General features: G+C 45.2%; 1 protein-coding gene and 1 non-coding gene across 2 annotated transcripts; one reads left to right on the top strand and one right to left on the bottom strand.

Moving 5' to 3' along the window:
- The first annotated feature begins 12,768 nt into the window (after positions 1 to 12,768).
- On the top strand, positions 12,769 to 39,897 carry LOC126426663 (uncharacterized). The gene is made up of 6 exons (XM_050088548.1): positions 12,769 to 13,001; positions 14,926 to 15,031; positions 17,011 to 17,264; positions 32,746 to 32,862; positions 36,798 to 36,845; positions 39,291 to 39,897. The coding sequence occupies exons 1-6, from the start codon at positions 12,807 to 12,809 to the stop codon at positions 39,528 to 39,530; spliced, it is 960 nt and encodes a 319-aa protein (XP_049944505.1). The 5' UTR covers positions 12,769 to 12,806; the 3' UTR covers positions 39,531 to 39,897.
- A 2,996-nt stretch (positions 39,898 to 42,893) lies between these two features.
- Trnat-ugu (transfer RNA threonine (anticodon UGU)) lies at positions 42,894 to 42,967 on the bottom strand. Its single transcript has one exon. It is a non-coding gene; the product is annotated as a tRNA-Thr (tRNA).
- Positions 42,968 to 69,735: the final 26,768 nt, after the last annotated feature.

Raw genomic sequence — 69,735 nt, 5'->3', positions numbered from 1 at the left:
ATAGGCACTTGGTGCAGGGAGTGGCAACTGACTCTTAACATAGACAAACGTAATGTATTGCGAATACATAGAAAGAAGGATCCTGTATTGTATGATTACATGACACCGGAACAAACACTGGTAGCAGTTACTTCTGTAAAATATCTGGGAGTATGCGCACGGAACGATTTGAAGTGGAATGATCATATAAAATTAACTGTTGGTAAGGCGGGTGCCAGGTTGAGATTCATTGGGAGAGACCTTAGAAAATGTAGTCCATAAACAAAGGAGGTGGCTTACAAAGCACTCGTTCCACCTGTAGTTGAGTATTGCTCATGAGTGTGGGATTGTACCAGGTTGCGTTGACAGAGGAAATAGAGAAGATCCAAAGAAGAGCGGCGCGTTTCGTCACCGGGTTATTTGGTAACCGTGATAGCGTTACGGAGATGTTTAACAAACTCAAGTGGCAGACTCTGCAAGACAGGCGCTCTGCATCGCGGTGTAGCTTGCTCGCCAGGTTTCGAGAGGGTGCGTTTCTGGATGAGGTATCGAATATATTGCTTCCCCCTACTTATACCTCCCGAGGAGACCACGAATGTAAAATTAGAGAGATTCGAGCTTTCCGGCAGTCGTTCCTCCCGCGAACCGTACGCGACTGGAACAGGAAAGGGAGGTAATGACAGTGGCACGTAAAATGCCCTCCGCCACACACCGTTGGGTCGCTTGCGGAGTATAAATGTAGATGTAGATGTAGGATTTAAGTTGGGACACAAAGCCGCAAAGGAGGTCTCCGATGACGACGTAAATTTTCGCACTTTTTTATACCAGCGCTAAATGGGCCGTATGAAATGAACAGATCAGTTGTTGTTGAAAAAATTATACTGATACGTTTCGCATGCATCTCATCTTTGCAATGTCAAAGAAATTGCCTGCAGACAAAGTGTTGCATCACACCCGTACGTCCCCACCATCAGTGCTCAACCCGAAACGAGTCAGTATTAGTTCTTTGTACAGCAGGTGACCCTCTGATTTCAAGCGACCCATTTAGTTAAGGTACAAGGTGAGAATTATTAAACTATATGAGAAAAAGAGACAGCAAAGGACCTGGAAGAGCAGTTGAACGGAATGGACAGTGTCTTGGGAGGAGGATATAAGATGAACAGCAACAAAAGCAAATCAAATGGCTCTGAGCACTATGGGACTTAACTTCTGAGGTCATCAGTCCCCTAGGACTTAGAACTAGTTAAACCTAACTAACCTAAGGACATCACACACAACCATGCCCGAGGCAGGATTCGAACCTGCGACCGTAGCGGTCGCGCGGTTCCAGACTGTAGCGCCTAGAACCACACGGCCACTCCGGCCAGCAATAGAAGCAAAACGAGGGTTATGAAATGTAGTCGAATTAAATCAGGTGATATTTAAAGTAGTAGATGAGTTTTGCTGTTTCGGGAGCAAAATAACAGGTGATTGCTGATGATATAAAACGTAGACTGGCAATGGCAAGGAAAGTGTTAATGAAGAAGAGAAAATTGTTAACGTCGAGTATAGATTTACTTTTCAAGAAGTCGTTTCTGAAAGTATTTGTATGGAGTGTAGCCATGTATCGAAGTGGACGATAAATAATGAACTTTGACGATAATTAGTTTAGACAAGAAGAGAATATAAGCTTTCGAAATGTGGTACTACAGATGAATGCTGAAAATTAGATGGGTAGATCACATAACTAATGAGGAGGTATTGAACATAATTGGGGAGAAGAGAAATTTAAGCACAACTTGACTAGAAGAAGGGATCGGTTGGTGGGCCATGTTCTTAGGCATCAAGGGATCACAGATTTAGTACTGGAGGGCAGCGTGGAGCGTAAAAATCGTAGAGGGAGACCAAGAGATGAATACACTAAGCAGATTCAGAAGGAGGTTGGTTCCAGAAAGTACTGGGAGATGAAGAAGCTTGCACAGGATAGGGTAGCATGGAGAGCTGCATGAAACCAGACTGAAGACCACAACAACAACATGAAAAAAACGTAAATTAGTTACAAACTACAGCTTACACACAATTTATTCAACACGCAAGCGTCACTTTAGATTATGACTTGTTTGGCGATGATGTCACGCACGCGAACAGCGAATTCTGCATGACCCGCTGAGGTTTCGGAAGATCTATGCTGTCATGACCTCCTGAATGGCTGTTTTCAGCTCAGCGATGGTCTTGGGGTTATTCCTGTACGCCGGCTGGTGTGGCGCTTCAGTCTGGAACCGCGCGACCGCTACGGTCGCAGGTTCGAATCCTGCCTCGGGAATCGATGTGTGTTACGTCCTTATGCTAGTTAGGTTTAAGTAGTTCTAAGTTCTCGGGGACTGATGACATCAGATGTTAAGTCGCATAGTGCTCAGAGCCATTTGAACCATTTTTTTCTAGGGGACTGATGACCTGAGAAGTCCCATAGTGCTCAGAGCCATTTGTCCTGTTTCCGATATGATAGTGAAGTGGAAACGTGAAGGGACACGTACAGCACAAAAGAGTACAGGCCGACCCCGTCTGTTGACTGACAGAGACCGCCGACATTTGAAGAGGGTCATAATGTGTAATTGGCAGACATATATCTAGACCATCACACAGGAATTCCAGGATCCACTGCAAGTACTATAACAGTTAAGTGGGAGGTGAGAAAACTTGGATTTCATGGTCGAGCGGATGCTCATAAGGTAGACATCACTCCAGTAAATGCCAAATGACGCCTCGCTTGGTGTAAGAAGCGTAAACATTGGACTATTTATTAAACAGTGGAAAAACGTTGTGTGGTGTGACGAATCACGGTACACGATGTGGCGATCCGATGGCAGGGTGTGTGTATGGCGAATTCCCGGTGATCGTCATCTGCCAGCGTCTGCAGTGCCAACAGTAAAATTCGGAGGTGGTGGTGCTGTGGTGTAGTGTTTTTCATGGAGGGGGCTTGCACCTCTTGTTGGTTTGCGTGGCACTGTTACAGCACAGGCCTATATTGTTGTTTTAAGTACCTTCTTGCTTCCCAATGCTGAAGAGCAATTCGGGGATGTCGTTGCATCTTTCAACACGACCGAGCACCTGTTCATAATGCACGGCCTGTGACGGAGTGGTTATACGACAATAGCATTCCTGTAGTGGACTGGCCTGCACAGAGTCCTGAGCTGAATCCTACAGATAGAACACTTTAGGGATCTTTTGGAGCGCCGACTTCGTGCCAGGCCTCACCGACCGACACCGATACCTCTCCTCAGTGCAGCACTCGGTGAAGAATGCGCTGCCATTCCCCGAGAAACCTTCCATCACCTGATTAAACGTATGGCTGCAAGAGTGGAGGCTGTCATCGAATTGAATTTCAGCATTACCGATGGAGAGCACCAGGAACCTGTGAGCCATTTTCAGCCAAATGTCCGGATAATTTTGATCACATAGTGTATGTCTAAACAGACTTCAATTTAGTTTTAGGTGATACTTCTCAATTTTGTACTTCGTTGTGTGGCACAGCCAGGAGTCACTTGAAACGAAACAGAGAAATAAATGAATATGTCAGTCTTGTTCGTAAATTAACCTACTAGTTTCGCTTTTTTCAGTACGCAGGTCCGAATTGTATCCAAATGCTCATTCTAATAAACGTAGAGAATTAACACCGACGTCAATGCAGTATGCCTTACTTACCACAAAGGGCACGCCTCGAAAATGAAAACTTCATCACGCTTACCTGAAACAGAAAAAGAAAGAAGTTTTTTTATTACATGAAATGAATTGTACGTTCGAAGAACAGTGGAAACTTACAACTATTTAGTTCATGATGGTACAGCGATAAGATGTAAAATAAATTAACGATTTTATGTAAGTTCTAGGAGTCACAAATGGCTGTCCTCGGTCTAATGGAGAGCATCTCCGTGATAATCCATTTCACGCCGTACATCCTGACGCCCACGTATTTAGAGGTACCATTGCGAGTGAGTCAGAGTTGTGCATTTTCTGTTCTGATTCCGGTAAACGAGGCGCACGCCCGACGTCTTTTACTGTGTAAAGAAGAAATCCATCGAAGTGACAGGTCCAGCCGGCCGAAGTGGACGTGCGGTTAAAGGCGCTGCAGTCTGGAACCGCAAGACCGCTACGGTCGCAGGTTCGAATCCTGCCTCGGGCATGGATGTTTGTGATGTCTTTAGGTTAGTTAGGTTTAACTAGTTCTAAGTTCTAGGGGACTAATGACCTCAGAAGTTGAGTCCCATAGTGCTCAGAGCCATTTTTGAAGTGACAGGTCCGGTGACGTAAGTGGCCGAGAGCACAACATAACGTTGTCATGTCCAATACCACCTACCCATCGTTTTCGAAGATGTTGATTTAAAAATCTGAGATCCTCCATAACCCAGGGGATCCTCTATCTCGCTGGAAGATGCAATCTGGGGCATACGTAGCATCAAACATTTTTTTTTTTTGGAAGCGCACGTCATTCAGGGTTATTCCATTGTTTATTTAATATCCTTACAGTGAGTGTATAAGTAATAAAATTTATTTGATCACGAACTCCTGTGTTTTATGACCACCAAAGCAATTACTTCTGATGCAAGTAGAGTGTACAGCCACAAACATAAATGAATATACAGTTATTGTTGTTATTTTGTACTCAATAGAACGGTCTTCAACATGATCAAAGGGTAGAGTTTTATGTTATTATGGATAAATGCGAAAATTGTTTATGAATAACAGAAACATGTTTAGTTTAAGTTCGACGAGGTACTGAAGCGATGCTTGATATATTTTTGTTTTGCGGTTTTTCTTAATTTTATGTTTTTGTTGAGGAAATTTCGTTTTATAGCGTTGTATGCTAAATTTGTATATTTTTCATTAGTTTTACTACAACATCCCTCCTTTTCACGTTACAAATCAGTAATTTTCGAAGAAAACCTGAATTTAACGTCGACAGTTTCAATTTTGGGTACATGCGGTTTATTTTTAAGTAGCACACACGAGAATAACTATATAGGACAAAAATGTTCCTTAGGTTACCCGGTCCTCACTCAGTTTCTAGACGGTTTACCGTTTCAGTTGTTTAGGGGAGTCTAGTAAGACACTGATCGCATGCGTAAAGAAAGCCACCGTTATGAGGTAACGCCTGATAAGTATGCAACACACTTAACGTACAAGTAACATGGGTACGACCTTAAATGACTAAAGCTACTGTAGTCTACACCCTACAGTACACTACGGTAGTTCTACACTAGCCAGTAGCTATTCTTGTGCTGGCACAAAGATCACAATTTTGAACTTTCTTTTGCGTCTCTGTTATTCTTACTCTATCAGTATGCACTGAATACTGTTTGCAATCGCTCTATTAAATTTGGTCTGTAATAACTGACGCATCTGTAATCAGTTGTCACATATTATTACAGGAGGCAGTATTGATGAAAACTAGAAGAGAAGTTCCTATGATGACTTGCCCAGAAACCAATACCTGTTGGGATATGAGGCAGTCTGTCCTCTCATTTGTCTGTTGCGGAGAAGCAGACACTATAGCCAGTGCAGTACGTGGTTAAGACACACCCTTCAGTCCTTCTTCTCAGCGAGTCACCCACTTTTTCAGATACACATGGCTCCACTTGTACTGTCTCCCACGCATTGCTCACACGGTCCCCTAACATCTGCATATTGTGAATGGGTTGGACATACAAATGCCGCAAAGCACCAAAAAAGTGGATGAGAAATATTGGAACATGTAATATCACCAAATGAGGTACTCCGCAGGACGTGCAGTGTCTGGGTCTGTCTATCCTAATGTCACTGGTGCTACACATCGCTCCACTACACTACTCTGTTAGCGATCTTGCATTATCCGATGTGATACGGTAGTGATAATCCAGTACTACGATAAAGCAGTTTACGAAAACTGATTATCCCAGTGGAGTTATGCGTACCGCTGCCCCCTGCATGTGAGATTAGAGTAGACAAGTCGAACTGCTGCAAATGGAGTGAGGTACGTCATATATATATATATATATATATATATATATATATATATATATATATATATATAAGGTTTTGCATGACTGTGGTTCCCAGAACTTCGGAAGACAGACGTTGACTGTGGATATTGTATCACAGACACAGTCCCTTTGACTGTTCAGAGATGTCACTAAACCCACCCAAAGATGTAAACAACCATGCATGAGCAGCGCCAACTACACGGAGGGGGTCCGACAGCCGAATAGTTCCAGTCATTCCACCAGGAAGGAGGTACACGGCTCGTGTTGTCTGTAGTTCAACCGTGCCTAGACGGTCAATACCGCGGATCGATCGTGTCCACATTATTACTTTGTGCCAGGAAGGGCTCTCAACAAGGGAAGTATCCAGGCGTCTCGGAGTCAACCAAAGCGATGTTGTTCGGAGATGCAGGAGATACAGAGAGACAGGAAGTGTCGATGACATGCCTCGCTCAGGCCGCCCAAGGGCTACTACTGCAGTGGGTGACCGCTACCTACGGATTATGGCTCAGAGGAAACCTGACAGCAACGCCAACACGTTGAATAATGCTTTTCGTGCAGCCACAGGACGTCGAGTTACGACTCAGACTGTGCGCAATAGGCTGATGATGCGCAACTTCACTCCCGACGTCCATGGCGAGGTCCATCTTTGCAACCACGACACCATGCAGCGTGATACAGATGGACCCAACAAAAAGCCGAGTGGACCGCTCAGGACTGACATCACGTTCTCTTCACCGATGAGTGTCGCATATGCCTTCAACTGGACATTCGTCTGAGACGTGTTTGGAGGCAACCCGGTCAGGCTGAACGCCTTAGACACACTGTCCAGCGAGTGCAGCAAGGTGGAGGTTCCCTGCTGTTTTGGGGTGGGATTATTTGGGAACGACGTACGCCGCTGGTGGTCACTGAAGGCGGCGTAACGGCTGTATGATACATGAATGCCATCCTCCGACCGATAGTGCATCGGCAGCACATTGGCGAGGCATTCGTCTTCGTGGACGACAATTCGCGCCACCATCATGCACATCTTGTGAATGACTTCCTTCAGGATAACATCGCTTGACTAGAGTGGTCAGCATGTTCTCCAGACATTAACCCTATCGAACGTGCCTGCGATAGATTTAAAAGGGCTGTTTATGGACGACGTGATCCACCAACCAATCTGAGGTATCTAGGCCGAATCGCCGTTGAGGAGTGGGACAATCTCGACCAACAGTGCCTTGATTAACTTGTGGATAGTATGCCACGATGAATACAGGCATGCATCAATGCAAGAGGACGTGCTACTGGATATTAGAGGTACCGGTGTGTACAGCAATCTGGACTACCACCTCCGAAGGTATCGCTGTATGGTGGTACAACAAGCAATTTGTGGTATTCATGAGCAATAAAAAGAGAGGAAATGGTGATTATGTTGATCTCTATTCCAATTTTCTGTACAGGTTCTGGAACTCTCAGAACCGTGGTGATGCGAAACTTTATATATATATGCCTCTCGAGCAAGAGATGGATTTCTGATTGGCGAGTCCATGTTGTCTTGTGCACTACGACCAGATAACAGGTATACTTGAAAAAAGAGACAGCATTGGTCGTATATTTTTTACTATTGCAAAATCGATTTTCTGTCACTGAGTGACCATCTTCAGTGCTATATTGTATAACTTAAATTGGGATGCATCTTTGTCACTAAGCTTACGGCAATCACATAGACTATGTGATTGCCGTAAGCTTAGTGACAACAGCCTTTACTGTTTGCTCGATGTACAGACAGAATTGTATAACTTAAATTGGGATGCATCTTTGTCACTAAGCTTACGGCAATCACATAGACTATGTGATTGCCGTAAGCTTAGTGACAACAGTGCATCCCAATTTAAGTTATACAACATAGCACTGAAGATGGTCACTCAGTGACAGAAAATCGATTTTGCAATAGTAAAAAATATACGACCAATGCTGTCTCTTTTTTCAAGATGGATTTCTGTCACTGTCGTTAGCTCTACTCCAGACCTTGTATGGCGTTTTCTAGTGTAATGGGTGAGGTTACTTCTGGAACATCTATCGTTTTCCACTTTCCTATTCTGTTCGCAAATTGTGTGTGGTGAAAACGACATTGGACAAGGCTCCATATTTTCTCTAATTTTACCGTCTTCGCAGTTTCGCGATATGTACGAGCGAGAAAGTTGTATGTCGACTGACTCTTCCTCGAAAGTCGTCGTCGTTGTTGTTGCGGTCAGCATTCCGGAGACTGGTTTTTTGCATATCCCCATGCTACTCTATGCTGTGCAAGTCTCTCCATCTCTGCACTAATGCTGCAGCCTACATCCACTTCAACCTGCTTACTGCTTTCATCTGTTGGCCTCCCTCTACTATTTTAACCCCCCCCCCCCAAAACACATTCCCCTCCATTATCAAACAGATTATTTCTTGATGCCTGAGGATGTAATTTATCAGCCGATCCTCCTTTTAGCCAGTCTTTTTTCTCCATCTCATTTGGTGTTAGATCTGATTTTGTTTTCTTCTAAATCACCACATTTCAAAAGCTCTTCATGTTTTAATTGCTTCTCATCCAAGTTCCACTTCTGTACAAGGCAAGATCTCTGACAAATACCTTCAGAAGGGATTTCTTAAAATTTAAATTTACTCAGGAATTTAACTAGTTTTTCTTCAACAGGAAAGCACTTTTTGCTATGGTTACTCTGCATTTTATATCCTCTCTAGTTCAGCCATGGTCACTTATTTTGCTGCCCAAATAGTAAAATATCATCTACTAGTTTTAGTGTCCCATTTCCTAAACGAATTCCCTCAGTATGCCCAGTATTACACCTCATTACACACGTTTTACTTTTTCTATCGTTCATCTTATAACCTCTTCTCAACACGCTATCCGCTCCGTTCAACTACTTTTCCAAGTCCTTTGCCGTGTCTGGCAAAATTATGATTACATTGGCAAACCTCAAAATTTTTACTTTCCCTCCCTCAGGTTTACTTCCGATGCAGATTTCTCCTTGGTTGCCTTTACTGTTTGCTCAATGTACAGACAGAATAGCACGAGGCTACAACCCTATCTCTCTCACTTCTCAGCTACTGCTGTCACTTCATGCGCTTAAACTCTTAACTACAGTCTGCTAACTTGTATTTTTTTTTCTTCTGTATTTGCTTTGTCTTACTGAGAAACACATGAAATGACTTACGTCTTCCTTTTCTTCTTCGTTTGTTTACAGTAGTTTTTTATTCTTTCTAGGTGTCTTTCTTCTGTTCATATTGCGTCTGTCTTTTTGCTGTTTCCTCTTGGAAGCCCTTGAAAGTTTCCGCTTTTGTGTGAACTCTTTTGTCTACTTTTTCCTATATTATTAACGTTTCCGTCACCTCTGCTTTAACTTCTCCGATCCACGTCATTCATATTTTCCGATTTCTGTCGAAGATCTTAAAAATGTCTTTCTTATTCTTTTCTCATCTAGCCTTTTTATCTATCCACATAATACATCTCTTATTTTGCTCATACTGTCTAATACTCGTTCTGAACATTCATGAACTTCATTACTGAATGAGATTTTCACTCTGCGGCGGAGTGTGCACTGATATGAAATTTCCTGGCAGATTAAAACTGTGTGCCGGACCGAGACTCGAACTCGGGACCTTTGCCTTTCGCGGGCAAGTGCTCTACCAACTGAGCTACCCAAGCACAACTCACGCCCCGTCCAAAGCTGTGAGGACGGGGCGTGAGTCGTGCTTCGGTAGCTCAGTTGGTAGAGCACTTGCCCGCGAAAGGCAAAGGTCCCGAGTTCGAGTCTTGGCCCGGCACACAGTTTTAATCTGCCAGGAAGTTTCGCGTTGGAAATATTTTCACACGAACCACCAGAGTACGAATGACAGCCCTGTCAATGCACTGTCCTTTTATACAGGGTGTTTCAAAAATGACCGGTATATTTGAAACGGCAATAAAAACTAAACGAGCAGCGATAGAAATACACCGTTTGTTGCAATATGCTTGGGACAACAGTACATTTTCAGGCAGACAAACTTTCGAAATTACAGTAGTTACAATTTTCAACAACAGATGGCGCTGCGGTCTGGGAAACTCTATACTACGATATTTTCCACATATCCACCATGAGTAGCAATAATATGGCGTAGTCTCTGAATGAAATCACCCGAAACCTTTGACAACGTGTCTGGCGGAATGGCTTCACATGCAGATGAGATGTACTGCTTCAGCTGTTCAATTGTTTCTGGATTCTGGCGGTACACCTGGTCTTTCAAGTGTCCCCACAGAAAGAAGTCACAGGGGTTCATGTCTGGCGAATAGGGAGGCCAATCCACGCCGCCTCCTGTATGTTTCGGGTAGCCCAAAGCAATCACACGATCATCGAAATATTCATTCAGGAAATTAAAGACGTCGGCCGTGCGATGTGGCCGGGCACCATCTTGCATAAACCATGAGGTGTTCGCAGTGTCGTCTAAGGCAGTTTGTACCGCCACAAATTCACGAAGAATGTCCAGATAGCGTGATGCAGTAATCGTTTCGGATCTGAAAAATGGGCCAATGATTCCTTTGGAAGAAATGGCGGCCCAGACCAGTACTTTTTGAGGATGCAGGGACGATGGGACTGCAACATGGGGCTTTTCGGTTCCCCATATGCGCCAGTTTTGTTTATTGACGAAGCCGCCCAGGTAAAAATAAGCTTCGTCAGTAAACCAAATGCTGCCCACATGCATATCGCCGTCATCAATCCTGTGCACTATATCGTTAGCGAATGTCTCTCGTGCAGCAATGGTAGCGGCACTGAGGGGTTGCCACGTTTGAAATTTGTACGGATAGAGGTGTAAACTCTGGCGCACGAGACGATACGTGGACGTTGGCGTCATTTGGACCGCAGCTGCAACACGGCGAACGGAAACCCGAGGCCGCTGTCGGATCACCTGCTGCACTAGCTGCGCGTTGCCCTCTGTGGTTGCCGTACGCGGTCGCCCTACCTTTCCAGCACGTTCATCCGTCACGTTCCCAGTCCGTTGAAATTTTTCAAGCAGATCCTTTATTGTATCGCTTTTCGGTCCTTTGGTTACATTAAACCTCCGTTGAAAACTTCGTCTTGTTGCAACAACACTGTGTTCTAGGCGGTGGAATTCCAACACCAGAAAAATCCTCTGTTCTAAGGAATAAACCATGTTGTCTACAGCACACTTGCACGTTATGAACAGCACACGCTTACAGCAGAAAGACGACGTACAGAATGGCGCACCCACAGACTGCGTTGTCTTCTATATCTTTCACATCACTTGCAGTGCCATCTGTTGTTGAAAATTGTAACTACTGTAATTTCGATAGTTTGTCCGCCTGAAAATGTACTGTTGTCCCAAGCATATTGCAACAAATGGTGTATTTCTATCGCTGCTCGTTTAGTTTTTATTGCCGTTTCAAATATACCGGTCATTTTTGAAACACCCTGTACCTTGCGTACGCGATACTGGCGCCATCTGCATCTGTGCATATCGGTATTCAGTGACTTTTTGTCACCTCAGTGTGTTTCGCTAAAGACGTTCTGAAGCATAAAGGCACTCTGGTCTAATGACAGTGTCGTACTGCCGGGATTTTGCATTTATTTTATAGCTGCCCGGTCAGGCCGACAAAAAGAAAGATCCCTGCTGAGCTGGTGACGCAGCGACGCCGTCAAACACTTTGCGGAAGCGGTTCTCCGTGACGCAGCGCTACCTGGACGCTCTACTCGCATTACGGCTGCCACGTAACCGCCACTGCTAATGCGCGGCCAACTCACTCGCAACAGACGGACAAACAAATTAGCAGGTCGCCTCGCTGTTGACTTTCCAACCGGGCATTTTTGCGTCCAGCGCACCAATAGTGGCAAATTAAGTGAGTGGCTACGAGATACAAAAAATGGTTCAAATGGCTCTGAGCACTACGGGACTTAATATCTATGGTCATCAGTCCCATAGAACTTAGAACTATTTAAACCTAACTAACCTAAGGACATCACACAACACCCAGTCATCACGAGGCAGAGAAAATCCCTGAGCCCGGCGGGAATCGAACCCGGGAACCCGGGCGTGGGAAGCGAGAACGCTACCGCACGACCACGAGCTGCGGACGCTACGAGGTACCTTCATGACGAATTGAAAGGCTTAATTCCAGACGGAATGTGTAAGGGGCGTTCAAAAAGAAACGAGCTGTTGCCATAATTACAGTAACCAGTACCTTTATGTCAAAAGTATTGACCCTGGCCGTTGAGACACTTGTCCCACTGTGACACAAGGCAGTGAATGGCTGCCTCACAAAATTCCCGGGGCTCGTCAGTGTATATTTCTATCAAAAACTGTCTCTGGCCAATAGAGTACAAATGATGACAATATCTGGGTGACATGTATATAATCATTTCATTAACATTACTCTTTCTTGTCATTACAGGTCTCCAATGGATGTCAAGAACATCATATGTGGAGTGACATGGTGAAATAACAACAACTTCGCACTAGCTACAGATATTAGCTAGGTGCTACCTATTTCTCTGGGACACAAATAAGGCAGGCAGAAGAACTAGAGAAGGAGTACAGAAAATTTGTAAATGAAAACTGAGTAGGTCAAGGACTGGGAGTTTAGCAGAGCATCTGTTTCCAGTTAACTGAAGATAGTGTCGGAGATGTGCAGTGTGTTAGAGGAAAAGTAAATACAGACAGACAGAGAAAAATACCAGTGAACTGGGCTGCTCTTAAGGGGGAAGAGGAGAAGAGAGAAGAGTGACAAATTCTGTGGAGGAAAAAGAAAAGAAGAAATAGGTGTGACAGTCTGCAAGTGGTCGGAACAAAAATGCCAAGATGGCGGCACTGGCAAGCTGGACAACCGCCCTCTTCGCCGCTGTCACGTTGGCAGCACTGCTAGAGCCCTCGGTAGCAAAGAGTTCCAGCGGGAAGACAAGCCTCCTGGAGAGCTCCGAGAACTTGCTCTTTGGACCGGCAGATGCCGCGGGAAACCTGTTCAAGGTGGCGCTGACGCAGAAGAACTACATACAGGTGAGTGGCTATCCGCTGTTATACACTGTGTGATCAAAAGTATCCGGACACCCGGCTCAAAATGACTTACGTCGGTGAGGCCTCCGCGAAGACGGCGTTCCAAAACATCCCAAAGGTGTTCTATAGGATTCAGGTCAAGACTCTGTGCAGGCCAGTCCATTATAGGGATGGTGTTGTCGTGTAACCACTCCGCCACAGGCCGAGCATGATGAACAGGTGCTCGATCGTGTTGAAAGATGCAGTCGCCATCCCCGGATTGCTCTTCAGCAGTGGGAAGCAAGAAGGTGCTTAAAACATCAGTGTAGGCCTGGTGCTGTGATAGCGCCACGCAAAACAAGGGGTGCAAGCCCCCTCCACGAAAAACACGACCAGACCATAGCAACACCGCCTCCGAATTTTACTGTTGGCACTACACACTATGGCAGATGACGTTCACCGGCGATTCGCCATACCCACGCCCTGCCATCGGATCGCCACATTGTGTACCGCGATTCGTCACTCCACACAACGTTTCTCCTCCAATGTCCAATGTTTACACTACTTACATTAAGCGAGGCGTCGTTTGGCATTTACCTGCGTGATGTGTGGCTTATGAGCAGCCGCTCGACCGCGAAATCCAAGTTTTCTCACCTCCCGCCTAACTTCATAGTACTTGCAGTGGATCCTGATGCAGTTTGCAAATCCTGTGTGATGGTCTGGATAGATGTCTGCCTATTACACATTACGGCCCTCTTGAATTGCCGGCAGTCTCTGTCAGTCAACGCTTTTGTGCTGTACGTGTCCCTTCACGTTTCCACTTCACTATCACATCGGAAACAGTGCACAGAGGGATGTTTAGGAGTGTGGAAATCTCGCGTACAGACGTATGACTCAAGTCACAACCCAATCACCTGACCACGATGGAAGTCAGTGAGTTTTGCGGAGCACCCCATTCTGCTCTCTCACGATGTCTAATGACTACTGAGGTCGCTGATATGGAGTACCTGGCAGCAGATGGCAGCAAAATGCACCTAATATGAAAAACGTATGTTCGGGGTGTCTGGACACTTTTTATCACATAGTGTAGCTAGCAAGTGTGTGTCTAGATGGCACTGCAGTCCGTGGAAATGAGGTACATTTAATATTCTTCAGTTTAATTCATGTGAATTGTGGTTAGTACCCCGAGTTAGCGGATTTGCCACCTCATCCTCATCTAGCCCAAGCTTAGGCCCATATCACAACATCATACTTTTTCGGCAAAGAAAATTATGATCAAATATTCATCTAATTTTCTTGACTAAGATATCTGACGTGGCGTGAAGAAGGGGTCATATTTTTTGTCAAATTTCAATATGGCAAACGACAGCAACAAGTTATGCGCTACAATTGCATTGTGTGTACAAATGGAAGAAAATCGGTACGAAAAAAAGGAAACACACTCGCGTGAAGCCATGGGTATTTCGTCGAGATGATAAAACCATTGAGCAAAATTTGTTACGACAGCTGCAAATGGAGGACGTCAGGTGTTATCTAAATTACTTACAAATGGATGAGTGTACATGTCAGCAGTCACTCAGTAAAGTGGCTTCTCATATTGCACAGCGGAATACTCACTTGGGAAATGCTGTATGCGCAGAAGACAGGCCCACCGTGACACTGCGACTTCTCAATACAGGAGAGTTCAAATGGCTCTAAGCAACATGGGACTTAACAGCTGAGGTCATCAGGTCCCTAGACTTAGAACTACTTAAACCTAACTAACCTAAGGACATCACACACATCCATGCCCGAGGCAGGATTCGAACCTGCGACCGTAGCCCGTAGCGGTCGCGTGGTTCCAGACTGTAGCGCCTACAATCGCTCGGTCACAGCGGCCCACTATTATGCTACTGTTTAAATCATTTTTACAATGTTTTCCAATCACCATGTTCAAATCTCTTTCCAGTTCCTAAAGTATGAGGTGGACTTCCCGCCACTGGAAGACTTCGCCTTCTGCCTGTGGCTCAGGTCTACCAACTTCACCAACTCGCACCCCATCTTCTCCTACTCACGTAAGTAGTAAGTCTCTACTCAAGAGGGTAGTATTCATTACAGGTGGCTACAAAGCTTTGCGTGCACACACCAGTTAATATGCTTTTCCGTAGTTGATTACTTTATACCATTATTATCTAATTAGACTTTAAAATCTGTATTTTTTTCCCACCAGACGATGTACTTTCTTGATTAAATTCAATAGGCTATTGAAAAACTAGTACAGTATACAACAGTGAACAGCATGTCCAGTGAAACTTTTCGTAAAATTTGCTGAGATATTCAACAGGGTTATAGTCCGGGCTGGGTAACGCGGTCAGCATGTGGTCTGGCATTATCTTGTTGGAAGATGACATTATAGACACCTGCCTTGTAAACATCGCATAACACGGCTGAAACTGCCACCGACAATAGCTACCGTCCTCTCAAAGGCTTGCCCAAATTTGACCTAAACCAGTCATGACAGCCCTAACATAATACAATGTGATCTAGGCTCTGTTTTGTTCACAGACTTTAGAGAATATCTTTCACATTACATGGAAGAGCATCATTTCTTTTCTGTTATATATACGGCTGGTCATTACAATTTCAACACTGGGAATGAGAAGAAATAATGAAATTTTACCTGCAGTGCTTACACATCATAGAAAGAATACAAAACTGAGTGATTTGTGGGTAAACAGAGTGCTACCTCTGGGAGCAATAACTCTAAACAGGCGGAGCATCTATTCCACAAATGTTCAAATGTGTCTGAAATCTTATGGGATTTAACTGCTAAGGTCATCAGTCCCTAAGCTTACACACTACTTAACCTAAATTATCCTAAATACAAACACACACACACACCCATGCCTGAGGGTGGATTCGAACCTCCGCCGGGACCAGCCGCACAGTCCATCACTGCAGCGCCTCAGACCGCTCGGCCAATCCCGCGCGGCATCTGTTCCACCTCATCGTGGATTGCAGATATGAGTATGCCATCATTCCATATTGCTCTAGCTGAGTGCCAGAGTCCATCAGCCATAGTGTGTGCTGAGTGGTCATGTGACACTCTTTCTGTAGCCAGATGTGGTCAGCGGCTGACTGGTATGGACAGGATGGCACTACAACATCCTCTGTACAGAGGCGGGGCGGGGCAACACAGTCAGCATGTGGCCTGGCGTTATCTTGTTGGAAGATAACATTATGGATACCTGCACGCAACACCGCAGCTCGTCTGAAAAGACGATTTGCTGCCATCAGTGTGCCCATACTGGTGCTGTGTGCACGCACCACTGTCTGTGCACCTCTCTCTGTAGTCACGTCAAGGGTAGGCACAACAATGGCCGCCATGTTGGCAGTCTGTGGCGCTCTGGATATCGACGCATTATCTGTGTGGATACTTGCCTCGCTGCAAACAAGCCCGTTTCTTGACTCAAGATATGTGATGTGGCTGTACGATCCCACCTGGCTCAGCAAAATATATGTCTGCCCTCTCGAGCGCTACTCACGTGGGGCCAGTGAGCTCCTGCACTGTGTTGAGTGTGGCCCTTCTGAACGTATCGATTCTACACTCGCACGACACTTGTGGGATCCTGAAAAACGTGAGCAACAATATCGCAGAACAATAAACTAGCCTCGATATGTTATGATCCTGTCAATGTAGAACCCCGACACATGTTGGCAGTCTGTTTTCCTCTTTACATGATGCATAATACGAGCTCATCACGAAAAACGGACATTCAAAATCAATTTTTGAGTTTGAAACCCATTGCATAATTTCCTTGTATACAGAATGGTAGACCCGTACAACTATCTAATTTTTACAGTTGCTCTGAAATGCTCGTTATTTACATACCCAACCATCCAGTTCACTTCTTACCAGTTGGAAGTTCGTTGGGCGCTGCCTTCGCCGTGTTGCAGTTTTTAATGGCCAGCACTGTGAATAATTATGACAGTTTTCGCGAGCTGCACACTCGGTGAGGCGCAACTTTTTTTTTTTTTTCTTTTTCCTCGGCAGGCCACGAGACGGAGCGTCTGGCGCAGGCGTGGCTGGAGCCAGCCTCTGCGATCAACGGCTTCACGGCGCATGCGCGGCTGTCGCTGCTGGGAATCCCCGTGTTCTCTGTGCCGCTGTCCGAACCGTCGCTGGGCCCGCAGCCCGGCGGCCTCTACCCCTGGTTGCACGTGTGCTACACGTGGGACGGCCGGCTCGGCACGTGGCGCCTCTTTCTGCACGGGCAGCTGGCAGGGCAGGGGCACGCGCCAGCGCAGGTGCGTCCAGCTCCAACCTCAAGACGTAACTTCGCCACCAAACTACTCTCCCTGTTGTATGACGATCTCTTCTTGACTACTTTTCCACCTCTTCCTCCTCTTCCTTTCATCGTCTCTCCTCCTACTTCCTCTTCTTTTTCAAGTCTCTGTCTCTCTCCTTCTCTTGTTCCTCTTGTTTCTCTCCCTCTCCTGGTCTTCTTCACACTTCCTCCTCATCTTTGTAATGCAACTGCACCTCCTCCTCCTACTTTTCCTTATCTCCACCTCCTTCTTTTTCCTATTCTTCTTTACTTCTATCCTCCTCCTCTTACACTTTTTCTTCTCCTCCTTAATTCAATCATTCTCTACTTCACCTTCACCACATCTTCATCTTCCTCTCCTTCACCTTTCAGGCTTACACATCTTTTTGATTTGTTGACTTGGGGAAGGGGACCAAACAGCAAGGTCATCGGTCCCATCGGATTAGGGAAGCAAGTCAGCTGTGCCCTACAAAGGAACCATCCTGCCATTTGAAGCGAAATCACGAAAAATGTAAATCAGGATGGCCGGATGTGGGTTTGAACTGTCGTCCTCCCAAATTCGAGTCTAGTGTGCTAACCACTGCGCCATCTCACTCGATCATCTTTTGCTGGTACCACGTTTTCTCCTCCTCATCATCTTCTTCCATTTCTCCTCTTGTTTTACTCCTCACCTCCACCTCCTATTCTTCTATTTTCTCTCTTCTCTTTCTCCTTCTGCACCTCTTTAGTCCCCCATCCATAACTTTGCACCAGATGTCACAATTACACATTATTGATTTTTCCAGTTCTTATTCTAGGTCCTCTTCAACACCATCAATCCAATTGTCTCTCTGATGACTACACCATAGAGCTACCAAATTTTGATTGTGTTGACTGCTATACTTCAATTGCTATGCTGCAACATTTGATACTGAATTGAAATGGGGCGTATTAGTGCAACAGCTGAGGTGTGATAGCACGCCTGAGTCTTTATGAAATCATGAATGTAAGTGCACTTACCTATTAACAGAGCTATTGACATGCTGGAAGATAGGAGTGTCCGCAGTATACTGATAAGGAAGGTATGCAAGAAAGGACAACAATTCACTATCATGAATTAAAACTCTGGTTCACATTCATAGTAACCTCAGTAAGTGCAGGCGGACTCGACACTTGCCTCAGTTGAAAAGGAAGCGGTTTCACGACTTGTCGAACCACACACAGCTGTTAATTAACGTCCAGTTTTTGCGTTATTTGGCTCACTGAAGAAGTACAACTTTATGCACTGGTATGAACAATGGTCTTTTGCAAGGTATTGGTCCATTGCACGCAGTTCCGGTCAAGATGGATTTACATTCACTGACAGCAGCATGCCGGATTTGAAACGAACTGCGACTGACAAAGCGTGAGAATGAACTCCAGTCCCTGCCTGAATCTTTTTATGACTACTATTACCATGCCATGTTATTTGTGCTCGAATGTACACCGTTCACTGTAGATAGGTTAGACACTCCATGCCCATACAGCATCAAATCTAGCAACTTCATTCATGGTATCGTATGATCATGAAGCTCTTTTCTGCGCTGATTTCAAACTACCAACTGATTTATTTTACTGATAGCGATTAAATCAGCGGTGGAGAACCACGTCATTTCTACACAGTTTACAAAGCTACAAAGCGACCAGTGTGCTCTTTTACGGGGGTGACGGAGGTGACTAATGTATTTTCCCAGTGAAGTTATGTTGGCGACAAAAATTCTGTTCTCGCGCATCTGAATGTTAACTCCGTACATATTCCTCCACGTCGTCGTGGGGAAGGACATTTGCTTATTCGCGACGGTCGGCGCCTGAGAGAGAGGCAACCCGCGCAGTCGGGAATACGCAAGCGACTGGCGGGCAGAGAAATACGGCGGTCTGGCAAGACGAGGGGGCGATGAATATTCAGACCGCCGCGCATATGCAAGACGCTCCGGGCGCCCTCTCCCTGTCTTCTTCTCTTCCTCTATCCTCCCCCTCCTCCTCCTCCTCCACCCACACCTCAGCTACTTGCTCGCAGCCGCAAGCCGCTTCGCCCCAGAGGCGCTCTGCCGTGGCAGCATAATGGGCCACACAGTGTCTGCCCCTGAATGTATGCAGCAGGCAAGAGTGGTTGGGGGTGGGGTAGGGGAGTGGGAGGGGAAAGGAGGGAGGGAGGGAGGGCCATAAAACGACCGTTAAACTGGCTCGCCGCCCATAACTCAGGACGCAGCTGCGTCAGGGTTGCCGTATATATACGACGCGCTCGGTAAGAAAACACACTCTCTCTGTTCGGGGATTCCCCTTGCACATGCTACCAGAGGTCGTCATAAAGTTTTAATTACTCTCGCACAAAAACAAACTGCGACCGTGAAAAGTGGCGGTGCTGTTAAGCGACCCGTAGATTGTCAGTAATATTGGGCAATATATTGACGGTTGGCTGTATACGGAGAGGCTGTATCGTGCAGTCTTCATGTCAAATCTCGCAGATGCAAACAAGGCGGATATGAACAGCAGCTGTTATTTGGTCGTCGCCTCTCTCCGGGCTCGTATGAAGAAAGATGGAGGCGTAGACGTAGAAGGGCTGGTATAAGAAGGGAGGAACACTGACAAATCAAAAGTTGCTAAGCGACTTGACAATAAACGAGCCAAATGATTATCATTTGATGGCCTTATGTAAATGATTAGACTAACAATTAATAAAAAGGACACGGATTTTCGACACTATTCCTGCTGCTGCGCGCCTCTCTATTACGTTACGTTATTTGGATACAGGAAATTCCTCTGTAGACTTAAAATTCGTAAGCGCAATATCACCAGACTGACCGAGCTCACCAGAGTGACCAAGCATAATCGTAATGGAAAAGTGGACAGTTATTAAGACTGTCCATTAACACGGGTTCGTGATTTCCTGTCTGACAGGTCACAGTTCCTAGTAACTGATGGAAAGTCATCGAGTAAAAGAGTAGTGACTTCTGGCATTCCCCAAGGCAGTGTTATAGACCGCCGGCCGCAGAGGCCGAGCGATTCTAGGCGCTTTAGTCTGGAACCGCGCGACCGCTACGGTCGCAGGTCGAATCCTGCCTCCGTCATGGGTGTGTGTGATGTCCTTAGGTTGGTTAGGTCTAAGTAGTTCTAATTTCTAGGAGACTGATGACCTCAGATGTTAAGCCCCATGGTGCTCAGAGCTATTTGAACCATTTTTGTTATAGAGCCTCTGCCGTTCGTCATTAATATAAACGGTTTGGGAGACAATCTGAGCAGCTGTCTTAGGTTGTTTGCAGATGAAGCTGTCGTTTGTCATATACTAAATTCATCAGAAGATCAAAACAATTGTAAAACGATATAGAAAAGACATCTTATCTTGCAAACGTTGGCAACTGCCTCTAAATAATGGAAAGTGTGAGGTCATCCATATGCATGCCAAAAGATAAACTTCGGTTACACGATAGATCAGTTAAATCTACAGATCGTAAATTCAACAGAAGACCTAGGAATTACAATTACGAGCAACTTAAACTGGAAGGAACACATGGAAAAGTTTGTGGGGGAAGGGTAACCAAAGATTTCTTTCTGTTGGGAGCACACTCAGAAAATGTAACAGATCTGCTAAGGAGACTGTCTACATTACGCTTGTCCGTCTTCTTTAAGAACACTGCTGCGGGGTGTGGGACCCTTACCAGATAGGATTAGAAGAGTACATCGAGAAAGCTCAAAGGAGAGTAGCACGTTTTGCATTATCGTGAAGGTAGGGGAGAGAATGTCACTGACACGATACAGGATTTGGGGTAGACACCATTAAAACAAAAGCGTTGTTCGTTGCGGCGGATCTTCCTCACGAAATTTCAGTCAGCAACTTTCTCCTCCGAATGTGAAAATATTTTGCTGACGCCGACCTACATACGGAGAAACGATCATCATAATAAAACAGGGAAATCAATGCTCGCACGGAAAGATACAGATGTTCGTTTGTTCCGCGCTGTGTTCGAGATTGGAACAGGTGTTGTGAAGGTGGTTCGAAATTGGAAATTTGTGGTAAAATTTTATGGGACCATCTTATGGGTGTTCCTTATATGTAAGAGCACGGTCCAGAGTGACTCCGAGGCATTTTGAAGTCTTGCAGTGTTCTAAATAGGTTCCTTCACAATCTATCGGCAAGGTTCTGCTAGCCTGTCTGTTTCGGAGGTGGAAAGCACACATACAAAGAAAGTTGATGTTGCTCTGAATGAGACATGTCTAAGAGCCACACCTGTGGAAAAACTGTACTGCTTATCCGGCATAGCCCCCCCCCCCCGCGGACATCCGAAGAGATAGAGCAGCACGGAGTGAAATGAAGAAGGCATTAACATCCGAAGCCCACCCACTACATGGCCACCAACCGGCACAGCAAAGACTTGTGTCTAGAAACAGCTTCCTTCACAGTACAGAACCACTCGCTGACACTCCACATCAACACCGGGAGAAGAGATGGCAGGTCAGATGCCAGCATCTGGAGGAGTGGCTGATCCCGCAAGAAGTGCTTCCCCCAGGCCACACAGAGAAATGGTCCACAAGGAAATCACTCAACCGCCTGCGTTCTTTTGTCACAGGATCCAAGAATAATCTGGAGACGTGGGGCTTCCACGTGGACTCTGCCTCTGAACAGTATGGGACTTAACACCTGTGGTCATCAGTCCCCTAACTAACCTAAGGACATCACACAACACCCAGTCATCACGAGGCAGAGAAAATCCCTGACCCCGCCGGGAATCGAACCCGGGAACCCGGGCGTGGGAAGCGAGAACGCTACCGCACGACCACGAGCTGCGGACCCAGGTGGACTCTCTCCAGTGTGACTGCGGAGCTGTCGTGCAGACATCAACACATCTACTACAATGCACATTACCTCCAACTGAGTGCACCATGGAGGACCTCGTAAACGCTACACAAAGTGCACTGGACGTTGCAAATTTTTGGGCATCCACTGTATAGATTAAAATTACCTTATGTTTGACAACACAATCTGTGTCTAATCATTTATTTCATTCTTCACTAGTTTAATTTATGAACCATAATGTTTGTATGTATGTAGTAATGAATGTAATATATATATATATATATATATATATATATATATATATATATATATATATATATATATAGGGTGATTCAAAAAGAATACCACAACTTTAGGAATTTAAAACTCTGCAACGACAAAAGGCAGAGCTAAGCACTATCTGTCGGCGAATTAAGGGAGCTATAAAGTTTCATTTAGTTGTACATTTGTTCGCTTGAGGCGCTGTTGACTAGGCGTCAGCGTCAGTTGATGCTAAGATGGCGACCGCTCAACAGAAAGCTTTTTGTGTTATTGAGTACGGCAGAAGTGAATCGACGACAGTTGTTCAGCGTGCATTTCGAACGAAGTATGGTGTTAAACCTCCTGATAGGTGGTGTATTAAACGTTGGTATAAACAGTTTACAGAGAATGGGTGTTTGTGCAAAGGGAAAAGTTCTGGACGGCCAAGAACGAGTGATGAAAATGTAGCACGCATCCAGCAAGCATTTGTTCGCAGCCCAGGAAAATCGACTCGCAGAGCTAGCAGAGAGCTGCAAATTCCACAATCAACTGTATGGAGAGTCCTACGAAAAAGGTTAGTTATGAAACCGTATGGTCTGAAATTGGTTCAAGCACTGTCTGCAGCTGATAAGATTAAAAGAATCGATTTCTGTGATTTTATCCTTGCTCAAATGGAAACAGATGAACCTTTCGCTTCAAAGACTGTGTTTAGTGATGAAGCTACTTTCCACACTAATGGGAAAGTCAACCGTCACAATGTCTGTATATGGGGCACTGAGAATCCGCGGGAAACAACTCAGTATGAACGTGACTCGCCTAAGGTGAACGTTTTCTGTGCCATTTCAGCCAATAAAGTTGTTGGTCCCTTTTTCTTCGAAGGTGCTACTGTAACTGGACTACAGTATCTGGAGATGTTAGAGAATTGGCTGTTACCTCAGCTCGAACAAGAAGCACAACAATTCATATTTCAGCAGGATGGAGCGCCACCACATTGGCACTTATCTGTCCGTAACTACCTGAACGTCAACTACCCGAGGCGATGGATCGGCCGCCAGGCAGCCCGTGACAGAGCACTTCATCACTGGCCTCCAAGAAGCCCTGATCTTACCCCCTGCGATTTTTTCTTATGGGGGTATGTTAAGGATATGGTGTTTCGGCCACCTCTCCCAGCCACCACTGATGATTTGAAACGAGAAATAACAGCAGCTATCCAAACTGTTACTCCTGATATGCTACAGAGAGTGTGGAACGAGTTGGAGTATCGGGTTGATATTGCTCGTGTGTCTGGAGGGTGCCATATTGAACATCTTTGAACTTGTTTTTGAGTGAAAAAAAACCTTTTTAAATACTCTTTGTAATGATGTATAACAGAAGGTTATATTATGTTTCTTTCATTAAATACACATTTTTAAAGTTGTGGTATTCTCTTTGAATCACCCTGTAATATATATATATATATATATATATATATATATATATATATATATATATATATATATATATTAGTTTGCTTCTGACACGATAAATAAATAATCTTATGGGTCATCGATCCGTAAGCTTACACACTATTTAGGCCAACTAACTTATGGTAAGGAAAACACACAAACGCATGTTGGGGAGAGGACTCGAACCTCCGACGGAGGGAGCCCGCACGGACCGTCACAAGGCGCCTAAGACCGCGCGGCGAATTTGGTTCGATGAACCATCTGCCAGGCACTTAAGTGTGATTAGCAGAGTATTCATGTATATGTAGCTGTAAATGAATATGACCGTCAAAAGGCTGAATAGCCACAATTTTCAGCGCGGACCGACGTCAGACGTGCAGAAAGGGAGCCAGTGAGGTTCTGGAAGGTACCGGTTGGTTGGTTGGTTGGTGGAGGTTGAAGGGACCAGACTAGAGAGGCCATCGGTCCCTTTGGAAGGTACCAACAGGGATGTACAGCCATGTCGACTCCAGTGTTGTGGCCAGCTGAGCTTCTGTTCTCGGTCGAGGATCCATGATGCGAACAGCCCCATCGATGTGGTCCCAGAGATTGTCGATTGGGCGTAAGCACGCACCTGCGTTAGGATCTGTGTGATACGTTGCATTGTCCCGGTGGCAGATGCCATCGTGCTGAGGAAAAACAAACTACGTGAAATCTGGTTTCGCAGGACGGAGCGGATCAGGTTGTGGAAAGGGGACCAAATCAGTTGCTGCTAGTTGCACAAACATACAAACTTTATTTCCTAAAAACACTTAATCACACATACCCTTAAAGGAATTCAGAAACAATATGGCTGACTGCCAGAGCACAAGTTATCAAAATTGCGTTAAGGAATACGCACGGCTGAAGATTCAAATGGCTCTAAGGACTATGGGACTTAACATCTGAGGTCATCAGTCCCTTAGACTCAGAACTACTTAAAGGTAACTAACCTAAGGACATGACACACATCCATGCCAGAGGCAGGATTCGAACCTCCGATCGTAGCAGCAGCGCGGTTCCGGACTGAAGCGCTTAGAACCGCTCGGCCACAACGGCCGGCGCACGGCTGAAATAGGGCTTAAGGCCTGGATAACCAGAACTCCAGTAAGGAATTTTGAAAAGGCTTTAGACAAAGACCTTTCAAATTTTAAATTATGTAGGGTGAAGGCCTAAAAATGGTTCAAGTGGCTCTAAGCACCATGGGACAACATCTGAAGTCATCAGTCCCCTAGATTTAGAACTATTTTAACCTAACTAACGTAAGGATATCACACACACCCGTGCTGAGGCAGGATTCGAACCTGCGACTATAGCGGCCGCGTGGTTCCCGACTGAAGCGCGTAGAACCGCTCGACCACAGCGGCTGAAGGCCTAATCTTAAAATATTTCACATAAGGTTCGGCTGAACAAAGAACAACTCACGGCTTAAGGCCTGGATTATAAGACAGAGAGAAAATTTTCAAATTTTTTTTTTTACTTCAGACAGCTGAAGGCCATATCTTAAGATATTTCACGTAAGGTTCGGCTGAAGGCCACATACTGAACATTAAAACAAACTAAATTAATACACAGCTGAAGGCCTGACACAGTACCTGCGACCAAATAAAATGACAGACAACAAACAATGGTTCTCAGAAGTGTTCCAAGCGTCGGCCTGGGTAAGAAACTCTAACAACAGGTTAGGTGAGACAGACAGCCTAGCGTAACATTAAATAATCGGGTGGCAGCAGGACCTGGGGACGGCTGAAGAACCAACCAACAACCTAATTAATTCCCTTCCACCCAACCAACGGCACGACAACCGAAAATATCAGCGAGGACGAAGATCGCAGCAGCACTACATCTTGATAATTGGCGTCTAAACATAGTCAAGGCACAATAACCACTCAAAGAAAACAAAAGTAGAAAAACACACTGCCAGAAAACTACACTAACGACCAGGGCAGGACGTTAGCGGCCATAAGGCAGAAAATACCGCTGGTGCACTTCACTAATATGTTACAATCATTCCAATAGTTGAACACCATACAGGAAGACGGCTGCAAAATTTGTCGGCTCCAGCTCACCATACGTTGCTGCTTGCGAGTTTTTAACTGCCCACGAAGCAACAACCGGCAATGAATAACGTCACAGCAGTTGAGGTTTACTGATTACTCAACTCCAGTATCCAGGTTCGGTGGGCGACGAACTTTGTGGCTCTCGCAGCTAGTGCCTCACAACTCCGACTGCGCGTGCAGGCCGCCAGCGGCTCCAGCTTTACCTCATGCGGCGAAGACTTCCTCGCTGCTCTGTCGCAACCGACCGCCTACTCACACACGCTACCACACGGAAAATATAGCGGTGACACAAAAGTTGGTACAGCAATACTCACTGCATACTTGTGTTGATCTGCTGTGCCTACCAGAACGACGAGACCACTCAGAGAATGCCCCAGACCCTTCCGACAATTCTTGCAGGCTGTCTGTTTTCAGGTGTTTCACGCTGATGGAGCATAAAACGTGATTCCTCTGAAAAGGCTACATGTCGCCACTCAGTGGACGCCCTGACGGCGTGTTTAATGAGCACAGAATGTGGACCGAGAGAAAAGCAAAGGAAAGCGAAAGTAAGGGTGAATTGCAGAAACGTGACAACGGATAAATTTAGTATCAAGATTGGGGACAACGAAGCAAACGAAGTGAAGGAATTCTCCTACCTTGGAAGCAGATTAACACAAGACCCTGCAAGAGTTGTCGGAAGGGTCTGGGGCATTCTCTGAGTGGTCTCATCGTTCTGGTATGCACAACAGTTCAACGCAAGTATGCAGTGAGTACTGTTGTACCATATTTGCTGTGACCGCTATATTTTCGGTGTGGTGGTGTGTATGAGTAGTCGGTCGGTTGCGACAGAGCAGCGAAGAAGTCTCCGGGGCGTGTGGTCAGGCTGGGGCCGCTGGCAGCATGCACGCGTGGTCGGAGTTGTGAGGCACTAGCTGCGAGAGCTGCTCGTTATTGTGCTTCTTCTTCTTCTTCTTCTTCTTCTTCTTCCTCCTCCTCCTCCTCCTCTTTCATCCACCATCATCACATTTTTCTTGTCCTTACTACCCCTCTCCCCGGCATGTCCCTCAGGTCCTGGGATGGTAAAGATGTTACTTCTACAGCTGACAATTTCAGCGAGGTGAAGAGCAGTCTAGCACAGGCTAAGAGACGATTCCTGTCCAACAGAAGTTGGCTAGTATCAAACACTGGCGTTAATCTGGGGACAAAATTTCCAAGACTGCGCGTTTGAAGAATACCGTTGTATGGAAGCGAATGACTTGCACCGGGAAAACCGGAACAGGAGAATGGAAGCATTTGAGATATGGTACTAAAGAAGGGGTACTAAAGAAGGATGTTGAAAATTAGGAGGAGCGATACGATAAAGAATAAGGTTACGAGCAAAATCTGCGAAAAAACGAACATACGGAAAACGCTGACAAGAAGGGCCAGGATAATGGGACTCGTGTTGAGACATCAGGAAATAACTTGCATGCCACTACAGAGAGCTGGAGAGAGTAAAAAATATAGGGGGAAATATAAATTGTAATACATCCAACAAATAACTGAGAATGTAGGGTGCAAGAACCGCTCTGATGTGAAAAGATTGGTACAAGAGAAAAATTCGGGGTAGATCCCATCAAACCAATAAAAAGAAATATAAGTCCCTACTCGTTCTTGTGCTTCTTCTTTTTCCTCCTCTTTCCTCCACCATCGTCAACTTTTTCTTGTCCTTACTATCCCCCTCCCTGGCATGTCCCTTATTAAGACTCAGGCCCTGGGATGGTAAAGACGTTACTTCTACAGCTGACAATTTCACCGAGGTGTTTGAATTGTGTCTACTAGGAAGTTCTGAATAATCCATTTCCATTTGCGGTCCAGACATTCCGTACGCCCGCTAGGCGCCAGGGAGGAACTGTATTGGACACCTTCTGGAACTCGTGGAACACGGCGTCAAATTCGGCGCCGATGAGCAGGCCGCTGTGGCCGAGCGGTTCTAGGCGCTTCATTCCCGAACCGCGCTGCTGCTACGGTCGCAGGTTCGAATCCTGCCTCGGGCATGGATGTGTTTGATGTCCTTAGGTTAGTTAGGTTTAAGTAGTTCTAGGTCTAGGGGACTGATGACCTCAGATGTTAAGTCCCATGGTGCTTAGAGCCATTGGAACCATTTGGCGCCGATGTCTACTGCATCTGTTGCCTAGAGGGTATCGTGCACGAACATAGTCGGTAGCAGCATGACGCCATTGAAAAGAATACGGCTGAGTTGCCTTCTCTCGTTTTATGAAGACCTTGTCGTCTACTGATCTTTAAACCTTCTTATTTCACATTAATATTGTTCAGTGAGTCATCCGCTGTAATACAAGCTCCTGCGATGGATGAGTTAGATAACACTTCCAGCAGTACAGTGAAGCGGGTTGCATAGCGCTAAGGAACGACGCGCTTCCTTGACTTGGTTGCTGAGAGAGAATCATTACACGGCAAGGCGGATCGGTTACGCGGGAGCTAACTTGGTCAAGTGATGGGACAGAACATCGTTGCAGTTCAAAGTAGCGCACACTGTTATCTTACAGTGCGACCGTGAAAATTGATGGCAGAAAAAACCTTGGCAGGCAGCCGCAACAGCTTGCTCTTAACGGCATTAATGCCACTGACAACGAAAATGAGAAAGGTGTGTTAGTGCCGACACAGAAGGCGATGGAAGGTGAAGCAAATAGTATGCAAATTACGGAAGGATGGACACGATGCCGAGTGGAGAAGGATTCAACTGTCTGCTCCAAAGCAGAACAAGTACAATGCATCCAATAAACATTTCACTGACGGTACACATAAATGCATTATTAATCAGCAGTTTGTCCGATATTTTGACAATACAGGGAAATTTATGGTCTGTTCTCCTCTGTGAGTATAACAGTAAATCTCCAGAGTATCACTAGACAGAAAAAAATTACGTGGAGACAAGGAAAAGCGAACTTTTGTTATTAATTAAGGAGCATCAGATCTAAAAGCTATAGAAATGTACTCGTGCTAAGAATAAGACCTCCAAACCTAATGCGTCAAGCATCTCATTCTCTAAACCCACCTCCCAAAAAAATTGCCGAAGCTTTCGCTGCTAATGAATAAATGTCGAATGTTGACCAGCCTCGTGCAAGGCCTATAACGCTACTTTCGTTACTTGTGCGACAATTTTGCTGCACCGGCCGTTGTGGTCGAGCGGTTCTAGGCGGTTCTAGGCGCTTCAGTCCGGAAACCGCGCGACTGCTACGGTCGACGGTTGAAATCCTGCCTCGGGCATGGATGTGTGTGATGTCCTTAGGTTAGTTAGGTTTAAGTAGTTCTACATTCTAGGGGACTGCTGACCTCAGATGTTAATTTCCATAGTGCTCAGAGCCATTTGAACCATTTGTTTGAATTTTGCTGCTTTTATATTAGAGCAGCTTCATACTTGGTCTCACAAGCCTGAATTGACCTCTTTCCGCATCTTCCCATTAGATAAAAAAGTTTGGTACTCACTGGGAATCGAATCCAGACCTTGGCAGTTCCACTCATAAGAGAACTGGGGGTGTACACTTTTACTGCCTGCCCTCTCTGCTTCTCGGCCGTAAACATGATGGTACTGCCTCCGTCGCCGAGCAACAAGTTCGCTTTGCAGGGTAAAACGTTACTTACCGCATAATCGTCTGTGATACGCGCTCCAATAATTCCGCTTCGCTCTTTATGTCCTTATTCCGGTGCAGATTCCAGATCAAAACTGGAAGGTTGTAGCACGCTATCATATTTTCCTGTTTCTTCTTAGCTACACATCTACGTTCTTGACTCTCATACTCACTGTATACTTGTCTCTCATTCTGAATCGAACAAACATGACAGCGAGCACCTGCCATATAGGCTACAGTTGCGGCATTGGCGTGTCGCACGTTGCCTATGTCGAAGGCGCAGTTTTCGCACTTGCATGGCGCTTACAAGCGAGCATCGAAAGTAATCATTCAAAAAAAACTCTCATAAAGTCAATCTCTGTTTAGTCGCATAAGCAAACGTAATTCTCAAATTTTTCCAGCAGGCAAGATTTAGATTCAACACTACTTTACTTCTAATTCTACTCGAAATACATTTTCAGGCAGTATCTGCATATACCCCTGAATACAACTGCAAAAATGTATCATTTTACTATAAAAAGTTCAGAGATATGATGTCACAAACATTCAGATGCGTGGAAAACTAGGTTTTCTTAAAACGCAGCGCAAATTACCCAGACTACAGTTCAGTGTCCAGAGTATTTCATCGTTACTAACGGAGCTGTTGCTACTATTTCCGATCATTTCATCCTCCCGAAAATGGATAGCAAGGAATCGTAATAGGTACCATACGCGTCGGCTTCTCGCGATTACTAAAATTAATAGCGCTGGCTCCAAAAGAAGAATCAGCGCTATTCCAGTAGAGTGTCGGCGCCGGTCTACGGTTCTTTGATGAACTAGTTGCAGTTCGACTTCATGTGAAGGGCTTATTTCAATAGTGGTACAAGGCCATTGCCTCCACTTTTCTGCATATAATGCTTCTGCAATTAATGATCCAAACAAACAGAAAGAATGTTTCATCTCTAGCAAGAAGCCATATGCTTGGATATTTCTGGTATCTCAACTGCAGATTTCTCAGCGCTCATTTAACTTTAGGACTATGTATCTCACAATGAAGGAAAATGGACTTGTACCACAATTGAAATAAGCCCTTCATATATGGTAGGCGTTCTACAGTTAAGCGTTTAGCTCGACCCGAAAGTTAGTTTAATTTAGAGCATAGATAGAAGGCAAGGAAATAGCCAACGCGCTCGAAAGCATGAACAACGGCGATCAAAACGTGCAAATGAAGTTGACGCGACTATCGAATTCAGAAGGAAAAGAAACGAGGCTTTCGTTTAACGTCAGACGCTAAACACACTAATTTATTTGTAAGATAATCTTCTATTTGAAGGTTTGTTATGCATGGGAGCTCGATTCCGTGAAAATTCGGCGGTGTGTGGATTCATGTACAATATAGAACAGATAGCATTGATGACTGTGCAGCTTCCCTAGAATAAATGATAATTAATTGAAACCCTCAGCTGCCGGCAGGCGTTGTTGATGTACCTCAATGGGGACAGCTAAAAATGTGTGGCCCGACCGGGACTCGAACCCGGGATCTCCTGCTTACATGGCAGACGCTCTATCCATCTGAGCCACCGAGGACACAGATGAGTAGCGCGATCGCAGGGACTTATCCCTTCCACGCTTCCCGTGAGACCCACATTCCGAACTGCCCACAACCTACATTCGTCATGTTCCTAATAGATGACACTTCCTAGCAGATTAAAACTGTGTGCCGGACCGAGACTGGAACTCGGGACCTTTGCCTTTCGCGGACAAGTGCTCTACCACGTGAGCTACCCAAGCACGACTCACGCCCCGTCCTCACAGCTTTACTTCTGCCAGTATCTCGTCTCCTAACATCCAAACTTTACAGACGCCATACCAGATAGGGTTGATAGAAAAGATAGAGAAGATCCAACGGAGAGCAGCGCGCTTCGTTACAGGATCATTTAGTAATCGCGAAAGCGGTACGGAGATGATAGATAAACTCCAGTGGAAGACTCTGCAGGAGAGACGCTCAGTAACTCGGTACGGGATTTTGTTGAAGTTTCGAGAACATACCTTCACCGAGGAGTCAAGCAGTATATTGCTCCCTCCTACGTATATCTCGCGAAGAGACCATGAGGATAAAATCAGAGAGATTAGAGCCCACACAGAAGCATACCGACAATCCTTCTTTCCACGAACGATACGAGACTGGAATAGAAGGGAGAACCGATAGAGGTACTCAGGGTATCCTCCGCCACACACCGTCAGGTGGCTTGCGGAGTATGGATGTAGATGTGGATGTAGATGTAGAATCTCATCTCTCCTGCGAACCTTGCAGAACTAGCACACCTGAAAGAAAGGATATTGCGGAGACATGGCTTAGCCACAGCCTGGCCGGGTAGCCACTTAACTATATATGAAGATAGTAACCGTTCTAGGAAGAACAGTGTATGGGCAAATATCTATTAGGAACATTATGTACGTAGATTGTGGACAGTTGGGAATGTGGATCTCACGGGGACCGTGCAAGGGACAAGACCCAGCAGGCAGTCGCGCTATTCATCTGTGTCCTCGGTGGCTCAGATGGATAGAGCGTCTGCCATGTACGCAGCAGATCCCGGGTTCGAGTCCAGGTCGCGGCACACATTTTCATCTGCCCCCACTGAGGTATATCAACAACACCTGTCGGCAGCTGAGGGTTTCTATCAATTATCATTCAGTCAATAATTATATGAGATACTGAAAATCAAAGTTTTCTTGTCCGTGGAAGCCAGTATGTAGGCAACCTGCAACTGGATCTGTGTGACTGTTTTAGCCATTTGGTAATGTTGTTGTTGTTGTTGTTGTCCTGAGACTGGTTTCATGCAGCTCTCCATGCTACTCTATCCTGTGGAAGCTTCTTCATCTCCCAGTAACTACTGCAACCTACATCCTTCTGAATCTGCTTAGTGTATTCATCTCTTGGACTCCCTCTACGATTTTTACCCTCCACGCTGCCCTCCAATACTAAATTGGTGATCCCTTGATGCCTCAGAACATGTCCTACCAACCGATCCCTTCTTCCCAATCCTATTCAATACCTCCTCATTAGTTTTGTGATCTACCCATCTAATCTTCAACATTCTTCTGTAGCACCATATTTCAAAAGCTTCTATTTTCTTCTTATCCAATCTATAGGTTGTGTTCTACGAGTATAGCCCAATACGTTTTCAATTATGAAGTGTTCCAAAAAGCTAGTAAGTAGCAGTTCTGTTTGGAACACAATGTTGCGAACTAAGAGAGGAAGCTGTTTACGCAATCTTGATCTATTTTTTTCCCCGAACAGTTGAGGGGCCTGAAGCTGCCTCCAGGCGGCGACGTGGTGGTGGGCCAGGAGTACACGGACCAGGAGAAGGGCCTCGACGACGGCATCGAGGGCGAGCTGTTCGGCTTCAACCTGCTGGCCACGCCCCCGCAGCCCGCGCCCCGCTACCCTTTCCGGGGATTCGCCCGGAGGAGGAGGAGGGCTGCACCTGAAGATGGCGACGGCGACAGGTGCGAAACAGCTGCCTGGTGAAGTAACTGTCAGCTGGCGGCTGGGTCTCAAGCAGGCTGACAAATATTCTGTTGTCTCCACTAACTGCCTGTCTGTCTGCCAGTCTGCTACTTTCTATCCCCTCTGTCTCTCTCACTCACTCACTCTCTCTAAGTCTTTTAATCTTTCTCTTTAACTCTCCCCCCCCCCCCCCCCTCTCTCTCTCACTCACTCTCTAAGCCTTTTAATCTTTCTCTGTAACTTTCCTATTCACTCAACTTTCTTAATCTTTCTCTTTCACTCTTTTACTCTCTCTATCATTCTCTCAAATTGTTTTTTATTTCTCTCTCACCCTCTTCTAATTTTGCATTGTGCTCTCCCAGCCTATATCAGTTTTGCCTCACTCATAATCCACTACCGTGTCCCTATTAGATCTTTTTCATACCTGTAGGATTTGAAAGGCATCAATGTCACAGCAGTACCATGCAATTCTTAAAAACACTAAAAAAAATCAGGTCCGAAAATTTGAGTTGTCTGAGCATTATTGAGAATAAAATTTTTCATTACATTTAAAGTCACTGCTCGTAATAACAAATAGCATCACTTTCTCTACTGATTCCTTTTAGTATACAATATCCAACAAATGTACAGGCAATGCAGTATTGCAGTATCTGAACTATGATGCAGCGTTCCTTCAGACATGCCATATCGTATTTATCCGCCGACTCTGGGCAAGCGACTTTCTAGTAAAATGTCTCCCGCGTACGGGAATACCCGGGTTCGAGTCCCGGTGAGGCACGAATTTTCACTGTCGTCATTCATTATACAGCTGTTGGTTGTCAGTGTTCGCAATTGCGAATACATTTTATGTAATATACAGGAAGGTTTTTTATTGTTGCAAGAAAAATTGTTTTGAAACATAAATTACGCAATCCCGAAAGAAACTTACTCTAAAGGGTAATTTAATTAAAAAAAAATTCCCACTCCACCGTTACATGTTGTTACAGCAGCCGGTTTAAAAGAGTTCCAGAACAAAAACAGTCTCGGTTGGGAAAATTATCTAATGTCAATGACGCGTTTCACCCTTTTGGGGCATCATCAGATTGTCTACAAATACGAGGGTTATTCCAAAAGTAAGGTCCGATCGGTCGCGAAATGGAAACGACTATGAAAATCCGATAAAGCTTTGCACAGATGTGTTGGGTAGTGTCTCTAGTATAACCCCAGTTAGCATCACGTCGCTCTTCTCATTTCTGAGCTCGCAGTGAGTGCGTAAAGATGTCTAGAAAATAGTGTCTGCCGCCAAGTACGAGGGCCTGGTGAGAAATTTCGCCTGAAGCTATGCAGCCAACATTACATAACTGTCGTGCTGTTTCGTCTTCACGACAATTCTCAGCCGCATTCTGCAGGGGCAATGAAGATGCTCCTGCATCGTTTTCAAATGGAAATGTTAGATTACCCACAATACAGTCCGCAATTGTCTCCCCCTGAGTTTCATCTCTGGTCACATGAACCGCTGTCTTTGACGACAACATTTTGACACAGACAATGAGGTGTAGGCCAGCGTGGAGAATTGGCGGAAAGCACTGGCGGCTGCCTTCTATGACGAGGCTATTGAAAAGTTGGTACAACGCTATGACAAAAGTCTAAGTCAGAACGGCGACTACGTAGAGAAGTAGCTGAAAGGTGTAGCTAATTGTTACAAGTAAAACATTTCTGATGTTCACTGTGGTTTCAATTTGGCAATCAATCGGACCTTACTTTTGGAATAACCCTCGTACAATGAACCAATCAGTTAGATACAAATGAAGGAACGACAACGTGAACTGAAATTAATAAAAACTTACGTTGAGTAGCTCGATACGTGACGCGTGAGTCATAAAACCACATTTAATGTAAAATAGACACCAAGGTAACCGGATACAGAATCCATCCATCACGAAACATCTAAACCGTGAAGCGACCCTAGTGAATTGAGACAAACAGCCTGAATAACATCGCGAAAGTACAAATATGTGTCGGAAAAAGTTTCCACCGTTATCGTGTGTTGCCTTATGCACACCAGCCGTGGCAGCATACATAGGACCACGCCAACAAAATCGCGGTACAAGCCGCGCACGGCATAACGTCTGTATTGGCGCGCCCACAAACATTACTATGAAAAACTGAGATACAGGTGCTGCGTGTAGTGCGGCAAAAAGTACCCAGGTGGGGTGCATGATGGGCTTAAGGCACTTTTCTTCTAAAAACACAAATATGTGAAAGTAGTAAGTAAAATGTTCGCAGCTCGTGGTCTCGCTTCCCGAGCACGGGGTCCCGGGTTCGATTCCCGACGGGGTCCAGAATTTTTCACCTGCCCCGAGATGGCAGGCTGTTGCTGTGTCGTCTTCATCATCATCATCATCATCATCATCATCATCATCATCATCATTCATCCCCATTACGGTCGGAGGAAGGCAACGGCAAACCACCTCCATTAGGACCCTGCCTAGTAAGGCGGTGCGGGTCTCCCGCATCGTTCCCCTACTCTTTGTCAAGAAGCATGGGACTTCATTTCCACTCCAGTAAGTAAATTCCGTATAAGCAAACCAATGCAGACACACGAAACCCAAGAATAAAAAAGTAGCCCCATATAAAGCACAAAGAACAGGTAAAATGACTACACGAAGAGGCGCGCGGGATTAGCCGAGCGGTCTCAACCGCTGCAGTCATGGACTGTGCGGCTGGTCCCGGCGGAGGTTCGAGTCCTCCCTCGGGCATGGGTGTGTGTGTGTGTTTGTCCTTGGGATAATTTAGGTTAAGTAGTGTGTAAGCTTAGGGACTGATGACCTTAGCAGTTAAGTCTCATAAGATTTCACACACATTTGATTTTTTGACTACACGAAAAACAAATAATCAAGAAATGTCATTGAATTTCATAACACGGAGTAAAACAGCTAATTTTGGAGTACATTCTTAGCGCATGCATTCTGATACCAGGATCAGGGGCATTGTTACGCATTGCGAACAAGATAATAAGTATTCTTAGTCGTTAAAATAAAGAAACATAAAAAATCAAATGGCTCCAAGCACTATGGTACTTAACTGCTGTGGTTATCAGTCCCCTAGACTTAGAACTACTTAAACCTAACTAACTTAAGGACATCACACACATCGATGCCCGAGGCAGGATTGGAACCTGCGACCGCAGCAGCCGCGCGGTTCCAGACTGAAGCGCCTAGAACGACTCGGCCACACCGACCGGCAGGAATCATAAGATGTAAAGAAGTAAAGTCATCTACAATAAGAAAGTTCATTCAAAAGCCCCCTTTAAAATACGGTTCCCCACATTCACACACAATGCTCTACAGTGTGTGGACATATTGCTTTGGTCTGCTCACTCACCAGATCTGTCTTCAGTGGGGCACATACGGCACATCATCGGGCGGCCATTCCAGCGTCATTCACAACCAGCATTAACACTCACTGTACTGACCAAGTGCAACAGGCATCGAACTACATCCCAAAAACCAACATCTGGCACCCGTACAACACAATGAATGCCCTTTTGCATGCTTACATGCATTACTTCTGTAAAATATCTGGGAGTATGCATGCGGAACGATTTGAAGTGGAATGATCATATAAAATTAATTGTTGGTAAGGCGGGTACCAGGTTGAGATTCATTGGGAGAGTCCTTAGAAAATGTAGTCCATCAACAGAGGAGGTGGCTTACAAAACACTAGTTCGACCTATACTTGAGTATTGCTCATCAGTGTGGGATCCGTACCAGGTCGAATTGACAGAGGAGGTAGAGAAGATCCAAAGAAGAGCGGCGCGTTTCGACACAGGGTTATTTGGTAACCGTGATAGCGTTACGGAGATGTTTAGCAAACTAGAGTGGCACACTCTGCAAGAGAGGCGCTCTGCATCGCGGTGTAGCTTGCTCGCCAGGTTTCGAGAGGGTGCGTTTCTGGATGAGGTATCGAATATATTGCTTCCCCCCATTTATACCTCCCGAGGAGATCACGAATGCAAAATTAGAGAGATTAGAGAGCGCACGGAGGCTTTCAGACAGTCGTTCTTCCCGCGAACCATACGCGACTGGAACAGGAAAGGGAGGTAATGACAGTGGCACGTTAAGTGCCCTCCGCCACACACCGTTGGGTGGTTTGCGGAGTATAAATGTAGATGTAGATGTAGATTCTGGCGGTTACACATTTGCAATGGCTTAAATCGCTATTATATTAACCTGTGATCTTGCAATGTTAGTCAGTTAAAAATGTTACCCAGACAAACCTATTCCCCAAATTTCATTAAATTACGAGGGCGAGTCAAATGAAAACCTTCAATTTTGTAATAACAAATCGAAATTTTGCCCCGTTATCCTGTAAGTTGGTAGGCGTGCTAGAAACAGCGTGCAGAATAGCCTGTAGGTGGCAGCACAGCGCAGATGCACACATACCGTCGCAGTATCAGTATAAAGATGGCCGCCCCACTTGCGACTTGCACCAGGGAAGAACAGCGTTCTGTTATTCGGTTTTTGCCTCGTGAAGGTGTGAAACCTACTGAAATTCGTCGACGAATGAAGGTTCAGTACGGTGTTGCGTGTTTGCCACAGCAGCAAGTCTACGAATGGGGTAGGAAGTTCGCAAATGGTGCGACTTCAGTGGAAGATGCTCCTCGTCCAGGTCAGGCACAACGAGTTGTGACTCCACAGAACATTGCAGCAGTTGAAGCCATAGTGAAGGAAAACCGCCGAGTGACACTGAATGACATTGGAGCACGTTTACAGATAAGTCAGGGGTCAGCACACCACATTGTGCACGATGTACTCCAGTTTCACAAAGTGTCTGCAAGATGGGTGCCACGGCAGCTGACTCCTGAAATGAGAGAATGACATGTCGATGCTCGTGAAGAACTTCTTCGGCGCTTTGAACGAGAAGGTGATGGCTTCCTTGCAAGAATCGTTACTGGGGACGAAACCTGGGTTCACTTCCACCAACCGGAAACAAAGAAAGCGAGCAAGGAATGGCGCTATTGCTCATCACCAAAACCAAACAAGTTTCGAACAGAACCATCACCAGGGAAGGTTATGCTGACACTCTTTTGGGACGAAAAAGGCGTCATTTTGGAGCATTACGTGCCTAGAGGGACCCCTGTCACCAGTGCATCATACACAGATATCCTAAAAAATCATCTGCAGCCCGCAATCAAATCAAAGCGACGTGGATTGCTGTCAGCAGGTGTCTTTGCAACATGACAGTGCAAGCCCCCACACTGCCCGTACGACAGCTGCAACAATCACAGACCTGCATTTTGAGTGTCTTCCTCATCCACCATACTAACCAGACATTGCCCCAAGTGATTTCCATATGTTTGGACCACTCAAACACGCAATGGGAGGAAAGAAGTTCCGTTCTGATGAAGAGGTATGCCACGCGGTGCACTAGCGGTTGCGCGGACTACCAAAAGAATTTTTTTGTAACGGAATTTATGCACTTTGTAAGCGGTGGAGGACTTGCATTGAGCGTGGGGGAGATTACGTTGAAAAGTGATACAGCTTTGTACCACTTCTGCACAACAAATAATATTTTTTCTTTTTAAATTTAAGGTTTTCATTTGACTCACCCTCGTGCATTAATTATTTCTTGGTGTTTTTCCGGCAGTGTATATGCTTAACCTCATACTAAACAAAAGAACTTTTACTATTTCCTGTTGGCCAGCCTGTATTTGTACTTCAATTCCGCTACTCCTACTTCCAATTTCCTCTATTTCTTTTCTACTGCCACTTGTTGTCTTGTCCCCTTTCCATAGATATCCTCCATCTCTCTCTCTCTCTCTCTCTCTCTCTCTCCCCTCTCCCCCCCCCCCCCAGATGTGTGTGTGTACGTTTCCTCTACTCCTACTTCCAGTTTCCTCTATTTCTGTTCTACTGACACTTGTTGTGTTCTCTCCTTTCCATAGATATCTTCCATATCTGTCTGTCTGTCTGTCTCTCTCTCTCTCTCTCCCTCTCTCTCTCTCTCACCCTCTCCAGATGTGTGCCTGTACGTTTAATCTACTCCTACTTCCAATTTGCTGTATTTCTGTTCTACTGCCACTTTCCATATCTCCATATCTCTCTCTCTCTCTCTCGCTCTCGCTCTCCCCCCCCCCCCCCCCCAGATGTGTGTGTGTACGTTTCCTCTACTCCTACTTCCAGTTTCCTCTATTTCTGTTCTACTGCCACTTATTGTCTTCTCCCCTTTCCATACATATCCTCCATATCTTTCTCTGTCTTTCTCCAGATGTGTGCCTGTATGTTTTCCCAGAACAAGTGCCGCAACACTAACATTTGGTCCGTTTTCGCAGCCCGCTGCGCCGCCGCCGGCAGCCCTTCCCGTGGTACAGGCGGTACCCCTCCAGGCCTCCGGGGCGCATCTCCAGCTCCAGCCGGGCGTTCCAGGCGGCTGCGGCGCGCCTCGTGCACTCAGGCTTCGAGCAGTGCGCGCAGGGCCGCGGTTCGATCCCGGACGCGGGGCTGCCGCTGCTGGTGGCGTGGGCGCGGTCCCCTGTCAAGGTGTTCGGCGGTGCCGTCCTTCTTCCAGCCAGGCCCGTCTGCGGACACTTCTGAGGGACCGGGGACCAGCTGAGAGCCGAGAAACACTCTCACATCTGTACAGGTCCTTGCATCGTGTGTCCGTCAAACATCCAGCAATAGACACGTGAGGATCTCTACTGTCGACAAGAGATCGGGTCTATCGTTGGCAGATGGAAGTATCAGAGCACTGAGAAAAATGCGGCTCTCAGTTTTCTAATCCGCTAGTGGTCACTCTGCGGCACAGCAGGCTACTGATCTCAGGACCATGTCACACAATACGGAGTAAAACACTGTCTGCCACAATCTGTCTCCCACACGTCGGTACGGTGAAGCTTTGACTCAGGGTGTGGTGCTTGTTTGGTTCGGATATCACAGTTCGCAAGCGCATTGCCCACAAACAGCATAGGCTGAGGGTTCATTCCTATAATTGCAGCGCGCACACACACACACACACACACACACACACACACACACACACATGGCGGTCAGAAACGCTGAAACGCTTGTGAAGGTTTGGTTTGCGGTGTAGGTTGTTCTGAGAAATAATTGTTCAGAAAAAAATGGATACGTTGCACCGTCTCCGTGTTAATTAGCATTGAAGTCAGGCCTTTGCGGGCGCAAATTCAAACTGTCCACCAGACAGCGTGTCGCCAAACGTGTCCTGCGTTCGAAATGCCAGATAAAAATCATCGCTGTTAACAGTCTGCAAGTGATGATCGAAGGGATCGATGTGTTTAAAAGAAGTCTACGGATACCAGTGACACTACGCTGGTACCTATTTCGACTGTACCAGAGGTGGGATTCTCCCTACACACCGGTCAGCGTGCCTGAAGATGGCGTAATATAACGCTGAAACTCGTAGCACAAATAAAATAAAACTCGAAATTTAGACGGCTGGAGGTATTTCGATTTGACATTTTATACTAAACTCGGTGTTCCGCGACCACCTTGTATAAAGATGGGTTCACAGAGACCGTTCTCCGTTTGGTTTGCCTAAAATCGAGCAAGGGGGCGATATAAAAATGAACATAGCACGGCAGTAGTGATCGAACCGGAGACAAAAGCTGAGCAGTTTCGTGCGCTGTCACCTACACTGTGAGAACAACTGACACTTGTTCTATGGGGCGGGCCGCTTGCATTCGCGCGCGCAACGGCCTGATAGGCTAACCTCAGTTTTAATTAACTCGGAAATACTGCAAAGTATCACATTTTTTTCTTAACATCTACATCTACATGAATACTCTGCAAATCACATTTAAGTGCCTGGCAGAGGGTTCATCGATCCACCTTCACAGTTCTCTATTATTCCAATCACGTACAGAACGCGGAGAAAACGAACATCTATATCTTTCCGTACGAGCTCTGATTTCCCTTATTTTATTATGGCAATCGTTTCTCCCCATGTAGGTCGGTATCAACAAAATATTTTCACATTCGGAGGAGAAAGCTGATGATTCAAATTCCGTGAGAAGAGCCGCCGCAACGAAAAACGCCTTTGTTTTAGTAGTGTCCATTTCAAATTATGTATCATTTCTGTGACACTGTCTCCCCTATTTCGCGATAATAGAAAACGTGCTGCCCTTCTTTGTACTTTCTCGATGTACTCCGTCAGTCCTATCTGGTAAGGATCCCACACCTCGCAGCAAAAAGAAGACGGACAAGACTAGTGTGGGCAGTCTCTTTACTAGATCAGCTACATTTTCTATTTGCTATTGGCAGTAAAACGCAGTCTTTGGGTAGCCTTTCCCACAACATTTTCTATGTTTTCCTTTCAATTTAAGTTGTTCGTAATTGTAATACCTAGGTATTTAGTTGAATTTACGGCGGCGTTTAGATTTGACTGATTTATCGTGTATCCGAAGTTTAACGGATTTCTTTTACAACTCATGTGGTTGACCTTATATCTTTCGTTATTTACGGTCAATTGGCAATTTTTGCACCATACAGATATCTTTTCTAAATCGTTTTGCAATGTGTTTTGATCTTCAGCTGACTTTATTAGTCGATAAACGACAGCGTCATCTTCAAACAACGTAATATAGTGGCTCAGATTGTCTCCAAAATCGTTTATATAGATAAGGAACAGCAAACGGCCTATAACACTACCTTGGGGAACAATTACTTCTCAGCACAATCTGCCCTACGACACCCTCACAAGCTCTTCAGACTGTTTCCGATAACCCTGTTTGTACGCAGTAAACAAACTTCAAGGGACCTGGAATCGTATTCCGTTTACAGGCCTACATCAGTGAAACACCTTGTACGTTTTGCACGATGAATGGTAACAGCTTAGGAGGTGTACGGTAGAACGCTTATGACTGGACGTGGAACACACGGTCTGACGGGAGATCCTTTGGATGACAACAGAAGTGATCAACTGATTCAGATCTTGACCGTCTCACTTGACGTTGTAGTTACAGTCGCTCCATTAGGAAAATAATATCTCCTCATGGTTACCGCCACATATTGTAAACGTCAAGCTGGAAATAACTTCATAGTATACGCAAGGTCGAAATAAACGGCAAGCCAACTACACATTTACTTCCAGCGCAGGAAGCATCGATATGAAGTCTTAACCCCCGATATAATGACAACGCATAACACATATCGACGAAATATTGACTCCTATGTAAATTGCTTTTTTCCTAGTGTAAACTATTATTGTTAACAAGGAAGTACAATATGACTTTTGTTATCTGTTTATTTATGTATCTGTTTGCACAGTCTTGTATATGTATTAAAAATTGCATCTAATGCCTTTTTTATGTAGCACATATCATGTTAAAACTAGAATATAAATTAAGTAAAATAAACACGTTTTTCTGTTGTTTTGTTGTTGTTGCTTCTTTTCTCCCGTGGTGAAAATATTAATATACTTCATTTTCTTATAGTGCCACAGATAAAAGCAAGTATGTAAGCTGCGAAAAAATACAGAATTCCTGGGAAGCTAATACTCTATCACAATCATCTACATATACACAGACACTCCGCAAACTACTGAATGATGCGTGGCGGAGGGTATTCTGACCCACTAATGGTCATTCCCTCCCCTGTTCCACTAGCAAATAGAGGGAGGGAGAAAGGAGTGTTCATACGATTCGGTATGACCCCCAATTCGTCGTATCTTATCTTCGTCGTCCCTACGTGCAATGTGCGTTGGCGGCAGTAGAATATTCGGCAGTCAGCTTCAGATGCCGATTCTCTAAATTTTCTCGGTAGTGATCCTCGAAAAGAACGTCGCCTTCTCTCCAGGGATTCCCAGGGATTTCGGACATGTCCGAAAGAACAGATACCATCGGTGAGCATGCAGCTCGTTAGAATGAAATTACAATGAAATGAACACCGTTAGCTGCTTACAGGCGTTTACATACGTCAACGGGGACAGATGAAAATCTGTGCCCCGACCGGGACTCGAACCCGGGATCTCCTGCTTACATGGCAGACGCTCTATCCATCTGAGCCACCGAGGACACAGAGGATAGCGCCATTGGAGGGATTTATCTGTGGCACGCCTCTCGCGAAACCCACGTTCTCAAGGTATTGTCCCGCACTACATTCGCAGTGCCCCCGCCCATTATACTCATTACTCGCGGCGCGTTGCCGATTCCCGTAAGAGTTCGGGCACTGTTTGTGCATTCGCACAGGAGAAGAAGAAGATGGTCACGTGGCCGGTGAGCCTTAACTATATATGTACTAAGACGGTATCTGTTCTTTCGGACATGTCCGAATTAGTACAATGGGCGGGGGCACTACGAATGTAGTGCGGGCCAATACGTTGAGAATGTGGGTTTCGCGGGAGGCGTGCCAGAGATAAATCCCTGCAGTCGCGCTATCCTCTGTGTCCTCGGTGGCTCAGATGAAAAGAGCGTCTGCTATGTAAGCAGGAGATCCCGGGTTCGAGTCCCGGTCGGGGTACACACTTTCATCTGTCCTCGTTGACGTATGTCAACGCCTGTAAGCAGCTTAGCTGCTTACGCCTGTAAGCAGCTAAGGGTGTTCATTTCATTGTAATTTCATTCCCATTTGAGTTCCCGAAGCATCTCCGTAACACTCGCGTGATGATCAAACCTACCGATAACAAATCTAGCAGCCCGCCTCTGAATTGCTTCTACGCCCTCCCTCAATCCGACCTGATAGGGATCCCAAACGCTCGAGCAGTACTCGAGAATAGGTCGTATTAGTGATTTATAAGCGGTCTCCTTTACATATGAACCACATCTTCCCAAAATTCTACTATTGAACCGAAGTCGAGCATTCGCCTTTGCTTGTAAAGTTCTCACATGGTCGTTGCAACGTTGCGCTCCGATATTTAAACCACTTGTCTGTGGCACGCAGGACACTAGGAATACTGTATCCGAACACTGCAGCTATTGCTCTTCCTACTCATAACACGACAGGGTACATCTACACATACAGTCATACTCTGCAAACCAGTCTGAAGTGCACGGCAGAGGATACTCACAAGGGAACCTCCCCATCGCACCCCCCCCCCCCCCCCCAGATTTAGTTATAAGTTGGCACAGTGGATAGGCCTTGAAAAACTGAACACAGATCAGTCGAGAAAACAGGAAGAAGTTGTGTGGAACTATGAAAAAAGTAAGCAAAATATACAAACTGCGTAGTCCATGCGCAAGATAGGCAACATCAAGGAGAATTTCTGCCCAGGAGCGCCGTTGTCCCGTGGTTAGCGTGAGTAGATGCGGAACGAGAGGTCCTTGGTTCAAGTCTTCCCTCAACTGAAAATTTTACTTTCTTTATTTTCCCAAAGTTATGATCTGTCCGTTCGTTCATTGACGTCTCTGTTCACTGTAATAAGTTTAGTGTCTGTGTTTTGCGACCGCACCGCAAAACCGTGCGATTAGTAGACGAAAGGACGTGCCTCTCCAATGGGAACCGAAAACATTTGATCGCAAGGTCGTAGGTCAACCGATTCCTCCACAGGAAAACACGTCTGATATATTATATACGACACTGGTGACGGCATGTGCGTCGCATGACAGGAATATGTTGTCGACCCACCTAACTTGTACACCTAGCGAATGGGTAAAAAGATTCTTCTACCTTGCCCGATTTAGGTTTTCTTGTGGATATGATAATCACTCCCAAAAAAGTGACGAAAACATAAGAGTTTGTCACATAAACTGAAAATAAAAAATTAAACTTTTCACTTGAGGGAAGACTTGAACCTACGACCTTTCGTTCCGTAGCTGCTGTCGCTAACCACGGGACCACGGCGCTCCTTGACTCCCATTGTCCTTGATGTTGCCTATGTTCGCATGGACTACTCAGTTTGAATATTTTATTATTTTTTTCATAGTTCCACACAACTTCTTCCTGTTTTCTCGATTGATCTGTGTTCAGTTTTTCAAGGCCTATCCACTGTGCCAACTTATAACTAAATCTGAGGGGGGTGCGATGGGGAGGTTCCCTTGTTAGTACTGCCCCACGTGTTAAGATTACCTATCGCGTATGCAGCACGGGAAGAATAACTGCTTAAACCCTCTGCACTAGACTCTTCAATCAATAACAGTTCTCGAAACTTTGTAAGTAGGATTTCGTGTCTCTCTTGGAGCGTGTGCCACTTCAGCTATTTTTTTTTTTTTTTTTTTTTTTTTTTAGCATCTCTGTGACTCCCTCCCATGGGTCAAACAAGCCTGTAACCATTTGTTCTGCTCTTGTCCATACACGCTGAATATCAGCTGTTAGTCCCGTTTGGCATGCACCTCACACATTTCAGCAAATAAGAGTATTGTAACAAGAATGATTTGTAAACAATCTCCTTTTTAGACCGACCCCCTTTTACGACTATTCTGCCAACGAACCGAAGTCTACCATCTGCTTTACCTGATGCTATGTGATCGTTCCATTCCATATCCGTCAAACATGTTACACCCAGGTATTTGTATCAGTTTGCCGATTCCGGTTGTGATCCACTCATGTAATCAAAGGGTATTACTTATCAACTGAAGACATGTAGTCTATAAACGAGTCCGCAATCATTTTATTTTTTGCATTGTTATTTTCACAAGTCCGTCTTGATCACACAGATTTCTTTACACTTTATGAGCGGTTTTGGCTTACCGCTATCTTCACATCTGTTGTAAATATAAAAATTGTGTAAGCGACCAGGTTCAGTTAGTTAAGACTAAATCTATACAGTATTAATGATGCATGAAATATAAAAATATAAAATATTTATAGCCATATATAGCAGCCGTACAGACCCTTAAAATATTCTGATAAAAATCATCAAGTTAAATATCTGAGTACATGGTACGTGCTGATAATACTCTGATTGCGTCACGTATTTACACAAGAGCCTACTGCCAGCAGAGGGCACTTTAGTTAGAGTACAAAGTAAACCAGTGTCGCCAACATAAATATTAAAATTCAGTATGCGCTGTCTTTAGTTAAAATTTTTCTTTGGCTAAATGAACGTCTGACATTAAAAACATATCAGGATATAGTATATGTGTAATTGGACTCATACTTGGAACCCATAAAAAGCACAAATACTATAAAATACAGCCCTTAGCCTGGTTAGGTAACATACAATCTGTTATGAATGCCGAAAGCACTCTTATTTTGATTATATGTATGTTCTCTAAAACGAGTACACGTTTGGACACAGAAAGACATTCAGTAGGATGTATAGATAGTAATATGAAAGTGTTGCATAGGGCGTCAAAGGGACAGTTAATGAACCTGCTCGAAGAAATGGAGATTTAAGTGCACAGAAAACAACTGGAATGACTGCTGAATGAACAGAACGATTTTAACCCGTATGCTTACTTTGATGTATTCAGAGACCTACCAGTTTGAATGGCGTAGCCGAAACCGGTAATAAAGTGTAAAGAAATCTGTGTGATCAAGACGGAATTGTAAAAATAAATGTGTCAAAAAGGGCATTACACTTAAACGTTTTGTGAGTCTATCATTTTATACTTCTGAAGATTTAAAACATGTTACCAGTATTTCAAATCTTCTTAGATTATTTATGCAGCTTCATCCAGACAGTAGCTCCTTATATTAATACTGTCCGCGAGGTCATTAATGAACAGCAAGGCTTCCGGCATACTTTCCTGGGGCACATCTGAAGTTACTTCTCCATCTGTCGATGACTCTCCATCCAGGATAACTTAAGCTGCATCTTCCCTACCATGAAATTCTCAATCCAGTCACGTCATCATGATAACTGGTATGGCACACAAATGCAGCACATTTATAATATGTAATGAACGTCAATGGATGAAACAAAAATAAATCGAGTAAATATTAATATCAGGTTTACTTATCCACTCCACCGCTGATGCATTGGCATTCATAAAGTGATTCTATGTGCCCTTGCAGCATCGTAGGACGCACTTCCCTCTCATATGTCTGATAGAATGCTTCAGCACACCGCAGTCACCATTCTGAGACTCCACAATACGGAATTTATACAGTGCTTCGACGGCCCAGTATCGAAGCTGTATTCTCGAAGCATTCTCGTCCTTACTGATTGGCGACGTGTTGGCAGTTCTTGTTCCAGATATCTCTTACTTTAGTTTTACTTGTTGAGCATACAGTAGTGAAGGCTGTTTCTAATATAAGTCAGATATGTCGTGATGATGGGTAGTTCCTTATTCTCTTGTGCATTTTGGTAATCTCTAACTAGGGTCTCAGTTCTGAAAATCTGTGGCGGGTAGATATTGCTTACCAGGAGAACTGAACAGACAGGAGTTCGTCTGATTGTAGCCATAACCATGTGCACCGTGTTCTTGAGGCTGGTATGGCAGGCATTACGAGGTGCATTCAAGTTCTAAGGCCTCCGATTTTTTTTTCCCCGACTGGAAAGAGATAGAAATATGCGCATTGTTTTAAAATGAGGCCGCGTTCATTGTCAATATGTCCCAGAGATGGCAGCACCGTACGGCAGATGGAATTTTACCGCCAGCGGCGAGAATGAGAACTGTTTTAAATACTTAAAATGGCGACGTTTTCCCTACTTGAACATTGTGCAATCATTCGTTTTCTGAATTTGCGTGGTGTGAAACCAATTGAAATTCATCGACAGTTGAAGGAGACATGTGGTGACGGAGTTGTGGATGTGTCAAAAGTGCGTTCGTGGGTGCGACAGTTTAATGAAGGCTGAACATCGTGTGACAACAAACCGAAACAACCTCGGGCTCGCACAAGCCGGTCTGACGACACGATCGAGAAAGTGGAGAGAATTGTTTTGGGGGATCGCCGAATGACTGTTGAACAGATCGCCTCCAGAGTTGGCATTTCTGTGGGTTCTGTGCACACAATCCTGCATGACGACCTGAAAATGCGAAAAGTGTCATCCAGGTGGGTGCCACGAATGCTGACGGACGACCACATGGCTGCCCGTGTGGCACGTTGCCGAGCAATGTTGACGCGCAACGACAGCATGAATGGGACTTTCTTTTCATCGGTTGTGACAATGGATGAGACGTGGATGCCATTTTTCAATCCAGAAACAAAGCGCCAGTCAGCTCAATGGAAGCACACGGATTCACCGCCACCAAAAATATTTCGGGTAACCGCCAGTGCTGAAAAAATGATGGTGTCCATGTTCTGGGACAGCGAGGGCGTAATCCTTACCCATTGCGTTCCAAAGGGCGCTACGGTAACAGGTGCACCCTACGAAAATGTTTTGAAGAACAAATTCCTTCCTGCACTGCAACAAAAACGTCCGGGAAGGGCTGCGCGTGTGCTGTTTCACCGAGACGACGCACCCGCACATCGAGCTAACGTTACGCAACAGTTTCTTCGTGATAACCACTTTGAAGTGATTCCTCGTGCTCCCTACTCACCTGACCTGGCTCCTAGTGACTTTTGGCTTTTTCCAACAACGAAAGACACTCTCCGTGGCCGCAAACTCACCAGCTGTGCTGCTATTGCCTCAGCGATTTTCCAGTGGTCAAAACAGACTCCTGAAGAAGCCTTCGCCGCTGCCATGGAATCATGGCGTCAGTGTTGTGAAAAATGTGTACGTGTGCAGGGCGATTACGTCGAGACGTAACGCCAGTTCCATCGATTTCGGGTGAGTAGTTAATTAGAAAAAAAATCTGAGGCCTTAGAACTTGAATGCACCTCGTACACCACACCGAAGCACCATACACTGCAAAAAAAGTGTGGAAGAGCCAATGTACGCAACGTCTTCATTTAAGCTCCCCAAGTTGTGCCACATGGACTCTGGATGATGTTATTGCGAGCTTCTATCTACGCTGATGTGTTTCAAATTCAAATGGCTCTGAGCAGTATGGGACTTAACATCTGAGGTTATCATTCCCTTACAACTTAGAACTAGTTAAACCTAACTAACCTAAGGACATCACGCACATCCATGCCCGAGGCAGGATTCGAACCTGCGATCGTGGCGGTCGCGCGGTTCCAGATGAAGCGCCTAGAACCGCTCGGCCACAACGGCCGGCTGGCTAATCTGTTTCCTAGATGATTTATATAACACAGAATAGGGTCAAGTGTGGTGCCAGGATACCTGGAGTATCCGTTGTAACGGACAATATTGCCGGCGAATTGCTCCTTGAACTAACTGTTAGCTTGTTTGCTGTTGAGGTGAAACGCACAAATCTCGCCCTTACTGGTACTGGGCTTCAATCTGCATTTCTTGAAATATGAGGTAAGTGCCGCTAACTCTTTTGTTAGTGTTCCCTGTGACTAACCATCTCTTTTGATTGACAAGCCAGAGCGATATCGTTTGGATGGCAGAATTTCCTTGAAGGTGTCTTTGGGATGTAACAAACACAGAGTGTTCAAAAAAAAGGTGTCCCATACTTTGAGAAGTGGTAGCACTCATCGAAACAAGAAAAGTAGGTCCAAACATGTGTCCGGAAATCCGTACTCTCTAAGGTAAGACCAATAAACATGGGTCCAGGAATGCGTACTTGCTGCGATAAACACGTGCTTCCAGGAGGTGTTCAACGTGGCGTCCAATTATCACAATGCGCCCTCCGGCGTAAGGAATGACGCACCCTTTGAAGTACACGCGGTTGTTGTTGTATCTGCTAACACGCACTGTGTTCGCAATTCGATGATTGGTGTGGTGTAGACCAGTTTCTTCAAGTGCCTCATAACAAAAATTCTATGGGATTGAGGCTCTGGGGAACGAGCAGGATAAGGTGTGCCGCCCCCCCCCCCCCCAACCAATCCAGCGGTTCTTTGGCCGTCGACGTGGAAGCCAGGCCGGGGGATATCACCATGATTTTTTGCGTTTAGGGTTATCGCAATAAATAAATGGTGTTGTTGTTGTTGTGGTCTTCAGTCCTAAGACTGGTTTGATGCAGCTCTCCATGCTACTCTATCCTGTGCAAGCTTCTTCATCTCCCAGTACCCACTGCAGCCTACATCCTTCTGAATCTGCTTAGTGTATTCATCTCTTGGTCTCCCTCTACGATTTTTACCCTCCACACTGCCCTCCAATACTAAATTGGTGATACCTTGATGCCTCAGAACATGTCCTACCAACCGATCCATTCTTCTAGTCAAGTTGTGCCACAAACTCCTCTTCTCCCCAATCCTATTCAATACTTCCTCATTAGTTATGTGATCTACCCATCTAATCTTCAGCATTCTTCTGTAGTACCACATTTCAAAGGCCTCTATTCTCTTCTTGTCCAAACTATTTATCGTCCATGTTTCACTTCCATACATGGCTACACTCCATACAAATACTTTCAGAAACGACTTCTTGACATTTAAATCTATACTCGATGTTAACAAATTTCTGTTCTTCAGGCTTTCCTTACCATTGCCAGTCTACATTTTATATCCTCTCTACTTCGACCATCATCACTTATTTTGCTCCCCAAACAGCAAAACTCCTTTACTACTCCCTCAGCATAACCCGACTTAATTCGACTACATTCCATTATCCTTGTTTTGCTTTTGTTGATGTTCATCTTGTATCCTCCCTTCAAGACACTGTCCATTCCCTTCAACTGCTCTTCCAAGTCCTTTGCTGTCTCTGACAGAATTACAATGTCATCGGCGAACCTCAAAGTTTTTATTTCTTCTCCATGGATTTTAATACCTACACCGAATTTTTTGTTTGTTTCCTTCACTGCTTGCTCAATATACAGATTGAATAACATCGGGGAGAGGCTACAACCCTGTCTCACCACCTTCCCAACCACTGCTTCCCTTTCATGCCCCTCGACTCTTATAACTGCCATCTGGTTTCTGTACAAATAGTAAATAGCCTTTCGCTCCCTGTATTTTACCCCTGCCACCTTCAGAATTTGAAAGAGATTATTCCAGTCAACATTGTCAAAAGCTTTCTCTAAGGCTACAAATGCTAGAAACGTAGGTTTGCCTTTTCTTAATCTAGCTTCTAAGATAAGTCTTAGGGTCAGTATTGCCTCACGTGTTCCCATATTTCTACGGAATCCAAACTGATCTTCCCCGAGGTCGGCTTCTACCAGTTTTTCCATTCTTATGTGCAGAATTCGCGTTAGTATTTTGCAGCCGTGAATTATTAAACAGACAGTTCGGTAATTTTCACATCTGTGAACGCCTGCTTTCTTTGGGATTGGAATTATTATATTCTTCTTGAAGTCTGAGGGTATTTCGCCTGTCTCATACATCTTGCTCACCAGGTGGTAGAGTTTTGTCAGGACTGGCTCTCCCAAGGCTGTCAGTAGTTCTAATGGAATGTTGCTACTCCCGGGGCCTTGTTTCGACTTAGGTCTTTCAGTGCTCTATCAAATTCTTCACGCAGTATCATATCTCCCATTTCATCTTCATCTACATCCTCTTCCATTTCCATAATATTGTCCTCTAGTACATCGCCCTTGTATGGACCCTCTATATACTCCTTCCACCTTTCTACTTTCCCTTCTTTGCTTAGAACTGGGTTTCCATCTGAGCCCTTGATATTCATACAAGTGGTTCTCTTTTCTCCAAAGGTCTCTTTAATTTTCCTGTAGGCAGAATAAATGATAATTAATTGAAACCCTCAGCTGCCGACAGGTGTTGTTGACATACTTTGCTGCGGACAGATGAAAATGTGTGCCCCGACTGGGACTCGAACCCGGGATCTCCTGCTTACATGGCAGACGCTCTATCCATGAGCCACCGAGGGCACACAGGGTAGTGCGCCTGCAAGAACTTATCCCTTGCACGCTTCCCGTGAGACCCACATTCCCAACTGTCCACAGTCTACATACGTAATGTTTCTAACAGATACTGTATCGTAATGAACCCATTTTTCGTCCCCGGTCACAATACGATGCAGAAATCCCTCCCGTTTTTGCCTCTGAAGCAACTGTTCACAAACACACAAACGCCTTTCAACGTCTCTCGGCTTCAGCTGACACGGGATCCGAGTTCCTTCTTTCTGAATCATGCCCATAGCCTTGAGACATTTTGAAATTGCTTGCTGTGTCATTCCCACTAACCGTGCCAATTCTAATTGAGTTTGACGCGAGTCTCCAATTCTTCATCTACGAAAAAATTCTCTCTTCAATCACTATGCCGGTCTACGACGTTAAAATCGCCGTTCTTGAAGCGTTGAAACCACTCACGAGACGTTCTTTCACTAACAGCATCCTTACCACACGTACTTGAGAGCATTCGATGAGACTCAGCCGCTGTTTTCTTCATATTGAAACAAAACAGTAACACTTCCCGCAAGTGACGAGAATTAGGCTCGTAAACTGACATTTTCAATCAAGAACAACTTTATAGTGCAGATACAAATCGACTAATGCTTGAATCAGGTTATGTTGACCGGGGTCTAAGCTAACTGCCTGACGTCTGCGATCTGTTTCTTTCGACCGCTACTTACATTTGTCGCCACCTATCGGCAAACGGCGGAAGCAAAGTTGTACAGGTTGTAAGTGTTGCGTAATTCTTGTCAAATTTACCTTCTGGAATAAAATTATGCGGAGACGTCCAAGTTTATTCACTAGTTGTGTTAGTTCACAAGGGCAAATGCAAACTTTGCACCAAGACGGTGAATGTTTCACCCCAACGGTAGCTACTGTACCGTTGGTAGCACGCAAGGACATTCCAAGTGGTTCGCGTACAAATAAACAAAACACATGCTGACATAGGTAAAATAATTCCCTTACGTTACTTTATTTTTAAAGTAAAATGGTTGCGAGAAAACTTACGGCTGTAAGTAGCATCTGCATAGTGTCAATCGCATTTACCGCAGAAGCTTTGTTTCGGACTGCCCGCATTTTCCGGAAAAGTACCGAAAGAAGTAATCACTAGTGACAGTTCAATGAAAAATGCCTTCAAAAAGAAAACTCTATTTTTCATTTTGGATGGTAATAAAAATAGAATGCCGTTCGCATTTCAAACAAACAGTCCAAGTTTTGGGATCGCTTGTTACTACTTACATATGTGAAAATAGATAACAATTTGTCCATTTTATTTGGACTGTTGAGCTTCGTGGTCGTGGATAACGATATTTCACTATAAAAATACAGCAACCAGCCACTATAAAAAGTGGCTGGTTGCTATATTTTTATAGTGAAATATGTGAAAATAGATTTTCTGAGTTTATGTACACTGAAGTAAATAAGCAAGCAGACCTAGTGCTGAAGACTTGAGAGTCAAGTTGAGGTTGATCGAGGCAGACTTTGAAGCTCTGATTACCGATAAACAGGAAAATGCTTCCAGCCGAAACATGTAGATATTCTTTCACCACAATCTACATTTGAAAACTGATTAATCACTAATTTTGAAGCCTGATTTACAGGCAACGATTGATTTGATACAGATTTTTTTTCTTTTCGAACTCTTAATTTATGTTCAGTTCATTACACTCTTACACAGCTGGACAATAACATTTGCCATGTAAATGTTTAATAAATATTTTAAACGACATTCCTCTTCAACACATTCAATATTTGTACCAGAACCGGCTGTAATTAATTTCAATAAATACTAAACGTGAAAAACGAAAGACTGGAAAAAGTTATTGCGCCGTACTCCAGACATAGCCTACAATTGTCAAGAAATGCGTTCAAAAACAAGTTTAAGGAATTTTAGTTCCTGTTGTTTTAACCGTTTTCAAACAGCAATTCATTTTCCATAGCAGAATGTGTGTGTGTGTGTGTGTGTGTGTGTGTGTGTGTGTGTGTAAGAGTGCCGATATCAGAAGTCATTTATTTTCCAACGGCGAGTTTCGAAAACTTAGATAACAAAGGACTTATAAAGCGCCTGCCTTTTTTCGTAAGCGTATTGTAGTTTCGAGAGAATACAGAATATATTAAGAAGGAGAAGAAAAATAAGGAATGACAAGTACAGGGGTGGAAAGATTGTAAGCGGTACAGACGACCGATGCTCCGCTAATGGTAGCTGGTGACCTCTATAAGCCATCTAAGGGAACTAAGTAGTAGACGTGAACTGGCGCACCATCTGTCGGCTCCACTAAGTAGCTTTTGCAGGCTTCTTTCGCTTTCACGACGCTAGATGGCAGACGCCTTCAAAAGGTCATATTGAGCAGTACTTTGTTTAATGCGGGAGCAGACAGACACGCAGTTATTAAAGCGTCCATTTTACTTTCTTAAAAGAAAGGAAGTCTCTATTTACTTTCATGACCGGTGTCTTTTTCACTGATTATTCTGTCACAGTTTCAACCACAAAATTGCCTGAAGTTTTCCCGAGGTAGTAGTCAACTCCGGTAAAATTAATAACACAATTGAGGGAACTTATTCCTTATGCTTTGCGCAAAGTCTAATTAAATTAAAGACTGTTTATGACTGCAATACTTTTCGTTCACAAAACACTCCTCATTTTTCCAGCGTTTTTGGTCTTAAAAAACACAGATACGTTAACAGCCAGATACTTGTACACAGATTCTCAAACATATATGCGTAAAACAAATGAACATACAGTAATTTTTGAAAAAAAAAAAAGTTCTTTTAATCAATGTCAGCATTTCTTCTATCTCCCCACAACATGTATGCAATATTACAATCGTACAACTTGAGAACGACTGCTTTCAAATAATTCTTTATGCGGAAAATAGTGGTTCTTTTTCCTACAGCTCAGTCAGACACGCGAGGAAATCATTTTTCCGCGTTTCACTGTTATACAACGGATTTTGTTTGCAGTTACGCACTCGATGCTTTACTTAATTAGCAACTGCATGTTACAAGATGTCACACGGTCGAATTAATTCCGTATTGCACCACCAAGAACTGGTAAAGAATACGGTTTGTTGTGAATGTTGTCTTTCCTTCGCAACAACAAATATGGCGCGTGTGTACGCCTCGATACACGGCTTGCAAATTATGCACACTATATTCATTCACTGTTTGACAGTAAGAGCACTCGGCTACTTCCAACAAACCAGTTTCGGTTTTGCCCTTTTCGTTAGTCCAAGGGTGGGTAATCCGAAAGTAACAAAAGAAACATAATTAGGGTTCGCGTCTTTAGTGACAAAGATTAGGGACACTGAACACAGATGTCTGTAACTAATTTATAGGCGCGAATTCGAGTCTTTTATGATTCGTGGGGGGGGGGGGGGGGGGGGGGGAGAGGATGTTTACTGGTATGCGACTAACAGAAAGCAGCGCATTGCAGTGGACGGTGAATATAACAGAAACAGTGTCCGGTGTTCCGCACCGAAGTGGACACTTCAACAGAACACTCAGTACAGGAAGATGTTTTAAAGATTTCGAAGATGGTCCGGGATGAAAGTCGGAACGTTTTGATGTAAGGTACGAAAAGCTGGGCGTGTGGAATAAAGTCCCTACAGATGCCACTGGGCTGTAGAAAATCCAAGCCCGATCTGTACGTCGAGTTACCAGCTGAGGTGCGTAGTATTTGAACTTTCTGGAGACTGTCTTACTTTTTAAGTTCTGGAAGGCGTTCCCTACTCTGGTCGTCAAGTCAGGGGGGAATACCTCACAGATAACTTCGGGCAGAGCAAATGGAATGGATGCCCAGTCCCTTGGTCTGCTCTGATGACGTCACCCCTCTTGACTTCTTCCTCTGGGTTTACGTAAAGTCCATTGTGTAGTCAACACCGGTAGGGACAGAACTTAACTTACCGAGCGCATCTTTACAGCACTCAAAACCACGAGAGGGGAGCGTAGAACCTTACGGAGAATCAGACAAAACTTAGTTGCTCGTTCACTTTATGTGATGAAATTGGTGATCGTCGCACTCTACATCTACATACATACTCCGCAATTCACCATACGGTGCGTGGCGGAGGGTACCTCGTACCACAACTAGCATCTTCTCTCTCTGTTCCACTCCCAAAAAGATCGAGGGAAAAATGACTGCCTATATGCCTCTGTACGAGCCCTAATCTCTCTTATCTTTGTGGTATTTCCGTGAAATGTAAGTTGCCGGCAGTAAAACTATATTGCAGTCAGCCTCAAATGCTGGTTCTCTAAATTTCCTCAGTAGCGATTCACGAAAAGAACGCCTCCTTTCCTCCAGAGACTCCCACCGGAGTTCCTGAAGCATTTCCGTCACTCGCGTGATGATCAAACCTACCAGTAACAAATCTAGCAGCCCGCCTCTGAATTACTTCTATGTCCTCCCTCAATCCGACCTCATAGGGGTCCCAAACGCTCGAGCAGTACTCAAGAATAGGTCGTATTAGTGTTTTATAAGCGGTCTCCTTTACAGATGAACCACATCTTCTCAAAATTCTACCAATGAACCGAAGGCGACTATCCGCCTTCCCCACAACTGCCATTACATGCTTGTCCCACTTCATATCGCTCTGCAATGTTACGCCCAAATATTTAATAGACGTGACTGTGTCAAGCGCTACACTACTAACGGAGTATTCAGACATTACAGGACTCTTTTTTCCTATTCATCTGCATTAATTTACATTGATCTATATTTAGAGTTAGCTGCCATTCTTTACACCAATCACAAATCCTGTCCAAGTCATCTTGTATCCTCCTACAGTCACTGAACGACGACACCTTCCCGTACACCACAGCATCATCAGCAAACAGCCGCACATTGCTATCCACCCTATCCAAAAGATCATTTATGTAGAACAACAGCGGACCTACCACACTTCCCTGGGGCCCTTCAGATGATACCCTCACCTCCGATGAACACTTACCATCGAGGACAACGTAAAGGGACTGATGACCATAGAGGTTAAGTCCCATAGTGCTCAGAGCCATTTGACAACGTACTGGGTTCTATTACTTAAGAAGTCTTCGAGCCACTCACATACTTGGGAACCAATCCCATATGCTCGTACCTTAGTTAGGAGTCTGCAGTGGGGCACCGAGTCAAACGCTTTCTGGAAGTCAAGGAATATGGCATCCGTCTGATACCCCTTCATTCAGGGTTCGCAAGATATCATGTGAAAAAAGGGGAGTTGCGTTTCGCAGGAGCAATGCTTTCTAAAGCCGTGCTGATGCATGGACAGCAACTTCTCTGTCTCAAGGAAATTCATTATATTCGAACTGAGAATATGTTCGAGAATCCTGCAACAAACCGATGTTCAGGATATTGGTCTGTAATTTTGAGGGTCCGTCCTTCTACCCTTCTTATATACAGGCGTCACCTGCGCTTTTTTTCAGTCGCTCGGGACTTTACGTTGGGCAAGAGATTCTATTCACATTATTTGATTGTACCCTAACGTCCTGTCAATAAAAGTTTTCTAAACTACAGTATCCCGGTTCTTTCTTTAGCCCACTGAGTGGATAGTGCTGTAGCAACGTTATTTCGTATTTCCGGATATATGTCCCTTCTATCAAAACGTTCCGAATTTCCTCGTCGACAATCTCCCAATACTTAAAAACGTCATTCTGTTACACGCTGGACACGTAACTGGTTTATGACGCACGATCAGACTGTTCGCAGACGATTCTGTCGTGTACATAAATGTACCGTCGTTGACCTTTTCCTAACGAACTGCAAAACAATCTTGGACAAACATTTCCACTTGGTGCAATGGTTCAAATGATTCAAATCGCTCTAAGCACTATGGGACTTAACATCTGAGGTCATCAGTCCCCTAGAACTTAGAACTACTTAAACCTAACCTAAGGACATCACACACATCCATGCCCGGGGCAGGATTCGAGCCTGCGACCGTAGCAGCACCGCGGTTCCGGACTGAAGCGCCTAGAACCGCTCGGCCACACTTGGTGTAATGAATGGCAACTATGTTTGAACATAAAGAGATATAAGAGAATATCAATAACGAAGTCAAACAAGAAGACGGCATCATGTTACAGCACTTGTGGGAAACTTCTTAAATCGTGACAAATAAAAACACCTACAGCCGTCCTTATGATATTATTTTATTTTGTCGCTTCCAGTTTCAACGCTTCAGTGCGTAGTTGGCAGCATTATTGGATACGCAGATTATGTGTTAGCACTCCAACCATCGACTGCCAGCTGAGTTGGCAGTTGATGGTTGGAGTACTGACACATTGTCTGCATATGCAGTAATGCTGGCAACTGATGTGTTATGCGTGGGTGTCCTATCAACCTGTACCGCATCAAAAACAACCTGAAAATGATGCACTGAAGCGCTGAAACTGGTAGCGACAAAATAAAATAAAAGCATAAGGACGGCTGTAGGTGTTTCTATTTGTCACGATAGTAAACGGCTGTCGTCCCTGAGACCTCCTGCTAAAAGGATGGACATACAAAAACTTCTTAAATACGTCACCTGGTGCAAGTATTTAGGGTTAAAATAGTAAGCCGGCCGCGGTGGTCTCGCCGTTCTAGGCGCTCAGTCCGGAACCGCGCGACTGCTACGGTCGCAGGTTCGAATCCCGCCTCGGGCATGGATGTGTGTGATGTCCTTAGGTTAGTTAGGTTTAAGTAGTTCTAAGTTCTAGGGGACTGATGACCACAGATGTTAAGTCCCATAGTGCTCAGAGCCATTTGAACCATTTTAAAATACTAAGAAGCTATATGAAATGGCACTGTCAGTATTAGAGAAGGCTAATGGAGGTTCTGGATTTGTTGGAGTGTTCTGGGAAACAGCGATAGGTCTGTAACGGTAGATCCATACAAGACCTTAGTGGCACCACTTCTGGAGTACTTTCGCAGTGCATGAGTCTTTATCAAGCGTACAGATCTATTCTAATTACATTTTACAATGTATTTCCGTAAGAGTGTGCAAAAATTTAACAAGACATAGAGAATGCTCCACTGAACACTTAAAGGAATGGAGCCTGGAGTCGGAGAAGCCAGCTTAAGGACATAATAGGAATAAAATCACATTACTGCGAACATTTTAACTGCAAATACCATCAACGACACTATGACGATACCATTTGTGCTGAAACTGAGGGCCATCAACCTCAATCCAGGCACATAATCGGCAAACAAGATTCTGATGCACACTGACAAATATCCGTGGTGTGTTTCTGGCTGGGGTCTCATACAAAAGTGACTCTAGATATCCCCATAGGAAATAATCAAGGGAATTCAGATCAGGCCATCGCATACGACCTCCCCTTGAAATCGAGCGACCAGAAAATACAGCACTAAGATGATCGCGGACATTCACACTGAAGTGGGGCGCTACATCGCCATGTTGTATCCACAGCCTCTCACGATACGTCCTCCAACATCTCAACTGTCTATGGACGACGTGACCCACCAACCACTCTGAGGGATCTACGCCGAATCGCCGTTGAGGAGTGGACATTCTGGACCAACAGTGGTGAAACGACGCTTAAAGTCCTGCGAATTCTTCCTGAACAGTTGCAAACCGCCCTTGCAACACTTCACACGATTCAGTTTTTGGTCAAGCGCGAGCAATCGCGGAACCCATCTTGCGGATAGCTTCCTCATGTCCAAATGTTTATGCAAGATATTATATACCTGTTCATTCGATATGTCCACAGCTCTAGCAATCTCACGCACCTTACCTCTTCTGTTATCCATCACCAGATCACGGATTTTATCGATGATTTCTGGAGTCGTAACGTCCACAGAGCGTCCAGAACGTTCAGCATCACTTGTGCCCATATGGCCACTCCGAAAATTTTGAAACCACTTATAAACTGTTCTAATCGAAGGTCCAGAGTCGGTGTAATGTTTATCAAGCTTCTATTTAGTCTCCTGAGGCGTTTTGCCTTTCATAAAGTAATGTTTAATCACCACACGAAAGTGTTTTTCGTCCAATTTTTGACAATCACTCGACTTCCTTGATTCACACGAATGCCAAACACAAAGAAATAGACCAATGTGGCTGAAACTTGGTGTGCGTTCTTTCCAAAGTTGCTACTAACTAAACATGACCTCGACACGCGCCGGTGGTGGTGCCACCTCTCGGACTTTGCACGGACTCTTCAAACGCCCCTCGTAGTAAGAACACTTCTCGAGCTTTACTTGGGAAGAGGACGCACACTGCGCGTTGACAGTCACACACACTGTCCCAGAATTTCCATGACAGACACACTAACGCAGCAGACACAGTTGGCGTGAGGAGTAAAAAAAATGTCAAAAAGTCGAACGCATGATACAGAGAGGAGGACTGGGAAATGAACGGAAGTTACGCAACAGCAGAAACGCGTGTATCTTGTCCATCTCAGGGAACAGAAACACCAAGGCAGTCTCGTAACTGTGAAAGCGAAATGCGTCTCGGGCTGCATTCCATCAGTGGGAGCAGTCTGGTACGACGGGGCTAAGTGCAAATAAGTGGGTTCCAAACAAAAACATTAAATCACAAAAGAATTCTGTTTTCATCCTCTACACATCTATGTAGTAATTCTCGTGTTATTTACAAAGTTCAAACGGCGAAACAAAAAGCTATCAATGTACGAGTTCTATCTGACAGTTTTCCGAGTAGTTCTGCGGAATCAACGCCAACACTAAATAAACCCTTAGGGTCTAAACGAAGCAACTCTACCAGCATTGCGAGAGTACGCGTCATTTGCAGAATTAAAAACAAGAGGTAGGAATCGCATTACTGTTGTAAGCAATGGCATGTGGATATATCTTTTCTTCAATCAATATCCGAAAGAACTGATGAAACCTTATCTTTTCTTTCAGTAGAAATTTTTGCTCATGTCATTAAGCAAATAAACGGATAACAAAATATTTACAAACGACTGGAAAAATACACACTTCATTCCCGTTCTCAAGAAGGATCATCAGACGCAGGGAAATGTACAGGCCTGTAACACTGACGTCAGCCTGTTGTAGAATTTTGAAGCATGTTTTATGCTCGCGTACTACGACATTTCTGGACACCGAAGAACCGTTCGTTCCGCAAATAACGATCGTGTGAAAACAGACTTGCTTAGTTCGTCCACGCGACCCTGAAAGCACTAGGAATAAGCGAATCCAAGTAAGTGCCGTGTTCATTGACTCCGGTAAGGAGTTCGATACGGTTCCACATTGGCGCCTAATAAACAAAATACGAGCCTATGGAATATCGGACCAGGTGTGTGATTGCATTGAAAACTTCAATTGCCTCTCTATACATACGTGAAAGCCACAAACATCAATACAATTTTAATCGTAAAGAAGAAGGATTAAAATTGGATAAGATATGGCGGTCGACGTTGCATCAATCACGTGACAATCGATTGCCTGCAATCGAGAGAACAGACGACAGCCAGAGATAGCTGCACATCGACGCCACGTGACGTGCGGTGGCGCCCTCTACGATCTTCATATAAGCGGCGGCCCCAGCTCCTAGCAGCCACTCGTTGACTCACCTCGGAAGATGTTCTCCGTAGTTGAGAACGAAACGTCAGGGAGAAGAAGTTCTACAGATCGACCACGGCCAACTTAGCCCGGAAGTGTTTATTGATGAAGACGCCGGCCGTGAAAGCCTACATGGAATGAAACAGAACACAGTTTCTAATTCTCAACGGAGAGAAACCTTGAGACGTGAAAGTAACTTTGGGTGTATTCGAAGGGAGTGCTTCAGTACCATTACTTTCCACAACTGTAATACTAATACGTGAACACGAAAATTGAAATACCGACTTTTAATGATAGCTGTACAGGGAGGCCAATGACCCTTATATAATTCGACAGGTACTTTGCCACAGATGTGCACAAAGAAAAAATAATGTGTGTATGTACCCGTTTAGAGTGATAAAAGGAAGTAGAAGCGTTCACATTCGTACCACTGATGTTACACCCTCTATGAGCCACTAAAATCTCCAGTATCTAAAAATCGAATATTGAAAATCTACCAACCTCTGCCCTGCGCACCGATCAGGTGCTATAGTGGAAATGGCGCACGAAAGTAACATTTCGTGCAATCGCGTTCTAGGGGCCTTCATGTTTACATGGTTCACTGGCAGTAAAGCATGCATACTAGGCAGCTACCCTGTGACAATTGCTAGGACGACGATGTTAACACATCGTAGCAGCGAAATCTGTAAATATTGGAGTAGTTATTTCGCTTACTTTGCCGTAAAAGTAGCTGCGTGGTCATTTGCGGCCAGTAACAGAAAAGGTGGAAGGAGTATATAGAGGGCATATACAGGGGCTTCCATTTGCATAATATTGTCCTCATGTACATGAAGATGAAATGGGAGATATGATACTGCGTGAAGAGTTTGACAGAGCAATGAAAGACCTAAGCCGAAAAAAGACCCGGAAGTAGACAACAATCCATTACAACTATTGATAGCCTTGGGGGAGCCAGCCCTGACAAAACTCTACCACCTGTGAGCAACATGTATGAGACACGTGAAATACCCTCAGACTTCAAGAAGAATATAATAATTCCAATCCCAAAGAAAGCAGCTGTTGACAGATGTGAAAATTACCGAACTATCAGTTTAATAAGTCACGGCTGCAAAATACTAACACGAATTCTTTACAGACGAATGGAAAAACTGGTAGGAACAGACCTCGGGGTAGATCAGTTTGGATTCCGTAGAAATGTTGCAATAGGTGAGGCAATACTCAGCCTACGACTTATCTTAGAAGAAAGATTAAGGAAAGGCAAACCTACGTTTCTAGCATTTGTAGAGTTAGAAAAAGCTTTTGACGATGTTGACTGGAATACTCTCTTTCAAATTCTAAAGGTGGCAGGGGTAAAATACAGGGAGCGAAAGGCTATTTACAATTTGTACAGAAACCAGATGTCAGTTATAAGAGCCGAGGGGCATGAACGGTAAGCAGTGGTTGGGAAGAGAGTGAGACAGGGTTGTAGCCTATCCCCGATGTTATTCAATCTGTATATTGAGCAAGCAGTGAAGGAAACAAAAGAAAAATTCGGAGTACGTATTAAAATCCATGGAGAAGAAATAAAAACTTTGAGGTTCGCCGATGACATTGTAATTCTGTCAGAGACAGCAAAGGACTTGGAAGAGCAGTTGAACGGAATGGACAGTGTCTTGAAAGGAGGGTATAAGATGAACATAAACAAAAGCAAAACGAGGATAATGGAATGTAGTCGAATTAAGTCGGATGACGCTGAGGTAATTAGATTAGGAAATGAGACACTTAAAGTAGTAAACGAGTTTTGCTATTTGGGGAGCAAAATAACTGATGATGGTCGAAGTAGAGAGGATATAAAATGTAGACTGGCAATGGCAAGGAAAGCGTTTCTGAAGAAGAGAAATTTGTTAACATCGAGTATAGATTTAAGTGTGAGGAAGTCGTTTCCTAAAGTATCTGTATGGAGTGTAGCCATGTATGGAAGTGAAACATGGACGATAAATAGTTTAGACAAGAAGAGAATACAAGCTTTCGAAATGTGGTGCTACAGAAGAATGCTGAAGATTAGATGGGTAGATGACATAACTAATGAGGAGGTATCGAATAGAACTGGGGAGAAGAGGAGTTTGTGGCACAACTTGACAAGAAGAAGGGATCGGTTGTTAGGACATGTTCCGAGGCATCAAGGGGTCACCAATTTAGTACTGGAGGGGAGCGTGGAGGGTAAAAATCGTAGAGGAAGACCAAGAGATGAATACACTAAGCAGATTCAGAAGGATGTAGGTTGCAGTAGGTACTGGGAGGTGGAGAAGCTTGCACAGGATAGAGTAGCATGGAGAGCTGCATCAAACCAGTCTCAGGACTGAAGACCACAACAACACCACATTTTCAAGAAGGCTTCTCCGTAAATGCGTGGTGTGGTTTGATAGACAATAAGTTTATTCTGGCTGTTACGTTACCGCATCGCTTTACAGGACCCCGTTATCTACACCTTCTTGTAAATGAGCGTCCAGTATTATTGGAAGAGATTACTTTGGCTGCAAGAAGGCATATGTCCATACAGCGTGACAGGGCATCTGGTCATTGGAGTCGTCAGGTGAGACATCACGTAAATCTAAATCTAAGATTCTCCGGAAGATGGCATCAAGGTCCCCGGACCTTACAGGACTGATGACCTCAGCAGTTAAGCCCATAGTGCTCAGAGGCATTTGAACCATTTTGAACCCGGAACTTAACCCTTTCGGATGTCCGCCCCGATAGCTGAGTAACCAGCCGGCACGGTAACTCATAGTATTCTGTCATAGGGTTTAGCTACCCTTTGTAATAAAAAACTGAGTGAACAGATGAACGAACAACGTGGTCGAGTGTCATCGGACGTCCGCCACGAACAAAGTCAACTAACAATATAGAACAAAATAAGATTAAAATAAGTGGTCAGCGCGACAATGTCAATCCTAAAGGCCCGGGTTCGATTCCCGGCTGGGTCGGAGATTTTCTCCGCTCAGGGACTGGGTGTTGTGTTGTCCTAATCATCATCATTTCATCCCCATCGACGCGCAAGTCACCGAAGTGGCGTCACTCAAAAGACTTGCACCAGGCCCTAAGGTCCTAGCCACACGACATTTCATTTCACTCCTTTGGATTTTTTCCTGTGGGGATGGTTGAAAGGCGAAGACTACAAAGAAAAAGTAACAACAAGAGCCGATTTGACTGTTCGGATTATGAGTTGTACTGCCCTCGTAAAGAACACAAAGACGACCCCAGATGTGGTGTTATCAAGAGAAGTCAACAGTGTGCTGCAGTAGGCGGCGGAATTTTTGAAAATCAACTGTGAACGTCTTCATTTGCCTTAGCTTTAAGTTTCTTTGGGTTACATTCATATAACAGCTGTATCTCTCTACTCAATAAAAATTGGGCACGTTATATTGCATTTTTACTGCAATTCGTCTATACTACCACTTCCTGAAACAACCTGTATTGACCGTCGTCCGTGTAGTGCGGTGCGAAGGGAGCATGAAAGTAAAACTAAAGAGATTCGGGCACACTCGGAACCTACCCACAGTCGCACGTTTCGCTGCTGGAACAGGAAAATGCGAATTGACGATGATGCACAAAGAACCTGACGCGTTGGAATAGTGCAGTTGCGCCAAGGGTTTAAAGCACGTTAAGTGTGCCAAACTACGTGGACAAATGATATTTAAGGAAATCAGTCCTGACGGGATTCGTACCCACAACCTTCTAGGCCAACTGCACTACTGAACCCTCATGATCCCGTAACACTCCCTAGGGAAACGCCCATAGTTACTTTCATGTCTGAAGATTTCTCCCCTCTGGGATGCTGTGTTCTGTATGCTAGAAAGTTTTCAGTGCAATCACACACCAGGTCCGATATCCCATACGCTCGTATTTTATCCACTGTGCGGCAGTGCCGAACTGTATCGAACGCCTCACTGAAGTCAACGAACACGGTATCTGCCTGGGCGTCTGTATCTAATTAATGCCTTCTGGATATCGTGAATGAAGATAGCGAGCTAGGTTTCACACGATAGTTGTTTGCGGGACCCACATCGGTTCGTAAAGAGAAGATTTTCGGTGTCTAGAAATGTCATAGTGCGTGAGCATAAAAAATGTTCAAAAACTCTTCTGCAGACTGACGTAAGCGGCAGTATACCTGCGAGGGCCGTTCAATAAGAAATGCAACACACTTGTTTTACACCAATTTCGGTTGAAAAAGGGCGGAATTCGTTTTGGTACATCAGTGAATATTCCAGATTCAACCTCTGTAGTTTCATGAAGCTCCGATAGGTGGCGGCACTTCACGTAGCCTTCAAAATGGCGTCTGTAACGCAGAGAGCTGACGCTGAGTTTCTTTTCGCGGAAAATTCGTAGGCGCTTGAAGAATGTCTACGGAGAGCTGGCAGTGAACAAAAGCACGACGACTCGTTGGGCGAGGCGTCTGTCATCATCGGAACAAGGTCGCGCAATCCTGCCAGCCGGCCACACACAGTTGTGACTCCTGCAATGTTGGAACGTGCGGACACTCTCATTCGGCGCGACTTGAGCGTGTTCCTAGCCACAAAAATGCAAACTAACTTCTCCTTGTCCAAGACAACGCAAGGCATCGCACAACTCTATGCATCCCAGAGGAGCTAACTAAACTTCACTGGTCTGTTCTTCCTCATCCACCCTGGCGTCTGCTTCAAAAAATGGCTCTGAGCACTATGGGACTTAACATCTGAGGTCATCAGTCCCCTAGAACTTCGAACTACTTAAACCTAACTACCCTAAGGACATCACACACATCCATGCCCGAGGCAGGATTCGAACCTTAGCGGTCGCGTGGTTCCAGACTGAAGCGCCTAGAACCGCTCGGCCACACCGGCTGCTTCACATCTCCTGTGCAGCAAACTACCTAAATTTAAGTTGGTTGGTTGGTTTGTTTGAGGAAGGAGACCAGACAGCGAGGTCATCAGTCTCATCGGATTAGCGAAGGACTGGGAAGGAAGTCGGCCGTGCCCTTTGACAGGAACCATCCCGGCATTTGCCTGGAGCGATTTATGGAAATAGCGTAAAACCTAAACCAGGATGGCCGGACGCGGGATTGAACCATCGTCCTCCCGAATGCGAGTCCAGTGTGCTAGCCACTGCGCCACCCCGCTCGGTCGTAAATTTAAGTATTAACTGTGTTTTTCTCACTTGTCACTTCTTTTTCCGTGTGTTTTTGCTTCTAGAAAGCTTTAACTTTCGAGTACTAGTAGCAGTGTTCCATAGATTTCGTGTTTGTTTTGAATACAGTCCAGAGACAGTTAGTGCTTATTTTCATTGTTTCGAAGAAGAAGTGTCTAGTAACCACAGTTTAGTCAGCTATCAGCCGCCTTTAGTGGATTAGCAGTCTAGTTAAAAGTTGATTGACTCTCTAGAGTAAGCTGATTCCTTAGGACGGATAGGATGTGTGACTGCTGTGTACGGACGCAGGAGGAGCTGGCCACTGTCCGCGAACAGCTGAGCGTGTTGATGGCCACGGTCAGCCGTCTTTAGGCTGCTGCCTCGGAGTGTAGCGGCAGTGGGGAGACTGGTGTGTTCCATGGTACACCCCAGGTGTTACACGCTTCACCCACTGTCCCTGCTGTCGAGACATCTTCGCGGGTACTGGGCGCGGTTGGGCCACCCTCTCCCCAAGGGGAGTGCGGGTTCAGCGGCGTTCGCGGCGCACGAGGCGGAGGGTCAATGTGGAGGCTGGCCGTGTGGCATCGACCGCTCTGCCTGTGAGTGGACATGTGGCTGCTCCTTCAGCAAGGTCCGAGCAGGCACACGGGGGGAGCGGTTTATTAGTTGTTGGGAGCTCCAACGTTAGGCTTAAGGAAAAAGCGGAAAGGTCTGGGAAATAGGCCAGTGTTCACTCTGTCTGCTTGCCGGGGGGTCTCATCCGAGATGTGGAGGAGGCCCTACCGGCGGTGATAGAGAGCACTGGGTGCACCCGACTGCAAATTGTTGCTCATGTCGGCACCAATGACTCCTGCCGTCTGGGTTCAGAGGTCATCCTCAGTTCGTACAGGCGGTTGGCGGAATTGGTGAAGGCGGAAAGCCCCGCTCGCGGGGTGAAATCAGAGCTAACTATTTGTAGTATCGTTCCCAGAACCGATCGCGGTCCTCTGGTTTGGAGCCGAGTGGAAGGCTTAAACCAGAGGCTCAGACGATTCTGCGGAGATCTGGGGCGCAACTTTTTTCGACCTCCGCTATCGGATGGAGAAATGTAGGGTCCCCCTGAATAGGTCAGGCGTGCACTACACGCCGGAAGCGTCTACAAGGGTAGCGGAGTACGTGTGGAGTGCACATGTGGGTTTTTTAGGTTAGAGAATTCCCTCCCTAGGCCCGACAAGACGCCTCCTGAGACGCGACAAGGTAGTGGTAGGCAAAACGCGACAGGGAATTACAATATCAATGTGGTAACAGTAAACTGCAGGAGCGTCTATAGAAAGATCTCAGAACTGCTCCCATTAATAAAAAATTATAAAAAAAAGCCCTCCGCCACACGCCGTCAGGTGGCTTGCGGAGTATCGCTGTAGATGTAAGAGACTGGATCTCGCACCATACGACTTCCATCTATAATAGCCGAAATGTGGTACATGTCGCAATCTTGGATCGAGGGAGAGGTGAGAAGTCTGGGCAGTGACGTCATTAGAATGGGATGGTGCAGTTAGGCATGTGGCCTAAGACCCTCATGACACTGACGTACACGGACCCTAAACTGTACCAATTCTGTATACACCACACTACTATTACCCTCCGTCAGACGCCATAATCAGGAATATAAACGTGAATGTACGAGGGTCACTCCAAAAGAAATGCACACTACTTTTATAAAAATACAGTTTTCATTCTGCATGTTTGAAAGTTTTACAGTGTGTAGATACATCCTTCCCGCTTGTTGTTTTCAAACTAAGTTCAACCTGTTCCCGTGAGTGGCGCCGTCACAGCATGTATTCAACATGGCTGCTACACTTGACGTTCGTCCGAAGCGACGTGCTGTCACAGAACTCCTGTGCTGTGAAAACGAGACAGTGGGAAACATCCACAAGATGTTGAATAAGGTGTACGGAGATGCTGCTGTCTATCGCAGTACAGTTAGTCGATGGGCAAGCAGGTTACGTTATGAAAGCGGGCACGGAAATATTGAGGATTGTCCTCGCAGCGGCAGGCCTCGTACTGCACACACTCCAGACAATGTGCGGAGAGTTGACGAATTGGTCACTGCTGACAGACGCATCACAGTGAACGAATTGGCACGCTACGATGGGATAGGGGGAGGAAGTGTTTGCAGAATACTGAAAGTGTTCGCGTTAAAAAAGGTTTGTGCCAGGTGGGTTCCCAGAATGTTGACAGTGGCTCACAAAGAAACAAGAAAAACGGTATGCAGCGAACTTTTGGAACTGTACGAGAATGGTGAAGTTGAATTCCTTGGAAGAATTGTGACAGATGATGAAGCGTGGCTCCATCAAATGGCTCTGAGCACTATGGGACTTAACATCTATGGTCATCAGTCCCCGAGAACTTAGAACTATTTAAACCTAACTAACCTAATGTCATCACACAACACCCAGTCAGCACGAGTAAGAGAAAATCCCTGACCCCGCCGGGAATCGAACCCGGGCGCGGGAAGCGAGAATGCTACCGCACGACCACGAGCTGCGGACCATGGCTCCATCATTTTCCACCAAAGACGAGTGGCATCATGTAAATTCACCCAAGCAAAAAAATTTCAAAACCGCACCTTCTGCTGGAAAAGTTACGGCAACGGTGTTTTTCGATTCGGAAGGACTCTCGCTTGTGGACATCGTGCCAAGTGGAACCACCATAAATTCTGATGCGTATGTGACGACACTGAAGAAACTTCGAGCTCGACTGAGTCGTGTTTGACCACATCGGCAAAAGCAGGACGTTTTGCTGCTGCACGACAATGCACGGCCACATGTCAGTCAAAAACCCGTGGAAGCGATCACAAAACTCGGATGGACAACACTGAAACACCCGCCTTACAGTCCTGACCTGGCTCCATGTGACTATCATCTCTTTGGGAAACTGAAAGACTCTCTCCGTGGAACAAGGTTTGAAGATGATGACTCCCTTGTGCACGCTGCCAAACAGTGGCTCCAACAGGTTGGTCCACAATTTTACCGTCCGCGTATACACGCGCTGGTTGCAAGATGGCGTAAGGCAGTTGAGAGGGGTAGAAATTATGTGGAGAAATGAAAATATTGTTCCTAAAGGATGTATCTACACAATGTAAAACTTTCAAACATCTAGAATAAAAGATGGATTTAAAAAAAATAGTGTGCATTTCTTTTGGAGTGATCCTTGTAAATACAGAGCTCCGGGCTGGCAGGTTACGACGCCACAGTGCCGTAACAGGATTCGATTCGCGGCGATCCTTGAACTTGGGACGGCTGCTCGGCGTGTTGGTGTTCCTGACCTCCACGGCGAGAAAGCCCGCTGGCTGCTCCTCTCTGCTCTCCACTTAGTTCTGCTTTCGCCTCTCGGCGGCTCAGGCGGGGTTTTACGCCCCATCATCCCGCCATCGCAGCGACAGATGCCGCCGACTGCGTCCGCTGAGCCACAA

This window comes from Schistocerca serialis, chromosome 11 (assembly GCF_023864345.2).
Source record: "Schistocerca serialis cubense isolate TAMUIC-IGC-003099 chromosome 11, iqSchSeri2.2, whole genome shotgun sequence".
Classification (NCBI taxonomy): Eukaryota; Metazoa; Arthropoda; class Insecta; order Orthoptera; family Acrididae; genus Schistocerca; species Schistocerca serialis.
This window is presented reverse-complemented; position numbering and strand designations above follow the sequence as displayed.

Bases quoted from the DNA above. Each gene is read 5' to 3' on its own strand.
- LOC126426663 (XM_050088548.1), top strand. From the start codon at position 12,807: ATGGCGGCACTGGCAAGCTGGACAACCGCCCTCTTCGCCGCTGTCACG. The intron at 15,032-17,010 runs GTAAGTAGTAAG...TTTCCTCGGCAG, and splicing joins CCCCATCTTCTCCTACTCAC to GCCACGAGACGGAGCGTCTG. The intron at 36,846-39,290 runs TCGCGGTGTAGC...CGCCGCCGGCAG, and splicing joins TGCAAGAGAGGCGCTCTGCA to CCCTTCCCGTGGTACAGGCG.